Here is a 64,274-nt window from a genome sequence, read left to right on the forward strand (position 1 = left end):
ACGGCTATGGTTATCAAGGAACTTAACTACTATATAAGTAACGTATAGTGCTAACACCCACAATCCCTTTTTAATGATGTTTTATGGTACTTCACACTATGTTGTTGATGTATAGATTGTGGGATATGAAATGTTTTTATTAGTAAGACGAGTTTTGATGTTATGAAAGAAATTCATGGAATATAATGACATTACAAATAAATGACTATGATTACGATTAAGTTCATGATTAGGGTTACGATTATGTGATGTAATTATGATATGGAAAAGAAACGAAACATGATAAGTTAAGTGAAAGATAGTTCTTGGCAGTATTCTTCGGGATCGCAAGTGTCACTTTTGTTGTGACCAACGTACTGGTTAATGATTTGGGTATCGCAAGTGTCACCTTTGTTGTGGCCACCCTACTGGTTAATGATTTGGAAATCGCAAGTGTCACCTTTTGTTGTGGCCACCCTACTAGTTAATGAATTAGGCACCGCAAGTGTCACCTATGTTGTGACCGCCTTTTTGTACGTAATACTTGCCAAGTTACCAATATGATTAATTAAAATGAAAAGATAATGATAAAGCTTATGTTATGTTTATGAAATGATTTGATATGTTTATAAAATGGTTTTACTATTTCTCTCCTCCCTGTTTGCTAACAAAACGATGTGAAATGTTTTACGATCTTAGAGTAGTTTGTTAATCAGTCTCGGCTCATGATGTTTTGCTTTATGTTTTAGGTATGGAAGAGCACTTCCGATATGGCTATTATAATTATATATGTTGAGGAGATTATGATTGATTTGAGATATCTAGGATATTCTATCAGTGGTAATTAATTGTTAAGTTATGATAATCATTTGTATAGTTGAAATACCATTATAAGTTATTATTTTATTAGTGGCGAATAACCCACTGACTTAAGCTATGATTCAACTGATGATTGAGGTTATGTTTTTTTTTTTTTTGGGGGGGGGGGTTTACAGAGTGGTATCAGAGCCGAAACCTAGTCGGAAGTGCGAAGTGTTAGACTTGATACCGCCTAGGTATGATACTTTGGGAAACTAGATATTGAGAAACTTGAGGTTAATACATTACCGTTCGAGCTAATAGAGTATGAGATATGAGAAGTTCAACGATGAATATTGGACCGGACAGGAAGTTGGAATTTACAAAACCCAATAATTCTCGTTGACTCGTGTTTCAATAATTTACGTGTCTTTAAAACAATCATAAGCTAGAAGCATCTAAAAATTGACAAACTTTAGTCTTTCAGATTATATTATCTATATGTCAGAAATGGCTACAATTGACATATTACTTGTTTCTTCGATTTAAAAGTACTAGAATTTACCCATATATTGGTTGGGTTACATATCTGACGATTACACGCAAACCCAAATGTTTAATCTTCTATTTTTTTAGTTTAACCTCCATGTATATATAGTATAACTGTTTCTTGGTAATGAACTACATGGCATAGGGTTCACTACAAACATTAAAAATCACTATAAACCGGAATCAATGCACGTATGGGTATGGATAGGGGTATGTACAATAACTAGAGTATGATTCATTATGTACTGCTCTTTTATTGTTTTGCCTCGACATCTTCTCTTCCGCCATTTGTTTGAAAAGAGTATGATTCATTATTTACTACTCTTTTATTGTTTTGCCTCGACATCTTCTCTTTCTGCCATTTGTTTGAAATTTCTCTATCATGTCCCATTTATTTTTCTGTAGCATAGTTGGCAACAATGTGCTATCTCTTACCCTTTGTGGTACAAGAGAGAGCAACTCTTCCTCTTGCACATCTTCTTAAGTCTTTCGGGACCCTGAAAATACAAGTATGAACTTAATTACCTTATCGTATGATTTTGTTAGAGACATTATTATAACAAACTTACTTGTTTGTGCTCTATCAAAGCGTCATAATTAACGACCAAAGTTCCTCCCACACTAGTTATACAATATACTAGTTATTCTTTATTTTAATTACATGTAAAAAAAACTATAAAAATAGCGTATTATATGTTGGCTACATTATTTTTGTAGATAAAAATTGTAAAACTATATTGTGGCTCCATTCTCCTAAAATCTAAATACATAGATAATGAATAGAAAACAAAAATTCGTTTGAACAATAGATGTCTTTCACATCCAATTATAACAATGAATAATCAATTCAATTTTAAATGACAGTTCCAAAAAAACATACTTCAATTTACAAAAAGTGTATTCGTAAAAATATTTGGAAAAAAAGTGGTATTGGGAGGCGTTAAAAGCCTTTTTATTAGCAAAATCCCTTTCTACCAGGATTTCAAAAAAAAAAAATTTATAGGTAATCAAACCTTGGAATAATCGAAATCGACCTGACTAAAAAAAATGGTATAACAAATTCTAAATACTTTGCATTTAGAATCAAAATAACTAAAGTAAACGATTTAAATTGGGTTGTATATTGTTTCCATCATAAGTTGTAAAACTATATTTTACATGTGCTAAAAATAGCGAAGTATATGGTGGCTCCATCATAAGTTGTAAAACTATATTGTATATGAAACTTTTTTCTGAAACATATTGCGAGCACTCTCCAATGATAAATAAAAATTACAATATTGCGAATTTGTAACAAAAGTTATATTCAATTTACATAGTATAATAAATTAGATTATTTATCGAAAATTAGAACATAGTGTTCACTTATGCAAAACACCTTATATGTATTTATATCTATAGTGAACACTATTTTTTTCAAATAATAATTAAAAACAATCACATGACATGCTTAGATGGAGCTCTTTATAATATTCTGAGTTTGTTTTTTAAAATCAAACCCTAATTTTTTCATCATCCAAAATTCTAATATATATGTAACTTTATCGCTATAGATTTTAGTTTTTGTTGTAACAATAAATTTTACTTAATAAATTTTGTTGTAATACTAAATTGTTTTGGTTTAGTAAAGCAATTAAGGCTGAGGTTTTGAAAGATCATATTCCGTAAACTGGACCTATTATAAAATGCTATGATCACACATGTTTTACACTATACTTATAGCTTGATAATTATTATATTTATCAAAAATAAAGATTAAAAAATGTCTTACCATTTATCTAATTATATATTCTTTAATTTAATGAGTTCTAAAACTATATTGTAGATGGTTCTCATTTTCAAGCATATTTCAAGCACTCTCCAATTGTAAAAAATGATAATGTTTTGAATTAGGTAGCAAAAGTTATATATAGTTTCCATAATATAATAATTTAGGTTGTTTATTCAAAACTAAACGTAAATTTCTCCCTATTCAAAACTCCTTTTATATATTTAAATATGTAGAACTCTATTTTTATTATATTTAAAATAAAAATTAATAACATGACAATCCTACGTGGTACTCTCTATTCATAAGTTGTAGAACTATATTGTATATAGATCTTATTTCGAAGCATATTTCGAGTACTATCCAATAGTACAAAAATTATAATATTCCGAATTACGTAGGAAAAGTTATACACAAATTATATAATATAGTAATAGTTTAAGTTGTTCATTCAACACGAAACTCTATTTCGCTTATACAAAGCTCCTTATATGTATTTAAATATATGTAGAACTCTATTTTTATAAAAATAAAAATAAAAATAAAAATTGATAACATGACAATCCTACATGACTCGCTCTATTAAGTTATAATGTTGGCACCAATAATAACAAAATATTATAATGGTAGTAGGACTATAATTTAACTATCAGTTTAATTATCGTAAGAAGCATTTTTAAATTTTATAGAGGTGGCATGTTTTTTCCTCATATAAGTTTTAAATTAAACTATTTTTTTCAAGATATACCCTGACAAATTGAAAAATTCACGATATACCCATAATGTTTCAGAAATTCACCATATACCCTTAAGTTTTCGAAAACGTTCAGCATATACCCTTTTTATGACGGACGTTAACTCGTCGTTTGCCATTATTTACGACTTTGCCACTATTAACCTAATTACCCCTAATCTTTAAAAAACAAAAAGCAAAATCTCCATCTCTCCTCCACTATCAACACTGACTAATTAATGTCATATTGGTACTCGTTTTGATGGGATTCTAGAAATTTGTACCCTTAAAGGGTCGTAGGTGGTGTCCTTTTTTTTTCAAAATAAGTTGTTTTGCCGGTGAAATCGGCTGTTTAAGATCGCCTTGGAAAGCGTGCGCAAAATACCATTGTATCGGTACTCGTTTTAATGGGCTTCTTGAAATTTGTGCCTATAAAGGATCGTAAGTGGCGTCCGTTTTTTTAAAAAAAGTCGATTTGCCGGTGAAATTGGTCTTTTAAGATCGTATCGGGAAGCATGCCCAAAATATCGTTGTATTGGTACTCGTTTTGCCAGGCTTCTCAAAATTCATGCCTTTAGGAGGCGCCCATTTTTTCAAGAAAAGTCGTTTTGCCAATGAAATTAGCCATTTAAGATCACCTCGTGTAATGTGCCTAGAATACAATCGTATTGGTACTCACTTTGATGCGCTTCTCGAAATTCTTGTCCCTAAAGCATAATCGGTGGTGTCTGTTCTACCAAAAAAAAGTCGTTTTACCGGTGAAGCGACCATTTAAAATCGTATCGGGAAGCTTGCCTAGAATACCATCGTATTGGTACTTGTTTTGATGTGCTTCTCGAAATTCTTGTCCTTCAAGGGTCATTGGTGGCTTCCGTTTTTTCAAAATAAGTCGTTTTGCCGGTGAGATCGGTTGTTTAAGATCGATTCGAGAAGCGTGCCCAGAATATTGACGTATTGGTACTCGTTTTGATGGACTTCTCGAAATTCGTGCTCTTAAAGAGCCGTCGGTGGTGTCCGTTTTTTTTTAAAAAAAAAGTCGTTTTGGCGGTGAGATATAAAAATTCATTTATTAAGGTTAATAGATTAAGGTTAAGGGAATTAGGATTAGAGGTTACGTGAATTAGAGGTTAGGAAGTTAGGGTGGAGGGAGAGTTAATTAGGTTAACAATGACAAAGTTGTAAATAATGCAGATGACAGACTTAACGTCCGTCGTAGTTGGTGCACATTTTAAAAAACTCAGGGCTATTTGGTGATGATCTGAAACAATGGAAGTATATGGTGAATTTTCCAATTTATCAGGGGTATATGGTGAAAAAACCGTAAATTTGATAAACAAACTCAAAAATAAAATAATGTTTTTCAATAATGGTTAAGAAAAATGAAAATTAGATTTTGGATATATTGAAGTACTTAAGAATTTGATAATTCTTGCTAATATAATTTTGTTATATTTAGTGTCAATCATCAATACTTTATGTCAAACTACCTTCCAAATAAATCACAAAAAGAAAAATGTATATCAAAATAAAATGAAGGAAATATATAATATCTTACTTTTATCACACCTAATTATATACTCTATTCGTTCTAAAGAAAAATGTGTATCAAAATAAAATGAAGGAAATATATAATTTATCTTATTTTTATCACGCCTAACTATATACTCTATTCGTTCTTCTAAGTTCTTCCTACTTTCCATTTACATCGTTTCTTTGAAGTTCTTCACGCTTTTGCTTTTCATTCCTTATTAGGTAAAAATATTCCCTGTTCATACTACTTTATTTACTTGTTGGAATTTACTTAATTTTACACTCTTTCACCATCATATTTTTTCTTGTATTTAAATAAACAAAAGGACTCATTACCATCATATTTTTTCTTGTATTTAAATAAACAAAATGACTCATTTGTGTACACACTCTCTCTCCCCTAGCTTGTTATCTGTAGCCACAGCCTACCGTAAATGGAAAGAACTTAGAAAAAAGAGGGAATATACATTAAAAAAAAAGTAATTCATAAATCATACTAGCTTCAAAAGGTAGTCTTCAATTAAAAATAATGGAAATCAATTTAAGATGTTTGATTAAGTAGCTTGTTGGGTTGCAGATCTTTCTCTCTTGTAATCTTGTTTGACTGATACAGGTTTTGCAAAACGCTTTCTTGGATCGAACCTCACCCCTTGCAGAAGAAAACCCCAAAATCCAAATCCCCTATTTGCAAGGGATTTCCACTTACATTTAAACAAATAAAAGAAAAATGGAAATTGATACACGAATCACAACTTCCTGGACTATTGAGGTGATTGTTTTGGGAAAAAACAAATGGCGGGCCAATTTCTCTTACATTCGACAATGAAGGCAAAAAAAAGTTCAATTTCTCTTATATTCACTAATAAAGGGGAAAAATGCTGACAATTCCCACTGTTGAAGGCCAAAAATTACTCCATCAGAAATATTTGTATCTCAAGTCTCAACAGTCGATTGTTTTATTATGGAGAACTTGACAATCATGAATGAACTATGTCGAAGCTTGCAATCTGAGAAATTGCAATAAAAAAACAAGACTAACGCCAGAGAATGTAAAACCACCTCCTACAGTCTAAATGCAGTTTGTACTCTGTACAATGTTCTCAGTTTTTTTTCACTATAATGCCTCAGTAAACAAAATAGTTCTGATATCAGATGCTACAAACTCACAAATTACTTCATCTAATACACACAGAATTGTTCACCAGCAAGGAAGCGTCACCGATGTCAAAAAAAAGAAAAAAAAAGTGTTGCTAGCATGATTGGGTTCTAAGTGTCTTTTTCCGATGTCCAAAAAAAACAAGGAAGTGTCACCAAATTTAGGAGTTAAGAACTCATGGACAACCATCCTTGAGACACTTGCAGAAGACTTTTTTTATGCTTTAAGCATATTGAGAATGGAGTGAAAGTATTTCTACTGTCAGCCATTTTTTAGAGACATCCCTCAAAACTGTTCGATGTGCCTCAAATCGCTTTGAATCAATTATCGAGAAACTAGAGAGGAGAGAACCAGGGTGGTTATCATGATTTTCATCACTTGCCTCATCTCATGATCTAACCTTATACAGGGACTCAGAGAAATCCACATTTATTCCTTCAAGGCAGGCCGTCCATGTTCTTGGCCAATGTCATCATCGGCAGAAAAGGATGAGGTAATGGACAGAGGAAGACTTCTTAGCAACAGTATCAATAAACTCTTAGCAACGATGACGGTCAGCCTAAAAGCTTGATCAAGTTCATCTTCATATTGTTCATAGATAAAGAATGATGTGAATGCAAACACCAAAACTGCATAAATCCACGCCAAAGTAAGATTGGAGAGATCCCAAAAATATTACATGAATGACTCAGAAAAGATAATTTACCTGCTCCAAGCAATAACGCTAATGAATGTGAAAGCAGCTTAAGGAAATACGCAAGCATTGCTGCCTGCAATTGTAAACAACTAAACATGTGAGAAAGCTGGGAACGGGAAACAGCACCAACATTTATAATGAATGCAAAAGCAGCTTAAGGAGATACATAAGCATTGCTGCCTGAAACTATAAAAAACTGAACACATGAGAACATAATAAGGGTTCTATAGAAGAGGTCTAGCAACTTTATTTTTTTGTGTCCCATCTAACCAACAAAAGTACTCTCTCCATATGATCGAATTGGGGGTCATTTTTTAAGATTCAAAAGCTATTGTTCACCATTTAACAAGCTACATCACCATAGATTTATAATTATATTAGAATATGATTAAGGAATATATTGGAAAGTCTAATTTTAACTGAAAGTGCCTTTAATTCTGGGATGGCCTAAAATCAAAACGGAACTTATTATTTGAGGGGAAAAACATTTTATGAGGGTGCAATTGTGCAAATGGATGCACTTCAATACAGTACAACGATGTGTATTCAAGATTGCACATTTCTCACACATGCAATAGTCACAACTCAGAACCTTAAAAATACTTGCAGCCTTAAAATAGATTATAAAAGAAAAATCAATACAAGAAATCATCTCTATACCTTTAAAAATAACCTCCAATCCTCTCCTTGCGCCAAGGTTTTAGCAATTTGAAGTCCTTCATTCCAGACAGATGCTACAGTGTCAAGCATATTTCTCACTGTTGACTCTGAGATAGCCAAACAAGGCAAAGCCACCTTCTGGAATCTGAAGCCAATTACGTGTAACAACATTCTAGTCACTGCACTGGATCACAATAATCTCTTCCAGGGCGAATAACAAATAACTGATCACAACAATCAGAGTTTCTTGGAAAGTTATGACAGCCAGCATGCATATCCGGCATTAATCCAGTCCGAACTCGGAAATAGGAATGAATAATACACTCACACCACCGCCGTCACCACCAACACCCCCCCCCATATATATACATATAGAGAGGGAGTTTTAATCAGAAACAACCTTTTATAGTCATTTTTTTTTCAACTTACACCCTTGAAACAAAAAAAAATTGCGAGATGAAACCTTTTCCATTTTTCCGTCAACTGTTACGTTTTTGTTGATGACTGTCAGTTTGTTTACTCCCATAGTCCCATCTCTCTTACAATTCATTTTCCTCCCTTTTCTACTAAATTAAACCCAAAAAAAACCTTCTGAAATTTTCTGAAATTTTGTGTGCAAAAATCTGTTGAAATGGTTAGCTAAGGGTTTTATCAGAGAAAAAAGAGGGAAATAGAGCTATAAAAGGGTGGGGGGGGGGGGGGGAGGATTGTAAGAGAGGTGGGAGTAAACAAACTGACAGTCATCCCCAAAAACGTAATAGTCAATGACGGAAAAATGAAAAAGGTTTTATCTCGCAAGAAAAAATTGTTTAATTCCAAGATCTCGGATCAAATCGGTTTATCAGGTTGTAAATTGCAAAAAGAAAAAATTAAAGGTTGTTTTTCACAAAAAAGTGACTAAAAAAGGTTGTTTCTGACAAAAAACTCATGATTAATAAATGTATATTCATCCAGTCAATTTTTGGCTTGTCCACTACATTACATTCCTAAATGCTTGCAAGAAGTCAAGAAGGGAAAACATTCAGGAGTTGGTCCACTCAGAGTAAATAATCTTCAGTAAGTTATTATCTAACCCGCCTAAAAAGTGAAGCATTCAGACTAAGTATATGCCAACAGTTTGACAAGTATAGAGACAAAATTCTATAGTAGAAAAACACGAATAGTTAATGTAAATCTGTATATCAATCAAGAGCAGCTTCAAGGGTACAAAGATCTGGAAGAGATCAAAGCAGATCAAAGCAAATAAGAGCTCTGCAAGCGACATATCTCAAGCACAAAAAGGCATGCCCATCTCTAGACTGCAACATGTTAATACTTACATGTTAAATGGAAGAATGCTATTTATAATGAGGAAGAATGTAGCCAGTAACAAGAGCCCGGCAGTAGATGAGATGTACGTCCGTCCAGTCAGAAAAAACCAATAGAACAACCCACAAGTAACAAGAAAACATGTAAATGTTTCCATCTCGTCCCTCCACAGCAATATGTCGGCAACTGCAATGACAGTTTTGAAGCATATCAGGGAAAATAAAAAAAAACTCTAATATAACTATATGAGCAGTAAAAAAAAGAAGTGTTCCATCATGGGTTTTTTCTTTCACTGTCACTAGTGGAAGATTTTGGTGCATACATGCCAGACTAGCCCCAATACACTTTCACTAGTGAAAGTTCAGGCCATAAGAGGGGCATCAGCCTTCTTGAATTGAAATTGACAACTGATGCACTCACATCATGGGTGCAGAAGCTGGTAAGGTTGGAGGCAAGAATAAGATTGCCCTGCTGACTCAGAGAGTTAGAGAACACGAAGGTAATGCAAACTCTCTCTAGATCTTGCTTAGAGAGGAAGTTTGTGAACTCGGCTTACTATATTCAGGTTGTTACTAGAAAACCGTAAGTCCATAACAATCAGATACTTCCTCTGTTCCACATATATCGCAACATGGGGGGGAGTGCACATTTTTTAAGGGGAGAGATAGAAATAATAGAAAGAGGACCCATGTGATGAGGAGAGACATAGAGAGAACCCATTTACCAAATAAGGTAATGTGAAACAGCCAAATAAGGTAAGCCTTGCAATACTCATGGAATAGAGGAAGTATATACTAACACATAATGAATTAGTAACAATCATCACATGCATTCTCAGTTGAATCATGTACTCTATAGAAATTCTAAAAAGAATCATAGAAATATACCTTTCCCATACCCCAGAATCTCTTCTGCTTTAGAGACTTCGCTGAACTTGTATTCTTTAGAGCGTAACGAGCTTTTAGCCAAATGAGAAAATGACTTGACAGTCAAAGCTATACCTTCCTGCAACCAGCAAGCCCACACAATTTCAAAAGATAAATCAAAGATTTACAGTCATCTATAAATTTTAAGAAATAAGAAAAGAGTAAGATTTTTAAAAAGCTACAAGAAAAGAACCAACAAACATATAATGAGAGCTGAAACAAGAGGTTCATAGAACTGAGTAAAAGGATCCATGAGATAACATCTTCACTCGATTCTTCATGCGAATAGAAGTATGTTCCTTGTTATGCAAAATTGTCCATGGTTAAGTAGTAGTATATCTGTGCTTCTGCACACTATCTTTTCTTTTCTTCTTAATTTCTGAGCAGTCTTACTCTGTTCTTTTTCTTTTTTAAGGTGTATGGCACATTGCCACTTTCTTTTTTTTCTAAAAAAAAAGAAGAAAAACAAAAACCTTTTGGCTTATGTCAAATTATTTTGTATAGCAGTAAAATAACAGAAAGCAAATTTTTTAAATTTTTAAAACAAATATTAAAACAAAAGGAAGAAAAAAGAGAGGTCAAATTTCAATAATTTGGGAGCAAAATGATGACAACTAATTGTATTCTTCTATTTATTAGGTCATCAATCGTACACCGATAAATACAGCCAAAAGTTTCTTTTTAAACAGAAACGCATCAATAGCCACAGGAACTCTGCCAACAAGAGTTTGTAGCTTACATAACCCCGTCCTTTTGAAGGGCTGCAACAATTTATAGTTATTAAAAATCATCACATGCAAGTTTACAGAGTTGCTACTGAATATTTCTTAACTAAAACAAATCTCCTAAATTCCCTACTTCAAATTAGTAACCTGTCTGGTATCTGGTGTCCAACAAGAATATAATCCTTGATGCGTAAATGATATGGAGCAATATCAAGAATGTCATCACAGAAGATGCGGATGACAGGAAACAGATCAAACGGTCTAAACTTGAAAGCTGCAGAGTAAATGTAACATTAAGATTCAAAGACTATAAAGTTCCATAAATTTGAATGCATTATCTTTTTCTGAGTAGGAAACATCTAGTCCTTCCCGACAGGGGATACGAATCACTAAGGAAATCATAATGCCTTGTTTGGTAAATGGCTTTTTTCAGTTTATTGGTTGGCCTTTACATTCGGTCAGACAGCTAAAACTCGTATTTGGTAAATGGCTTTTCAGATAGCTGATAACCTTAGCTTTTAAGCCATAATAAAAAGCTGTTACTTAGTCATTGCTATTGCCGCTTTGGTACAACAAATTTTGTCTATTCGCACAAAACGACCCACAGCTGATTTTACCACGCCTATCTGGAGAAATCTAATGTTAACCACAGACTCAAACAACGAACACAGATGGCCAAAACTACCGCCTGGACAGACAAGCCAAGTGAACCAGCTAACAACCAGCAGTCAGTTGCCAAACACAACTGTAACAAAGGCCCAGAAAGAAGCAAGATAAAGCAGTAACCAAACATAGGATGTGTTGGATACATGGGCAAACTTACTTCCATAGAAACAACAGGCGAGTATTTGATGTGCTCAGTAGCTGCAGAACAGTTGAAAGTTCTGGTATATAGTGACGATTCAATTATAAACTGAACTGATGCTAATCGGTCACTGATTTCAGTTTCAGATTCCAAATTGTGACGCATCCACCTCACCACTGGAAGGATGAAATTGACTATCTTAGGAGGAACTCTAATACTTGGCCTACAAACGTAGTTATGGAGCAACAAAGTCACCAAGTCAGAGCTTAGCAAGAAATAAAACACTTTTAGGAAAAAAGATAAACTTCTAATCACCTTTGATATCCCAATACTTCATATATCCGGGACACGAACTCCCAATAGTTCCTTGGCTCGAGATTTGTGATAAAAAATGCCTACAAAGTAACTCAAAGGACAACAGATTTAACATACAGGGCCAAACAGGATTAAAAAAAATAAGCAAGAACATGCAGATACTTACCTTTCCAGCCACAGAAAGATTTTGAGAAGTAAGAGCTTCTGCAGCACAGACATGAGCATGGGCCACATTCTCAACATAGGTGAAATCAGACAAACTGTCACCATTTCCTAAAAGAAACTGAAAATTGGCATATCCATGAAAAAGGAGTCAGCTCAAAAGAACAACTAAAAAGCCATTAAATCACACACATTATAAAGCCTGTAGCAGGCTGACACTGTGAAACATACAACTATAAGGAAGCTGGAACTTGCTACTGCCTACTGAACCCATTCAGGGCCAATTCAAAGAAGATAAAGGAAGATCTACCTTGCACCGAAACAGAAAATATGTAAACAAGCAAATAACAATTTCCAAACAGAAACAGAAAATGGCTAGCCACATATAATTTCTTCAAAAGACTTTTCATAAAAATCCTCCTGAATGAGTTTAATTAATAAAAGCTCTAAGTTTATTGGGGAGGGGGGGGGGGGGGGTTACGCAATTTCTGAAATTTGACAAGGCAAAACTTTGGAAGGAATGGAATAAAAAGAGTAGATAAAACCCCTCCCCATGGCCTTTTCCCACCCACTCCACTCTTTCTAAAATCTAATTCAGTGAGTCCCCACCCCCCTCTATTCCGACGTCTTTTGCATGCTTTGGCATCTTTCAGTCTCTCATCTCCTTTCTTTCATGCCATCAGCAATAGCATACAATCCTATCATCCAAAGCATTGGCATCTAACCCTTCTTGATTGATGTCTCAATTTTCATGTAAAAGAATATAACCCTGAACAGGAACAGGCAAAATAATCATAAAAAAACGTGAGTAAGACACTTGGACAAGTTCCATGTCCAGCACAGCGTAGTCTCTGTAACATAGGCAAGTAGCGACTGATTTGAGCCTGTTAACTAGTACTCACTCCGTTTCTTTATAATAGTTACACTCTACCTTTTCACACTTTAATATCTCTACATTTGCATTTGTAAAAATTGAAAAAAGTTGATATTCCAAAAGTACATATTGGGACGAATCAAATAAGATCTCATGTGACTATATTTTTCCTTGCACATTAATCACAAACGGGCACTCAAACATAAATTTGTGAATGGTGTCAAAACTCAAATTGTAACCATTGAAAGGAAATGGAGGGAGTAATAAATATATGTAATGCACCCCCCTTCCACCAACCAGAAAAGGCCTTCTGAGTTCCCACCCTAATGCAGGGAAGGTGATGATGGTAGGGAGCGAGATCAGACATGAATAATTACCAGACCTTTGCCCAAACAGAATTTGCTTGATTCACCATGGCTTCTATAAGATGTGTATCTGAGGGTCCAAAGACGTTGCTAGGGCGAACAACACATGTCAATAGATCATCGTGATTGTTAGCGGACAAGACAAGTGCTTCTGCTTGAGCCTTCATCTCCGTTAACATGTCTGTGTACTGCATCGGAGTAAGGGATCAATTAGAACCACATTCTTCAAACAATGTGGAAAAAGAGTAAACAAGATAAATGATCCACTTACTTTCCATGGGTAGGGCATAGTTTCATCCCCTTTTCTTATATGATGGAAACCATCAAAAAAGACGTCAGCAGAACTGTTATATATAAGTCGTTTAACTCTACACTCCCGGCAGGCATTGATGACATTTTTGGCACCTGAATAAAAACGAGGTATTGTAGTAATTGTTCAATAACCTCAATGCATCAATTGCATTTGAAAAGCAATTACCTAGAATGATGAACTTGTAACTTCCGTATGGATCACATTGAGATGCATCAGAGCTTTCAAAAACAAAAACGACAGTCGAACCATCAACAGCTGCAAAGTGGAATGAAGTGAAGCAATCAGTCGTTATATCTCAATCTGCTGAAGGCAGATGCAAACTAGATGAGAACAATAACCAAGATATATAATAATAGGGAATCCACTGAACTAAGTGAATAAGTCATGGGATCAACTTGACAATCCAAGGCATAAACTAACAAGAAGCAATACTGACAAGCATTTTCTCTAGTGTTGAGCACAAAAAAAAACCGAAAATGTGTCAGTGATGGTGGTAGTCATCTGGTGTCTGCACCCAGAAAAATATTTAAAAAGTGGAAGAAACATCCTACTTAATGTACTCCATAGAACTGTTAGCTCTGGATCTTTGCATATAAAAGAATCTTGATGTGCTCAAAAGCAAAAAAAAAGTGTGGCTAAGAGTTACAATTCATAATTTAACAGAGATCATATAGCCAAGCAACATAGCCAGTGGCACATGGTACACTAAGATTTCTGTAACCTCGGGGCCCAACAGTGACTAAGAACTAAGTCTCAGCGATGGAGGGGGAAAGCTATGTTGGGATGGAGCATGGAGGGGGTTCCAGATCCCCCCCCCCCCTCCCTTGAAAATTTTCAGTTTGTTATATACTTCCTTTGTTCTAATACAAATGCAGCAGTTTCATTTCAATAAGTTGCAAAATAGATGCAATACTCCCGTATTATGTTAAAGGGTTCTCTTTACCTCTCTTCATCACATGGGTCCCTCCTTTATCCCAAAGTGTGGATTAAGCACTAGGGTGCACAGTGCTCATTGTGCACCCAAAAAGAACACGTCTTTTATATAAAAGAACACAAACTTTTTTTAATAACTCTTTTACTTCAAGAAAAGAGCACACGACTTAAATTTAAAGAACATGTAAATCTATATTTATAAAATAATATAGGTTACAATGAAAAGAACATATAACAAATGAACATCTACAATTAAACTAAAAGAACATACCTTTTAAATTTAAATTTAAATTTGAAAAAAGAATCTTTGCAAAAAAAATGTCTTTTGAAGGCAAAAGAAGTTGCAAGATTTAAGGAAACAAATAACAACTTTTTTAAAATCATAAAGTCTAAAATGGTAAAAGGACGTAGTAGAGGAGGGTGCACCATCCTCTACATGCACCTGTGTGCATGTTCCTATTTGCGCTTTGATCCCTCTCCTCATTATTTATATTGCAATTTTAGAGCAAAGCAAAACCCTTGGCATCATGTTTTTGTTGCTTGGCATAAGTATTGATGATGGAACTTGGAAGTAAGTCACCAATTGGTTTTTCTGTTTTGATACCGCTCTCAACATTTCCTTCTGTAATAATATATCAAGATTTCTAATTATGGCCCCCCTTACAATAAGTGTCTTGCTTCAGCCACTAAGCAGTCAGTAAACTCTGTTCTCTGCCAGAGGAGCCTGGATAAACAGAAATAAATCTTTTGCCTTCAGAAAATTAATCCATTATTAAATGACTGATACAGCACATTCAATCAACAAAAATTCCAGAAAATACCTTAAAATGATTTGTTTCAGTTTCACCTTCCACAATCTCATAACAACATTTTTATTTCTCATAACGTATGCTTTATTACATGCCTAGGACCTGGAATATCAAGATTTCAGCACACAATCTCTCCTAATGAGCAAATGAATTTAAATTTAGAGCAACCGCAAAGCATAGTACAAAACCCTCACCGAATCAAGTACTCAACCTCTTAACTTTACATCCTTCATTCACTTTTCACTTGTCAATAAACCGCATTATATATGTCTAACATGAACAAGTTGAAAGCTAGACCGAATCTCTTGGGAAGAACTACGCCAAATACCCAAGGTAATAAAGCTAATGAGTAATGAACCTAAATCTTGTCTCTAGATAAGGAGATCCTTAATTGGAGACAAAGTGATGATAATCAACAATTAGAGACAGTGCGTGTACCATACGCCTGAATAACAAACAGTGCAGATTATCAACACTTCAATGCATCACCTCTCAAAGATGTCATCCATTCCAAATTCCAACTTAAAACACAACTTATCTAAGTCTCCAACCATATTTTCCTTCCATTAATTCTCCAACTAACTCCTGCACTATCAAAACAAAGGTCCAGTCACAATTACTGCCTCTTAGTACAAAGGAGGTAATCTCCATAGCTATATCACCTTGTTCCATAAATATCGTACAGCCGTACACTTTCTATGATCAACAATCTCAACCGAATTATTCAAATTCTCTTCCTACGACTAAATTCTCCAACATTAACATAAACATACATAAATATAATTCAATCATTTGCAATATAAACAGCAGATAGACGAATTCGTAGAAACGAGCTAATCTCCACAGCTATATCACCTTGTTTCATAAATGTCGTACCGCTGTACACTTCTATGATCAACAATCTCAACCGAATTATTCAAATTCTCTTCCTACGACTAAAATCTCCAGCATTAACATAAACATAAACATACAAAAATATAATTCAATCATTTGCAAGATAAACAGCACAAAGACGAACCAATTAGGAACTTTACAACTTTTAAGAACCCTAACGAAATGAAATTACCTCTTACAAGCTGAGATTTATCACGAACATCGACTTGAAAATAAGATGCACGACCATCAGAAACAGCGTCGAAGACGAGAGATTTCTCCTCAACGTGAAGACTCGGAGAAGAATCGGCGATTCGAACGATCCAATTGCCGAGTTGCAAGAGGCGCAAAACAAGGAATCGGCCGATGAAACCTTGACCTCCGATCACTACGCAAGTTGTTCTAGGGTTTTGGATGTGATCTTCCATTGTTATCTCTCTAACTCCTCACTGAAAATTGGAGAGAGAAAGAGAGAGAATAATGGCGGGGAAAAGTGGAGAAAGCGTAAAGATTCAATTTGAGGAGGAGAGAGAAAATTGTGTAATAATATTGGTGGCCTGGTGGGGGCGAAGAGTGAAAAATGGTGGAGCCGAGGAAAGAGAAAAAATGTTAGGACATCAGCACCACCATAATCGACATTTTGTTCATAATACTGCAAGATTTTGTGATTTTTCTGACAAATGATAATTACAGGATTGCCAATCTGCCAGATAGCTGGATAATTAGGCTATGTTCAGTTCACCTTATTTTTGCTTATTTCAGATCAGATCAGATCAGATCAGATCAGATCAGATCAGATCAGAAAAAATAAGTTCAGATCAGATCAGATCAGAAAAAATAAGTTCAGATCAGATCAGATCAGACCAGATCAGATCAGATCAGATCAGATCAGATCAGTTCAGATCATATCATGCTTATATTTAAAAACTTATTATTATTAAATATCTTTCACTACAATATTAATTATAATTATAATAATTGAATATTAATAAAGTACTCATTGAGACGAATCAAACAAGACCCCACATGACTATATTTTTTCTTATATATTAAGAAAAATCTAAAAGATTATCTCAATTGTGAATAGTGTCAAGATTCTAAGTGACAAAGATAAAAAAATACAAAGGGGTATTATTATTTACTAGTACATTTGTTCAAAAGAATTATTATTGTTGTTGTTGTTGTACTTATTAATTATTAATATTGGTAATTTATTAATCTTGTTGTTACCATTATAAATGTCATTGCTATTATTATATTAAGTTATTTTGTTGTTATTAAATAATAGAAAATTAAAAGCCAATGTTAAGAACATAAGATTGACGCAAAAATAAGAAATATATAAAATATGATATCTCAAATTCATGACAACGAAACTACTAATTTCGGATTACATTTCAAAATAAGCTAAGTGTGACATACAAATTATAAATTTAGATTCGGTATACCTCTTCTTACCGAATTCCAAATCTCTCTAGCTATTTGAAGTTGCGATATTTATTTATTTTTTTGCTCAAGTCTAGTTGTTTGTATATCTTGTTCTATTTTATATGGAAAAAAAAAGAGTTCAGTTTGCCGACTTCTCAAGTGTGAAACTTTTTTTTAAGGGAAAGTGTGAAACATTGTATAAGTGCTCTTATAAAATAATGACTTGAGTTATATAATTTTTTTAGTAATAATAATAATTATGATTATAATTATTATTGTTGTTCTTATAATAATGATATAATAATAATTATTATTAATAATAAAAGTTTATAAAAGTTGTAATAGAAATAAAATGATAATAATAGTAACACTATAAAGAAGATCTTATAATGTATTGCATAATAATGATTTACAAAGTAATAATATAATAGTAATAATATATTTTATAAAAGATAAGATCTTGTTGAAAAATAAGTTCAGATCAGATCAGATCAGATCAGATCAGATCAGATCAGATCAGATCAGAAAAAATAAGTTCAGATCAGATCAGATCAGAAAAAATAAGTTCAGATCAGATCAGATCAGATCAGATAAGTTCAGATCAGAAAATTTCAGGTGAACTGAACATAGCCTTAGTGCTGTTCGTTTTTGTCTTTTAGTTGCTAAGGAGAGCATCTCAACACAGGTGGATGGAGTTGTTCACCAAAATTAGCCCTACGAGGGAAGTGATCTAAAGCTGAAATATGTAGTACATGATCCAACACCATTTGACTTAGGCTATATTCAGTTCACCTTATTTTTGTTTATTTCAGATCTAATCAGATCAGATCAGATCAGATCAGATCAGATCAGATCAGATCAGATCAGAAAAAATAAGTTCAGATCAGATCAGTTCAGATTATGCTTATATTTAAAAATCATTATATCTTTCATTACATATTAGTAAAAATTATAATAATTGAATATTAATAAATTACTCATTGAGATGAATCAAACAAGACCCCACATGACTATATTTTTTCTTATATATTGAGAAAAATCTAAAAGATAAGATCTTGTAATCAGATCAGTTCAGATCAGATCATATCAGATCAGAAAAAATAAGTTCAGATCAGATCAGATAAGTTCAGATCAGAAAATTTCAGGTGAACTAAACATAGCCTTAGAGGTGTGCATGGGTTGGGTTGGGTTGGGTAGGCTAACATAATAGACGGACGAACAAGGCACTATAGGTTGGCTGTAGAGGATAAAAAAATATGACCGTTGATATAATTTTTTTTATTCATTATATATAAAAAGTTATGTCAGTTTTAATAAACGGTACTACCGTTGCAAACATTTAGAATAATGACATAAGGTGTGCTTGGGTTGGCCGTAGAACATCTCCTAGTTTTTGTCACTGCTTTGCCAAGTGGCGCATTTTTAGTGGCTCGCAACAATTTTTAATTTAATTCATATTATCTAAAATTAATGTGATGAATCAAATTATTTTTATTGATATTGGTGGGGTAGGAAAAGAAGGAGAAGAAATTGGTGGTGGGTATGGAAAAATAGGAGAGAGAAGGTAAATGGAAAGGTGAATAAATGTAGGTATGAAATTGTAAGATAGGAAGGGTAGATGATAAAGTTAGTGAAAATGAGGTGAGGAGAGATAAATTAAGGGGGGCCTCATGCCCTCATGAATGTTCATGCTCTTAGGGTGCCTTCTCCTCAACTTAAAAAATTAAGTTTCAGGTCAAATAAGTTCGGATAAGTTCAGATAAGTTGCAATAAGGTCCAATAAGGGCAATAAGTTCCAATAAGGTCCAATAAGTTCCAATCAGGTGCAATAAGTTTCAATCAGGTGCAATAAGTTCCAATCAGGTCTAACAAGGTCCAATAAGTTCCAATCAGCTCTAATAAGGTCCAAATAGTCAATGTTCAATAAACATTTGTTTTATTGTCCATTATTTTACTATTCATAATTTCATATCACTATTAGCTAATTATATTATTATTAGAATTTTAATTAAAGTACCACAATGATTATATAGTATTATATTTGTATTATGTCTATTATTTTATTATTCATATTTAGAGATGGCCAATAGGCGGGCCAATCCAGCCCATCCAGCCTAGACCACCTCGTCGGCCGTGTGGGCTGGGCTATATAAAGGCCAGTCCAGCCCAGCTCGAACCGTGAAATTGGTGGGTGGGTCATGGGTCAGATTTCTTGAGCCCAACCCACTAAAGCCCACTACTAAAACTGTCCAGTCTGGACCATGAAACTGGTCCAAACCGACCCATGAACCAGCCCAGCCCAATCCAAGTAAATATTGAACCAAATTGTGTATATTTTTATCAAATTGTATATATTTTAATCAAAGTGCATATATATATTATAATTCAATCAAATTTAAAAATAATGAAATTATTCATTAATATTAATATTTGTACATATTTTTAATTTATTTTAAAGATTTTATGTAACAATAATGAATAATTTTAATGATTAAATATTTTTGAAAAAAAATTCTCATGTCGGGCTGTCAGCCCGGTCCAGCCCACCAAACCCACGAACCGTAAAATCGGTAACAGACCGGTGTGGGCCAAAAAATTTCAACCTGCGGACCAGCCCGCCCAGCCCTTGAATTTCACGGTCCAGTCCTGGGCCGTGAAATCTCAGTCCAGTCCAATACGACCCACGGTTCGACCCGCCCAGCCCGCACCAGTCGCCATCACTATTCATATTACTATTAGCTTATTATGTTATTATTAGAATTTTTTATTAAAGTACCACAATGTATAGTATTATACTTGTATTATTGTCTATTATTTGATTATTCATATTACTATTAGTTGATTATATTATTACTCCCTCCGTTTCCTAAAGATCTTCCTTGTTTACTGTTCCTACAGATACCAAGGAGGATCCACTTGTGTGGGGTGTGGGGTGTGGGGTGGGTGAAGTAGGAGAGAGAAAAGGGTTAAGATAAATAAACAAATAAAAAGAGGTTAAAGTAGGAGAGAGAAAGGGAGTAAAGTTGAATTAATAATGTAATGGTGGACCATATGATAAGGACATGAGAAGGTAAAAAGGGGAAAACAAATTGCAAATAAGGAATAAAGTAAAAGAGGAAAGATCTTTTGGAAACGCACTTAAATGGAGAGAGGGAAGATCTTCAAGAACGGAGGGAGTATTAAATAATATTATAATCATGGTCAAATAATTAAGGTTAATAATAATTATTATTATAATTACAATATTTTGCAATTCGTCTTTAAATAACTAGAGATAACATATTTTCGTTACTAATAACAATGATATAAATGTTATCAATTGATTGCTTCATTATCATCAATTTTTGCCCAAGTTATCTCCATATTTTTCATTCTCGTCTTGTCAGTCAAATTTAAACCTTAGGATTATAACTTACTTGCTTAGGAAATGTAATATAGTAATATTACTCAATATAGGATCCAAAAAAACCGCTCCTTGAATTGTTCTCGACCCGAAACCGCAACCCCAAAGAACACTATTTTCCTCTTAGAAAAATCCACGAAAAAAATTCGAGAGGTATTGAAGGTGGATGAGTCAAAATTGATGTGTGATAATGATTGGTGACTTCCTGTTTGTGTCTCTAATGGAGTATTGGAGAAAAACAAAAAAAAATAACAGAAGGAAGAAAGGAGAAGAAATGAATGAAGTTGTGTCATGCAAAGCTACGGTGATTTTCGAGATTTTTTTTCTCTTTCTTTTTGTTATTTTTTTATCTTCCAGTACATTCACATAAATGAAAGGAGAAGAAATGAATGAAGGAGTTAATGCATTTTACTTACCTTCACATTAATGAAGTGAAGTGAGAATTTTTTATATGTGCCAATTTTAACTTGTTAGCAATAAATGTTAATTAACTTTTGATTTTCTACTAGTGCTTTATAAAATGAAAACAAGACTATTAGATATATTAGTGGTGAAAATTATGTATAGGCAAATATATAAATAGTAATTTTTTTTGTTAAATTAATCAACATAAGAGATAATTAATTAATAATCATTATTTTTTAAAGGATGAATTATAATAATTATTACTCCATAATAAATTTTGAGGGGTAGTATTTACGTTAGTGGTAATATTTATGTTATTCATGGCCAATGTTTTTGTCTAATAAGGTCAAATAAGTTTCAATCAGGTTCAATACGGTCTAATAAGTTTCAATCAGGTTCAATAAGGTCTAATAAGTTTCAATCTGGTCCAATAAGGTCTAATAAGTTTCAATCAGGGTCAATAAGGTCTAATAAGTTTCAATAAGGTCAATAAGTTCCAATAAGGTCCAATAAGTTCCAATCAGGTTCAATCAGGTCCAATAAGTTGAATCAGGTCCAATCAAGTTTAATAAGTTCCAATAAGTTCAGTTCAAGTTCAATAAGTTCAGTTCAGATAAGGTCCAATAAGTTCAGGGCCAATAAGTTGAAGAGAACGCACCATAGTGCTCTTCGTTTTTGTCTTTAGTTACTAAGAGCATCCACAGTCATCAACATCTCCTTAATTTCTCTCTCCTCACCTCATTCGTCCACATCACTTTTCACTAACTTTATCACCCACCCTCTCCATTTCACAATTCTATATCTACATTCATTAACCTCCTCATTTACCTTCTCTCTCCTACTTTTCCATACTCCACCTCCTTTTCTCTCTCCTACTTTCCATACCCCACCAATATTTATAAAACAATTTAATTCATCATATTAATTTTAGATAATATTAATAAAGTCAAAATATAGTAATTATAATTAAATAATTACCTTCTAATTAATCGAATTTAATCAATAATTATATGACGTTAACAAAAATGCATTATTTTCAATTACACTAGTTTACCCATTTTTCCTTTGTGGTTTAATTTGACAATTACACTAATTGTTAATAATAACGATGAATAAATACGCAAAAAAAAGGATGATCAACAAAGTAATCGTTCATTAATCTTGTGTTTGCAGCTTCACGATCTCTATCAATATACTTAAGCTTTTTGTAAGATCTTCTTCTGTTGTTGGATTCTTCTGCAACTAGGGCAACAATCATTTGAGCAGCTTGCTCGATTATGTAATCTTCTTCTTCATCTAGACACTCGTTTACAGCGATGATGTTGTTGACATAGTCATCAAAGAATTCATCACTTGAACTAGAAAATTTTTCATTTGGGTTCATGATTGTGAGAAATTTTAAGAAGGGGGAAAGCTATAGTGTTTGTTGGAAGGAGAATATTATTCTGAAAATCAAATGCAATGTAACTCTTCTTTTATAGACATATATAGATAAGATTGCAGTCTATATCAACGGATATGATTGATTCTATCTATGCGGATAAGATTGCAATCTATATCTACTGATATGATTGGTTTTATCTATGCGGATAAGATTGAAATCTGTATCTAAGATTGGTTCTATCTTTGCTGATTGCATTCTATAATGTCATTGAATAAGATAAGATGCAGTCTATAACGTCAGTGGATAAGATTGGTACATGACATGAATTGTTAGTCTAGTATAAACACTAGGTCAACTACAAGAGGGGGGGTGTATTGTAGTTGGGGAGATTTTTAAACTTTTTGTGGATAAACTAAAATGAAAGCTAATAAAGAGAAGTAGTAATAAGGAAAAACACACGAAGATCCTTTTAACAAGGTTCTCTTCCTCAATTCTTTAGGAAGAATCTTTGCTCTTTTATTTATAATAGTTCTTACAACTTATTATAAATCAATCCTCAATTAGTTCCTCTAGGAACCAATTCCCAGTCACCTTGTTCCCCCTGAACACGTGACTTTCCTCACTCGACTTCACTAGAAGTCTTATCTTTCTCTCTTCTCTTTTTTTTTTTTTCTCTTTTCTCTCTCTTGATTACAAGATTTTGTTCTCTCAACCCACACTCGAAGAATCTTACAAATGTGTATGTTAAATGAAGAATCAATTACAAGAAAAACTTTCTAAGTAATAATTCACTTGATGTTGCATGAAAGTTCTTAAGTTTTTCTTCAAACAATTTCTTCTTTAAATAGCTGTCGAAGTACTTCCTTCATTGGGACATTGTGTGCTTCATATTCTCCTCAACTCGCACAAGTGGAATAATGGAGATCACGGCCTTTGCTTTCGCTGCACTTCTTTCACGTTCTTTGCAACGGAAAGAAGCTCCTTACACTAGCCGTTAGTGGCGAGGTGGTTGGAGAGTTTCAAGGGATCAGGTCCTCAATATTTGCCACTCCATGAGAGTTTGTTGTAGAGAAACAAGGAAGCATCTCCACGATATTATTCACGTTATTTCCATCTATTTCCTTTCATAATCACAACTACAATATATCTACTAACTTACGAATATTTTATCCAAAGATTTCTAAGTTACTAGAATATTAATCATACCATATGATAAAGATTCAAAGAGTATAAGATAAATATCTTGACTTAGATTAAATAATCAATCTTTCTCAACAAGATATAAATTCAAATTGGGACATTACATTATTTTTGGTTTTTATAATTTTCGCTTAAAAATAAATACTATATAGTAAAATTAACCTAAGTATTTGACATCATAAAAACACGAAATACAACAATATTCCTCCTTTTTGACGATGGCAAATAATTGGCAAAAAATACTCAGAATAAAGACACAAAAAAAATTAAGAAAAACAAAAAAGAAAAAACAATGCAACTAAAGTTCTAAAATTAATCTAAGACTACTTAAGACTCTAAGCTGTACACGAAACTGTGACTAGGAACAGAGACAACAATCCTAGGAACAGAGACAAAGATCATCAAGAAAAGCAATCGAGACTAAGGAAATTTCAGAAAGTTTTTCAAATGCCAATACATCTTCCCCCTTTTGTCATCATCAAAACTAAGTTATGAAACCTGCAGCACTAGTAGAGTCAAATATTGAATTAAGACAAGTAGCTCTAAACTATTATCTCATAATATTAGCCATCCACATATTCCAAGAGAAAAGCATAGGAACTAGCACAACAAAGCAGTCAAATATCAGGAGCAGAGTTCAAGAAAGAAAAGAGAAGATGAGGAGAAATAGAAAAAGAAAGATGCATATCTTTCTAGAGCCCTTCCCCTCTCCCACAAAAGACCTTCTAGAGCCCAAGTACAATTTGTGATTGAGAAGGTGAGAAATAAATTGGCTAAGTGGAAGACAAAATATCATTCTAAAGCAGGAAGGTTGTGCTTAATTAATTCTACCCTTTCTACTATTTTGGCGTACTATATGCAAACCACTTATCTCCCTTCAACCACGCTTAGAGAGTTGGATTCTGTGTGTAACAATTTTTATTGGAGGGGATACAATTGATAAGAAGAAGATCCATCTGGTAGGAAAAGACCAAATTTTTAAACCAAAGATAGAGGGGGATTGGGCATTTGCGATCAGGAAAAGACTAACAGAGCGTACATGGCAAAATTAGGATGGAAAGTCTCTCAGGCTCCCCTAAATCTTGCCCAAAAATGCATTAGTTCCAAGTATGTGCAGGGCAACAAAGTGACGAAATTCTCCCGAGGATCGAATACTTGGAAAAACATAGGTAAAGGTTGGCATCTCCTCCAAGAGAATTGTTGCTGGAGTTTGGGTAATGGGCGAACAATTCATCTGTGGGAGGATAATTAATTAGGTGTAGGCTTGCTCAGGTCGAATACCCATGGCCCGTTGACTCTTGAGGATGAAAACATGAGGGTGTGTAACATTGTGAATGAAAATCGGTGGGATGTTAGTACTATCTCAATGACCCTTCCTTATAACATTATCGGCAGAATCCTTAGCTTTCACCCTCCTTCCGACGAAAATCGGGACGACATGCTTATTCCTTCCTTCACAACACCTAAAGGGTTCTCCTTGGCTCGGGCGTATGAAGCCCAACCCAACATCCTGTGCGTGAATATGGACTGGATATGGAAACATTCCATGGAACCAGAGCTGAAATTTTTCTTTCGGTTGCTCTGGCGAGATCGACTCCCCCATAAATGTCTCCTTCACCTTCGGCATATCACTAAAAGTGCAACTTGCCCTTGTTGTATGACACAAGAGGAAGATTCAGCCCATATTGTTAGGAACTGCTCCTTTTCCATGGCAGTTTGGGATTTATGTGCCCAGTCGTCGTGTCTGACAACTACTTTCATTGATTGGCTGAAAGAAAACTTAAATAGTGATAGGGTGTTTAGAGGGGTGGGGTGAAGGGACTTATTTCCTTATGTTTGTCATGAAATTTGGAAGATAGGATAGATTGTTGCTTGCGCGATAAAGTTCCTACCCAACCCAAAGTAGTGCTCTCCCGTGCCATTGCCTTGGTTGCTTTGCGAGATCAGGCTTCTAGAATCCCCCCAAGCCCTAGTATAACGAATCTTTTAGCGTTGATGAATTCCTTGCTAACTGAGGCATGTGATTTCTATATATGTGTAGATGCCTCCTTTACTAATGTCAGGGATAACATTGGGGTGGGGGGTGTAATTAGAAACAGTGGTAGAGAATGGGTAATGGGATTCACCCAAAAGACTTATGCGTCGGATTCTTTCATGGCTGAATTAAAGGCAATTGAATTAGGTCTATAGATTGCAAGAACATACAACATCCATAAGGCTATTATTTATTCGGATTGTATCCAAGTAATTAACCTCTTATGTGAAAATGATGGTTTTTCTGACAGCTATGTGAGTGTTCTTGGTCAATGCAGAAAACTATGGAGGGAGCTCTTGAGCTTGATTAAGCATTGCAAAAGGCAACACAACAAAATTGCGGATGGCATGGCTAAAAACTGTCGTGTTAGTGTAGAAGATGCAAATGTAACTAGGATTTTCCCCAATCCCCCTAGTTATTGTAAGGATTTGTATCTTACGGAGTGTAACGATGTTTTGACTTGGGTTACTTGTGTTCAACAAAAAAAAAAAAACCTTTTCAGTTAGTGGCAGTTTCTTAGGAACCATATTACCCTTTTTTGTTAGTGTTTTTTTTATAAATCTTATTAACTGGTTAGATATGTAATATTTGTTAGTAGTTGGGGGTAATTTGGTCATTAAGGGTGGACTGCAAATCATTAGATGTTCATATATATAATAGAGATTTAATGCTCTTTCACCACTTATTGTCATTTCTCTCCTAAATCAACTTTTTTCCCCATAAAATTTATCTTTAATACACAAACACTCTTTACATTCTTTTTAAATTATATTTACTTTAATACTCGTGAAAAAATAGAATTAAACACTATCACTAGTGGAAAAAGACGGAAGGGCTGCGGTTAAAACAGCCCTAAGGGCTGCGTTTTTTGCTAGCAGCCCTTTCCGTAGCAAAAGTGAAGGGTTGTGTTTTTAATTCGTAGCCCTTCACAACGAAGGGTTGTGGTTGATGCCCAAAATTGCAGTATGGAAGGGATGCGATTTTGGGCCTCAAACGCAGCCCTTCTTTGTACAAAGGGCTGCGGTTTTGACCATAACCGCAGCCCTTTTGACCCAAAAATTTTTGCCTGGTAAAAATTATGAGTTTTAGAGTTTCATGATACAATAAAATCTGCTAATCTTGCACAAACAAATATTACAGCTGGAAGAATAATGAAAACTAATCTGAATCCAAGCTCATATATACATGGGACGATTGACAAAAAATGAACAAAAAAATAAACGAAAATGAACAAAAAATGAAAAAAATAACCCTAAAATTATAGATCTGAAAATGAACTGATCTGAAAAGGAACAAATCTGAACTTTAATGAAAATAAAAAAAACCCTAAAAAATAAACTAATCTGAAAATGAACAAAAAATGAAAAAAATAAACGAATATGAACAAAAAATGAAAAAAATAACCCTAAAATTATAGATATGAAAATGAACTAATCTGAAAATGAACAAATCTGAACATTAACGAAAATGAAAAAATAACCCTAAAAAACAAACTAATCTAAAAATGAACAAAAAATGAAAAAAATAAACGAAAATGAACAAAAATGAAAAAAAAACCTAAAATTATAGATCTGAAGTTGCTGTCAACGAATGAGCGACGGAGTTCGACCAACGAACAAAAGACAATCATGCCGGAAGGAACGACGTTGTTGTTGCTTAAGCGGAGTTCGACCAACGAACAAAGAAACGACGGACGAGGAACGACGCGGCGCAGGTCAACGACGAACGACGAACGGAGGGTGAAACTTTGAGAACGACGAAAGAAGAAGGAACGAACGACGAACGGAGGTTTTTGTTTGTTTAAGAGAGAATAAAAGACGAAGATTCGTGAAGATCCACATAAGTCATAGCCGAGTAAAGGATGGAGGTTTTTTAGGTTAGAATTTGAAGATAAGAGAAGAGGAGTGAGAGAGAAAAAATGGGACAGTAGAGGAGTAAAGGAGGGTGAGAGAGAAGGGAGAAGGAAGGAAGTGAGAGAGGAGAGAGAATGAGGAAGAGGAGAATGAGCTTGCTTAATATGGTAAGCCCGCGCTTAATTCTTTTCAAATTTGTTTTTAAAAAAAGCCCATAAAGGGCTACGTTTTTTTTAAAAACGCATCCCTTTATTACTTAAAGGGCTGCTTTTTTTTTAAAAAAAAACGCAGCCCTATAAGCCATAAAGGGCTGCGTTTTTAAAAAAAAGCCCTTTATGGCTTAAAGGGCTGCATTTTTTAAAAAACCGCAGCCCTTCACTAAAAGGGCTGCGGTTTTCTTTAAAAACGCAGACCTTCATAAAAGAAGGGCTGCGTTTTAAAGAAAACGCAACTCTTCCAGCGCAATCCTTCCTTTTTTTCCCCTAGTGATAATATAAAGAAGAGAGTAGTTGCTACTTTTAATGCTAAACTTGCCCAACAAATTATCTTGTTTAATTTTTGCATGCCACACTATATAGACTATACTCTCTCTCTCATATCCTTACAAAAATAATTATTTCGTTGGGCAACCATTTCCAGAGGTAGGCACCTCCTCAAGTTTTAGAGCATCCTCTTTTGTTGGACCACTTTTCCACATTGCTTGGCATTCCCATTTTTAGTGTAGTAAACGGGTAAGATTTATGTTCTTAGGCTTATTTTTGTTAGATGTAAAATATTTTTAATATAAAATGAAAATTTAATTGCAAAACTATTTTCGATTATTTTTTGTTTGGCTCAATGTAAAAGAAGCTATGGAAAAAAGAAAATTGGAAAAGAAAGGGAAAGGATGGATAAAAGGTTGCTAAGAAGGAGGGAGGAAAATGTGTTTTCCCTTGTTTTTGAAAGAAAAATAATATTCACCTATACAAGAGCTCTTTTTCCTTGATGGAAAACTTGTTTTACACCCACTAACAAACCAAATAATGGAAAACGAAAGAAAAAAAAACTCATTTTCATGAAAAACATTTTATACCCTATCAAATGGAGCCTTAATGCGTGACAAATAATATCAAATTCAATTGTGCCCCAGTGATGTAAGTATTATTAACAATCATAGTTAGAGTTTGTCTTGTAAGATATCGCCTACTTTTAAATTAAAATTAGGCAATGATAAGCCCAATATTAAAAAGAAATCAGCCCAATAGTGACTAGGTTAATTTCTTTCGGTGACTAGTTTTATTCATTTAGTGACTAGGTCTACTTTTAGAGAAGGTATTGGGTCAGACGCGTCTGACCATAATATTTGGTCAGACGACTTTCAGTTGGTTTCAAAAAAATTTCAGTTGATTTCAATTTTTGTTCAGTTGGTTTCAATTTTTTTTAGTTGGTTTCAATTTCTGTTCAGTTGGTTTCAACTGAAAGAATACAATAATCAACTGAAAACATCAAAAAATCAAAGAAAAACAAAATTAAAAATACCAAATGAAAGGTAGAAATGTCTAAATGAAAGAAAAACAACATCAAATGAAAGGATAAACCAACCAACTGAAAGAATAGACCAATGAACTGAAATAATAAATCAATTAACTGAAACTGTAAAAAAACAAGTAAAAACATCAACTGAAATAAAAGAGACATCAACTGAAACATTATAAACATTAACTGAAAAAAAATCGTCCAAAAACGAGTCAACATTTACACCTTTCCTATCTCTCTTTAACTATTATGATTTCTCATCATCAACCTTCATTTTCTCTCTCCTCTCCTTCTTCCATGGCGGCAGCTACGACGAGTCCTGCAATAATCCCCTGTTCTTGGTCGAAACTCGCCTATTGCGTTCGGATTCTCGTCAATATTTGGCTGTAATTGCGGTAATTCTTGATTACATTCATTGCTCCTCACTCCTCTCTTGCATTGGCTTCTTGAAATTTGATGAATTACTGCGAAATTCATCAATCTTGACTCGACACTTGACGACTTTCATGAATAACTTGCTGCGAATTTAATGGTTTGGGGTTTTTTATGCTTGAATTGACTAACGTAAACCCTCAATTCGAATTATTATGCGAAAATTTGACACTCAAAAATTTGGGGCTTTGTTTTATTGCTAGACTATTTGGCAAAAACAAAAATTGCGTGATTTTAGACTATTTAGAGAGTATTTGTGATTGAGTTGCTGACATTGGTTAATGAGTACTGGGCTCAGCCGGTCTGACAATATGCATTGGGTCAGACGGTCTGACCCAATACTTTCACTTGCTTTTATATTAAAATTAGACCGTCTCTTTTAATAATTTTTGTCATAGTTTTTATACTAATTGATTCCACCTTATTAGTCAGGCGGTGTCATATGGTGGAGTCTTTAACAGTACACCACATTTTAGATATGTAGTAATAGTATAAATATTAACTTTTTGGTGTACACAAGAGCCAAAAATATTTATTAACATAGAACAAATATAATCAATATGGAATTATGCTAGATAACCTACAAGTTTTTTTTTGGGGAGGCGATGATAACCTACAAGTTTATTAACTAATCTTGTTCTCTTTCAGAAGAAGAAAAAAAAACTAACCTGTTCAAATTTGTTATAACCCCCACAAAAATAAAGTTGAAAATCAAAATCAATATAAAGTCATAATAGTATATGACGTTATTGTTCATAATCATAAGATGGGGCTTTGTCCCCTTTCATTATTATTCAACATTCAACAACACACAAAAAAAGACATCTTATTGTCATGGTTGGTCACCAGCTACAAATGCTTAACCAAATGTTACTATCACATCTAGGTCATCACCCACCAGCATAATATCATTGTCAGATCTTGATTGTTTAATATCAACCTCCAAAATCCGAATACAGTGAATGTCCTTGCTCAAAGTGAAAAAGGGAAAACCCCTCAAAAAAAAAAAAAGTTAAAAATGGAAAAAGAGAAATTAAGAAGAGAAAGAATTTATACAAGAATTACAAATTACATACAGGGAGAGGGATGAATCCGAGTACCCTATCTTATTCCTAATTAACTTTTTCCATGTAATGATATACTCCACCGTCTCAAAATAATCAGAATATTTAATTTTTTTTTTATATTTGTTTCAAATTAAGTTAAACACTTCTTGGCATGGTCATATTTAGAGATGCCCATTCGGGTCATCATTATTCAACTTTCTCGAGGTACGATAAAAATCTAACAGGTCTAACATGGATTTTCATGCAACATATATTGTTTGTATATATAACAAATATTATTTGTGTACATACAAATAATGCATGTGTTGTTTTCCCCTTATTTATTACACGAAACACGACAATATTTGCTATACACAAACAATATTTGTTACATGAAAAACTATGTTAGATATATCTACCCGTTAGAGATTTATCAAACCTCCAACCTTCTCTAGCTTTACTAGGTTAATGTTCCACCAACTCTATTTACATCTACACTTTAATAAAATAACATTTGATAGCGACACTACAACCTAGCACCTAAACTGAACTTCTATTCGTCACCATTAAATTACTTATAATCGCCCTAACCACCATCTGATTGTACCATTATACCTTTGGCTATTTTTAACCAATTTACTTGACTTTAGAATTTGAAATTTTAACTTCACTTTATCATTTCAAATATTTATTTTACCATTTTACAAATCTCTCTCTCTCTCCACCACCACCTAAAGTCACTAACCATCAATCGCTACCTCCAACCCAACACCATCACCACCGACAATAATGTCTTCCGACGAGGTAATTTTTTTAACGAATTCCATGGACTCACGTGTGGCCTTCACGTTTGTCCGACAGACACAACGTCTGACCTATACGTTATGTCCATTAGGAAAACGTTTGACTCAAACGTTGACCGCATGGACACAACATCCAGGCCAAACGTTGTGTCCATGGGGCCAACTTCTAAGCCAAATGTTTGCCCCATGGACACAAAGTCCAGGCCAGACGTTGTGTCCATGGGACAAATGTGCAGGCCACACATTAGACCCATGGAATATTTGTGATACGTAATTTTTATTTTTTTTATATATTAAAAATTATAATGTTATTGATTAGTTTGATATTAAACTTTTAAAAATTTATTTTATATATATGTAAAATTTACTTTAATTAGATATTAAATAGTAAAAATTGAAATAAGATTAATTTGGTTAAACTAATGTCTAAATATTGTTAATTGGTAATTTTCTTGTAATTAACGATGATTTGTTTGTTCAGGAGCTTATTGGTGATGGGATTAGTTATAACCCATATTTCGACAATAGCCCAGAATTTCAAAGTCGTGATGCTGCTGCCGAATGGTGTAGGAACATTGCAGTTGGCCTTGGATTTTTCTTGAGGATCAGTAGTCACAAAAAGAAGTATCAACTTTTGGATTTTGATCATGGCAAGACCTCATTGGCATGAGTGTGACTCCGAATGCCATTGTGACTGATCGAGATCTGGCTTTGGTAAAATATCTCTTGGGGTTTTTTTCAACTCTGCTCATCTACTTTGCACGTGACATATCAATCGTGATGTGGAGGCATGGGTCACAAAGATGTGTGGTTGGAGTAGGAAGATGGGAGTTCGGTTCGGGCAAGGAAGTTGAGCTATTGTGATGAAATACAAAACCGAAGCCGAATATGATATAAATGTAGCCAGCATGATGGAGGAGTGGGGTGTAGTTGGGAAAAACATATCCATTGATTTTCCTACATACATAAACTCGACTTGGCTCGTGCACAAAGAGAAGTTTGTGCATTGTTGGACCAACCAAGTACGACACTTTAGTAACACAACCAACAACAGAGTCGAGAGTTCTCATTCGGCCTTGAAAGCGTAGATTGCTACTCCAACTAAGATAATTGACACATTCTTTATGCAAGTTGATGCTTTTGTTGAGGGTCACTTGACAAAGATAAAAACGTCCTTGGAAGCTTCACGTCGAACTCATGGGACTAAGTTTGATCCGCCACCATATACCGCCTTGAATGGCATTTGTTCTCAGTATTGTTTGGAGAGCTAATTCGGAGCAAGAGAGCTTGCAGGAATAGCTGAGTTGGATTGGGACTGGAGTAGATGCGTATGTGTTGTTGAGACTACGCATGGTATTTCATATGCTTGCCATACATTTTCTCCTTGAAAGTAGAGCTTCTCCTATACTATCAGGAGGTTGATCAATTTTGGTGGAGACTACCGGGACATATACGGCTGAGATACTATCGGGATGCGATTAGGACCGTCAGTTCTTCTAGTCATTAGTCATTGAGGTACAGGCTAGGGATCCCGCGGTCATGAGGTATGTTTCTCGGCTAATTCATTCAGAGCTCCATCCCGAACGATGTTCCTTTGAGGAGAATGAAGTAAACATGACGAGTAAAGGTCGTTGAAAGTTGAACAAGGGTATGCGACCGGAAAAAAGTGGGTAGAAGCACGTTATATGCAAGTCTTCTGGATCGTCTAAGGGTCGTGGCAAATCATTTGGGTCGGCCAACATGTCATCATCTCCTGGTAATAATATATTTATTTATATACTTTAATTAATTGTTTGTTACGTATAATTATACACATTTAATTAAATTGATTTATAATAACTTTGTAGAGTGGAGATTCGATATGAAAAGTTTTACACACTTTCATAAACTTCCATTAGTCATCTAAGAAGACATAGATTGTTGGAATGATGTAATTGTCGATGGTAATTGTGATTTTTGATGCGTAACAGATGTTATTTGTTCTGATCAAGAAAATTGGGACATTGTACGCCGATCAGTAGAGAGTGAGTTGCATCAAAATGGTGCTCAATTTATTTCGGTATATGGTCATGACCTCAAAGAGGCAATTAGGCGTATTCGATGGGAAGGTGCAGGTTGAGGGGGGGGGGGGAGAGATATTACCTAGAGGACATTGCAGACTTGTACCCCATTGTGAACCACTACAAGTGCACAATCTTTTTTTTTCGCTCTTAATGGTCGTATTGATATATCGGCTATAATTTTTCCACTTCATGTTGGGGGTAAGAATGCCCTGTCACAAAGGGAGTTAGCCATAGCTCATCTAGTGACTTACAAACATTTCGTTCGGCTTCAACTTCGACGAGGACATCCAATCCCTATGGTTCCTCCATAGTGGTTTCAATGTGCTTCTCCAGCTATTCGTCCTTGGGCAAGACATTATTCAGCAAGGACTAGACATTGGGATTCATCAACCTCAAAAACTCCAAAACGACTTATTTTTACCTCTTGCTAATTGTACTTATGAACTGATTGTGTTAATTTATGAACTAAGGTCATCAACATTCTTCCCCTTCCCATTTTGACTCTCAATAGTCGATGAACTCCCCTCGTCGCATACATAGGGGTATTTGCGATTTGGGTTGGTGCGGTTATAACCCAACTCAAACCACAAGTATACGGTTTGACATTTTTCCACCCCAAATTGCACCACACTTTTGCCTAAACCAACTCAAATCGAACCGTGCAGAACGGTTTGGTGCGGTTTGGTTTGCGTTTTAAACATTTTTTTTTTCCTCCGCGAGATTAATTTTGTAATTTAAGAGTAAAAAAAAATTGTTAATAAATATGAAGTTTACTTCATAATTAAACATGAATAACAAATTTATCAAAAGTGTCCAAGTTCTTTACCTCAAACTTCTTTTTTCAGTTGTATACTTGTATGCCACCTTGTAAAGTGTATTTTAAAAAAAAAAATCAAAAGAGATAATTTTTTTTTAAAAAAAATCGTATAAAATTGCGGTTTACGGTGCAGTTTTGGTTTACAAAATTTAAATCTAACCCAAATCGCAAACCGCGGTTTGCTTGAAATATAACCCAAACCACAACTTTGAAATTAGAAACCAATCCAAACCGCGAAAAAACGGTTTGGGTTGCGGCTTAGTGCGGTCCATACCGCACTTTGAACAGCCCTAGATGTACAAACCGGCCACCCCTTACCCTTACAGACATTCCAACGATCATCGGGTATAGGGTCTGCATCTGTCTGAATTCCCGCATAAATGCACCCTCAACATAATATCGTAAAGAACATCAGATTTTGGCTCATGTGTACCCGGGTCATCCTCCCCCTCATCCATCTCCTCATGCTCCCTTACATCGTATGACCTAGGGGTGCTTATCGAGCGAGCCGAGCCCGAATAGCATTGGGCTCGACTCGAGCTCGTTTAACTTTTCATGGGCTCGGCTCGGCTCGTGAGCTCGCCGAGCTTGGGGGAGCCAAGCTCAGCTCGAACTCGTGATTAGAATTTGCGGCTCGAGCTTGGCTCGTGAGCTCATTTAGGCTCGGCTCGTGAGCTCGTTTAGGCTCGGCTAGGGGTGTTAACAAGCCAAACCGAAACCGAACATAGCTAGGCTCGAGCCCGAGTTCGAATATAACTTCAAGGTTCAACCCTAAGCAAGTCTAAGGTCATAGTTCATTAGGCCCGAACATTTAGTAGTTCGAAGGCCCAATAACTAACACTTGTTATTGCATAGCCAAGCAAGTAGTAGCAAGCCAATGGTAGAGAGTTAGGGAGTGAAAGCTTTCTTTTATAAAGCCTCTAACTCACACCCTCATCCTATTTCATCGATGTGGGACTCTAGAAAGCCAAATTTCTTTCTCACTTGCTTTCATCTTGCAACATTGCTCCCCATTGTCCATGCCGAAAGAAATACTTAATATAATTTTTAATATATATAAATAATTTTTTAATATATAAATAGTTTTTTAATATAAAATATTTTTTTAGTATAAAATAATTATCGAGATGTGCACGAGCTTTACGAGCCGAGCTTTGCCTAGCTCTGCTCGGCTCGTTTAAGTCTCGAGCCGAGCTCGAGCTGCTCGCGAGCTTGTCATTGCAGTGATTAAAAAATATATATAACTATCATATACTTTCTCTGTTTGTTAAAGATCTTCCCATTTACAATAGCAAATACGGATACCAAGGCAAGCATGATAACGTGAGTGTGAAAGTAGATCCTTTTTGTTTATTTAAACATGTATATAACGTGGTTGCAACTTGCAAGTGAGTTTAAAATTGTGTGGTGCAACAAGTGGTACAAAATAGTGTGAAAAAAAATAATCTAACATTTACCAAAGTAGGAACTTCTTTTCAATAATGGATTTAGATGAAAATTAGGGAATCCTTAGAAAACGTATTTAGAATACTAGTTTTATACACATGCTATGTACGTGAAAGTAAATAAAAATCCTCCAAGACCTGACAATCACTATCCTCTTTAACGTTTTCCGCAGCCAATTCGTTTGGTAATTTGGGCCTCGCCTCCCCCAATTGAAACACCTCCATCTCCTCTAACTACTCATCCAACGCAGATTCAAGCGCCTTCTTTGCGCTAGGACCTATATGATGTTTTGCACCCCTAGATTCATAAAAGCGACGGGGCCAAGGAGATCTACGCTCGAAGGAGTCACATATTTTCTTGATTAACAGCGTTTCTCCATCGTCATCAGTCTCAAACAACGCATCAATCAACGGACTCAAACTGGGGATTAATTTTTCAGCCATAATTTCAATTCGGTGTTTAAGGATGAAGATGAGACAAGGAGATTTGGGTTTGGCTCGAAAATTCTAGGATTTCTATGTCAGAGTTCAAGAACAGGGAGGAGAGAAGAGGAGAGAGAGAGGAAAGAGAGTTGATATATCGAGAAATGTGGGGGGTTAGGTTGATTAAATGTTGGGGGTGTTTTTAATTTGAGGGGGGAGGGTTCGAATATGAAAAGTGATTGAGTTAAATGAATTATGGTGGGAATCATTAAATTGGGTAGTGTATTTAGGGATTTAATTAGGGTGTTACAAATCAGTTTTTTATTTTTTAAGTAAGAGTAATGTTGTCTTTTTATTCTCCTAAACTTACTAAATCAGGAAAGAAAAAAAGTGTTGTAAATATTTTAAAACATCTCAAAATAAAAAGTGTTGCAAATATTATGAAACGCAGAAATATTCTCAAGAGTTTGGAAGCTAGGTAGAAAAAATAAGAGGATGTAAAAAAAAAACAAGACAAGTGGAAGGAAGAAAAAAGTGGACGTGCCAAAAGTGAATACCCATAAATTTTCTTCCCATCTTCCTAATCCCGCGTTTCTCTCTCCTACCTCTCTCTTCTTTGGTAGGGGTTAGAAGAGAAGAGTGTGTGAAACAAATGATTTCCAAGGTTCCACATGTTATGGCTTCTCTTCCTTGTTCTAGGGTTCGTTTTTCTCTCTCCTTAATTTTTCCTTTTCCTCGATTTCAATACAGTATAATTTATTCATAATTTTTAGGTTCTGTTGACATTGAACCGGTCTTTTGATTATTCCAAGTCATAGGATCTGTTGAAAAATATCACAATTTTGACTAATTACTATGAATTTTATCGTAAATACTAGGTATTACTCAAAATTATGTAGGACTTTATATTTGCATGCTTACCACTTTATTGATTCCTTTTTTTTTCTGGTTTGTGTGAAATTCATGACATTATTGATTGAATTCGGACTTGAGAATGTTAAGAACTTGCAATTTGATTAAATTTGGTTTGTTTGTATGAAATTAATCAAATTATGTGGATGATGAAATTCTGAATTTTGTTAATTTATATGGTGTGAAAACTAATGAAGTTTATTTTTGAGTTGCTTTAGTAGTAGCGTTCTTAAACTATCATATGAATGTATGGAAATTGAACAATGCTGGTTTCGGATTGGGATCTAGAAGAGATTGTTGATGATGGCGTACGTGATCGAAATTGATTGTCAAAGATTGAAATTTTTTAGTTGACTGAAGGAAGTGTCCTGTGATTTTGAGAATTCTTTGGGATCGTAAATGTTATATACGTTAGTAGTATAGTTGTCATAGAATATGTAAATGCCGGTCGATCAACTTATGTGTTTATGTAGGTGGCAATCTAAATAGTGGATCTTATAAAAAGTGGCTTCATTTGCAGAATTATTACAGTATCGTATTTGCATTGGCTATAACCTTGTGGCAATCTAAGTAGGTACTGAAAAGTGAAAGGTATACTATATTGTTGATGGTAACTAATTTGTTTATATATTTTTTCTTGAATTTCTAGGTGAGAGGCGGGGTCAGCTTATGGGCAGGAGCAAGAGAACTTTGCTTCAGGAAAGGTCTTTTATATGGATTAATGCGTTGCTTGTCTATTCCGTTTAAAACCTTGCAGGGAGCTGGTCAGTCTCTTGGAGTCACACGACTTATGTGCAATGTTTCTTGTATATCTACTGCACTACAAATTGAATTGGTGAGCTAATCTTGTAATGATGGTTTTAATGTGATAACTGAAATGAGGTCTTGTATTTTGATAGTTAGTGGTCCTCTGGGCTCTATAAGGTGATTACATATCTTTCTGTGCTTATTTGCATCAAAAGTTTTGTTGAAAAGTGGTTTTTGTGTTTTTTTCAATTGATTGGTTTCCCTTAAAAAAACATTTTGGAAGAAGTAAAAGAGCAATTCCTATGAGTGAAGTATAACAACTAACAGAATGAGAAAGAAGAATGCAACTTGTGAATGAGAGGGCGAAGTTGCGGACTGCATGAGTGACAAAGAAAAGGAAATATTGAACCCATTGAATGTTAGGCAATACCAGAATACTAGATAGTCTAGATTTAATTAGAAGAAGCTAGTGTATAAGTAGCAAAATTTGCGGGAAATAGACTTTTGAGACTGTTGGTATCTTATGTTACAAGCTGTCGGCTGAAATTGTTGGTGTTTTTATTAAAACCTAAATTGATAATTATTATAATGTGAAAAGTTGCATTAGTTGAAAGTACCGTGCCAACCAAACAATACCTCTTCTTTAGTAAGTTGGTTTGATCTATTAGCACTGAAATTTAGCATTAGGAGTTTTATAAGATGCTTTGTGGTTACAGGGAAACAAGAGTGACAAGGTAGAATTAAGAGGTAGAACTGTAGAAGGAAGCACATAAAGTGTTAATTCAATGCCATAGGTGATGCTTTGAAAAACCAACGGACAAATATGATAGACAATCCACCAGATCAAGGATGAAGAGACTAGGAGTGTTTTCTTTTGCACAGATAGTTGTAAATCCTCTGTACCTGATGTATTTCTTTGAACTTCCTTGCAATTTCTTGTCAGCCAGAAGGTTTTTGATAGTTTGCTAACTGCTTATTTAGCATTCTTTGAGATTGGGGTCGTATGAACAATACGAATCATTGACCTTTGTCTCCAACAAGGACGATCCATCAAGATTAGATATTTCTGACGCACTGGTCCTGCTTCTTACATCTTAAGTTCTTTCCCGAGTTTGTCTCAAATAAACTTATAGAGTAGCTCCGAAGGATTTGTAGTATTTTGGCAATTCTTAGAGGATGTACTTTTTGGCAATGAAGTGGATTGTGATTAGTGATGACAGAATTGGGGAAAGAAAGGGGATATCTTCAATGTAGAATATGAGTGTGTAGGGAAGGGGTATTCACCTACCCTCTTCTTCCCAAACAATCAAGCAGGGTGTATGGGTTTTTAGATGTTAAAAGTCCTGGTGTTTGAATGATTTATCAATTTGAAGTTAAGAGTTGGACTTCAGGTTGCCTCTATATGATGTCTTATTCAAGTGTCGGTCAATGGCATCTTAAATTATGGCTTTGGGCGGAGGTCATATATAAGGAATCTGATAGCTCCTTTTATATCTAACCTTGTTGATGTTTCGAGTTTCTTGCCTCTAAATTGTTTATTTATCATCTTGAGTATGACAATATATAAATGCGTGTTAGTGAGGAAGTTAATGATACTTTTTTTTTGTTGTTGTGCGTGGAGAAGTTCTAATATGTCCTAGCTCAGCTATAAATGTCATATTCGAGATTAAAAGGTTATGCAAGTCTAGTGTTATTACCTGTGATGATTTGACCTGCTTTCTTTGCTTGATATTTTCCTTTGACATACTACATGATCTTTCTCTATCTATTTAGAGGCCTGCCTAGGTTCTAATCCCGAGAGTCAAGTCTTTTGGGAACCCCTGGTTGAGAGAGTCTCATTTAGGTAAGATGGCTTCCCAGGGCTTATATTCTCCTGTGATCACATTGAGTTCATTGTTTTGCACTCTTTCATATTACTCACGGCATTTTAGGATATTGGTGAGTGGGAGGGAAATTGCAGGAGGTCATGAGAGATATTGTTTGATCAGGAGATGGTGAGTAAGCAAAAATCATCTTTCTGAGCTGCATATTGGTATGCAAACCAAGGAGAAGTGTTGTTGGGTTTTGATAGTTTGATATTATGGTCAGTCAGTCAGTCTTTGTCCGAAAACATCTCATGTGTGGATAAATGCTTTTGGATGTTCCTTTTGGAGCCTAAGGACCATGGGCCGAGATAGATTGATGGATCGCCCTTCACTGCTATGCTGAAAAGTCCTTATATGTGATAATGACACTTAGACTAGCTTTCTATTTGATTGGCTTGAAGATGTCATATCTGAGTTAATCGTTATTGTTCGTTACAACTTGCAAGGGATGTATGCTTCTAATGTGTTTTTGCTGATGCCCTTTTCTTTTCTTTTACCTGTACTTTCTTTTAGCTGGTTCATATCTTTCATCCGTCTTGTCTAACATCCAGTTTCCCTTTGAAGAACAATTGTTTTAAATATTGCAGACTCAATAAGCTCGTAATCTGTACGAATAAATAGGTCTGCGATAGTTTTTATGGATAAATAAGCAGCTCAACTTTTTACATGGTTAGCTATTCTTTGTATTTGAACTGCTGAAGTCAAGAAATGCTGAGGACTTAACTTAGTTATGAGGGCTTTTTTTAGTATACCAAGCAGTGAACACAGTGCCTGTTACAAGCCTCATGTTTAAGCCCTTAGTATCATTTTTGTTTGGGAAGATGCACAGTGCCTTATGGATTAGATTGCTACTATTGGAAACAGCTCATTTCTGGAAGGAGAATTTTAAATACACATTGTAGGTGCGGATAGAGTGTTTTTTGCTGCTCTCAATTGTTTTGTTATCCTGTCATTCCCGTATCTTTGTTTTTGGATGGTATTGGTTATGTTACTATCTTCTAGATAATTCTGCCTTGTTCATGGAAGGGGATACTTTGTTGAATCTAGCTCCTTGTGGCAGCTAAGTGATCTTTAGTCTCCCCTTTTATGAGGTTTTACTTATCTGAAATGACTCGATTATACTGTAAGTCATGGCTTACATTGGTATCTATAATGACTTCCTCAGGTTCCATGTCTTAGGGACAACTATGCTTATCTCATACATGATGAGAATACTGGGACAGTTGGCGTTGTTGATCCCTCTGAAGCTGTCCCTGTTATTGATGCACTGAGAAAGAAGAACAGAAACCTAAATTATATACTAAATACTCATCATCACTATGATCACACTGGTGGAAATATTGAGTTGAAAGAAAGGTATGGTGCAAAGGTATGAAATATGATACCTGTTTTCATTTATGATGCATAAGCTAGTACTCAGTTTTCCTGTAATTGAACATTGTAGCGAATGATTGTATTAGCTAAAAGCAAATCTTTAGCCTCTCAACAACATCAACATGTTGCAGTGTGGTGCGAAAGATTCTTTCGCTTTTAGAACAGATTCAGATGAGGGTTGCCTCAAATCAGTCTTAGCGAGTGTTCTTCTTGGCAAATATCTCTCCTTTAGCTTCATCATCTTGTTGCACTGTTTTACTTTTGCCACTTCATCCCGGACTTCTGTTGCAAATGCATTTACATTGGGCAGGATCCTTGCTGCGCCCTTATGCTTAGGCATTCAGTGGCCTAGGTGCAATGAAACTTGGACGGAGTTACGTTGAAGGTGTAATGAAACTGAACTTCTTTTCATGTATGAGCTACATTGAAGGAAAAAGAGTTTCTGTATGTTTATGTAGCCTGTTACTTAACGTGTAGGTAAAGGAATTCGTTCATATTATTTTCTGATCATAATGACATATATCTAACTATATAATAAGAAAGGCTTTTTATTTGGGAAGAATTTAAGTACTTTATATTACATTGAACTTGATCCTGGTGAAGTGAGCTGGTAAATGTATGCCGTAGCTCTATTTGTGGAATTCAAAGTGTAAAATATGCCATCCTTTAGATTCTATAATCGAAGTAGGGTGAGGTATTCTGCATCAAAGCTACGTTTCCTGCAATGTTGCTTACATTGCTGGGAGACTGGGACCTAGAATTTAATATTTATGTTGATATGATGACAACAGTGTCTATAGCTTGTAGTAACGATGGATATGTTATTTGTCGTGACATTCCTACTAGGAAGATTTCTAGTGATTATCGCGTAAGTGCTAACTACTATGAAGCTCTTATTTTTGTTGATTTTGCTCAACATAAATTCAGGACCATCAAGTCATTCTAGTTCATAGATTATCCTATATTTGTAATTAACTTTTCAAATGCAATTAATTATCCAAACATATGGAAATGTTTAAGAGAAAGGTCTATTTTCGAGGAAAAAGATGACCTGTTATGAACTTCCTTTATTTGCTGATTGTAACTTCTAGTTTATGAAGTGTACTTTTAACAATATGCTATAATATTATTTGCGAGTTCTTACCACTGTAGAATTGGCTTTCATTCTATCATCTTCATACATAAGCATACATTTCTGTAGTTACTTCCAGCCAAGAAAAGCTTATGTTGTTGAATTTTTAACAACTACCACAGTTTCGAACAAAATAAGCATACATTTCCTCATGCATAAGCGCATGCATGCACTTCCCATAATTTTGAAAATTTCGCAAGCATTTAATTGCTCTTGAACCAATTGTGCACTGTAAATCTCTGTCAATCTAAAATTTGAAGCACTCAATTTTCAACAAACTTGTAGTATTAAATGTTGTCTGTGCAGGAAGCATTTAGCTCCTTTATTTTAGTCTATATATGATGTATGATGCATCGATCATCTGTTTTACTTCTAGGTGATTGGTTCAGGGAAAGACAGAGAGAGAATTCCTGGGATTGATATTGCTTTAAATGATGGTGATAGATGGATGTTTGCTGGGCATGAAGTTCATGTAATCGAAACACCTGGCCATACAAGAGGCACGTTCTTACCTACATTTGTCCAGTTGCTAAATTTTCTCATTTTGTGCGGGTGCTTTATAAATTATACTTAGAATTTATTTCATGTGCTTAATACGTTCATGTTATGGTAAATGTATGCAAGTCTTTTTTGTCATAATTTTGTTGCTGTTTTAACATTATGATGGATTATGATTGTCGTAGCAGTGGAGGTGTGAGTTAGTTTTTCTGGGAGCTTTCATCAATCATTTACCTTCACTGGTTTCACGGTGATTTTGGGCTCTTGAAGAAAGTGTAATTTTGATGGTGCATTGAAGTGATGGCCTGATAGGCGACTATGAAGTGCAATCACAGTCATCACATTCATCATATGCTTGAAAATGAATAAAAGGAAATCTAAATGATGTAGTACCATTTGAGTAAAGAGATGGAAGGAATGTAGGAACATTCAGTTCACAGCACAATGTCCTAGTTTTGTTTGTCCTAGGTTGGATTGTATGGTTGAACAAGATAAGGCTTCATGATGCATTAGTTGTACTAATCTTGAATGATTTGGTTTCTCCATTAGTCTACTGTCTCGTACAAAAGGAGAAAATTTGGATGCAGAATTATATTCTCATATTCTTGTGTTTCCTGTTAGCTGTTGACTGTTGACTGTTGACTGTTGTCCTCGGTATAATCCTAATATAAATCATGCATTTTTTTACCCTGGCAGGACATGTTAGCTTTTATTTTCCTGAATCTAGAGCTATATTCACCGGGGACACCTTGTTCAGTTTATCTTGCGGGAAGCTTTTCGAAGGATCACCTGAAGAGGTTTTTTTCCCTATTCTTGGAAAGTCCTTGCTATCTATATTTGCAAAATAGGGGGTTGGAACTTGGAGTATATTTGTTCTTCAGAAAGACACTTAATTGTGTCATATCTTTTCCAGCAAGTTTATAATTAAGCTCAGCAGTCCTGGTTTCTTTAGGGGTGATAACTGATAAGTGATTCTTGCTTGAGAGTTGCGTTATGAGGGTTAACTCATCTAGATCTTGGTTGAAATGCTTGTCCTTTTAATTATGTCATCTCTTTATAATGATTCTTGTCTCCATGGCAGATGTTAACTTCTCTGAGGAAGATCATGTCGTTGCCGGATGACACGAGTATATATTGTGGGCATGAGTATACTCTGGTAAGTTCCATTTCTTCTGTTATTTTTTTTGTTTTGTGTACATGTGGTGGGCTAATGATCAAGTTTCATCATTCTACAGAGTAACTCAAAGTTCGCATTGTCTATAGAGCCAAACAACGAAGCCCTTCAATCTTATTCGTCGCGTGTGGTACAGTTGCGCAATAAAGGCTCGCCAACGGTAATTTCTTATCTGTTCAAAAGCATTTCAAATTTCTATTAAATTCATGGTCTCCGCCTCTCCAGCACTTCACGTGGGGCAAAGTTTTTTAAAAGCCGAAGAGATAGGCTGTGTAACTCTAGATCGCATACCCATTTCACCATTTGTACACGGGTACTTGACCAAGACTTGCCAGACTTGGCTATTGTCTAAAATATTCAGGAGTCTTAGTGTCTAACTGTTAGATATTTAAATGTAATATAGAGAAAATAGTCGGTATCACATCTAGTGCATTTACAGAAAGGCCCCATAGACTCATTCCCCATAGACTTGGCTATTGTCTAAAAATATTCAGGAGTCTTAATGTCTAACTGTTAGATATTTAAACGTAATATAGAGAAAATAGTGGGTATCACATCCACTGGATTTACAGGAAGGCCCCATAGACTCATGAATCAAAATTTAGACAGCTAACAGTTAGCTATTTAGCTGTTCTCATAATTTATCTCCATATTTTTTGGTCTGCTGTCAAGTGTCCATACCCGTGTTTGATCAACCTGGTATGGGTAAGGTAAAGAGAAGAGTTTGAGTAAAATGGGCGATACATCATACAGATCACTTGCCAAGCCGTCTAACTTTGCAATATGAGTCCTGTAATGTCTGCAATCGCTAATTAATCTCTATATACACTATTCACAACATGATGATCATGCTGTGTGCAGATACCAACAATGCTGAAATTAGAGAAGTCCTGCAATCCTTTCCTTCGGTTTTCAAGCACTGAGATCAGGCATTCATTAAACATTCCAGCCACAGCAGATGACGCTGAAGCTTTACGTGTCATCCGCCAAGCCAAGGATAATTTTTAGCACATCATATGTTTGCATATAAGCAGTATGCTGAGTTCTGTGCAGCTGGCAGTTCCAGTCTTACAAGAGTTTGTTACTATAGTGTATTTCTAACTCTTTTACGGTTATACAGGGATGGCAAGTCCCATGGTATTGCAATGTCCATGCCGTTGTCTATAAGACACTTATTTTGGGATTTTCTTGGAAAGGACGTGGTCGTCATTTCCAAGATTTTGCTCTTATATTGTTGATCTCATACAGCTGTCAAGGTTGATTAGGTTGGCTTGAGTTGTGTAACCTGTTAACTTGTTCTTTTTTGGATGAATTGAAAGCAGAAGATCAGTACATGCAGATGAGATCTGATTAGTCATATTGCTGTGGAAAAATATTGGGACATTGCTAAAATGGTACATACTTCAGTGTGAACACAAGTCCAACTTTTACTTCAAATATCTGATTAGTCAAATGTGAACGATCACTTAGGCTCAACTTAGAAAATGGGAACTACCTAACAGAGATTATTTGAAATTAAATTAGATAAGCTCAATTCGCATATTATTCACAACAAACCAGCCAATTTTAACTTTTTCCACTGTGGAAGAGAGAACGTGATGGAAACTATTACATCTAACATAAGACGTCCAGGCATTAATATCATTTGGGTAACAAGAAATCAATTTAGTACTCCCATCTTTTTTTGTTGATTGTTACACTTTATTTTTGGAGAGAACCAGGAAAATTATGCAAAAACCAATGAAAAAGTGTAGTAAGAAAAGAATGTTTGATTCTGGTAATTATAAAAGAAGCTTAAAATATTGTAAAAGGTAATTGGAAAGATTTTGGATGGATTATTGAAATGGGTGGCAACTATTGCAGTATATGAACTAGAAAAGTGTAAAAAGTTGATGTGATAAGTTACATACAAGGAAAAAGTGAAAGTGTAAAAATTAAAAAAAAATACTGAAAAAAAAAGAAAACAAAGCAATTAAAAAAACTGGAAAGGGTACCAAGTAATATCAGTTATACTTTTCTTTTAACTAGAAAATCCACTGCATTTTCTGCATACTAGACAGTACATCTTCGATAGACCATTCATAGATATTTATCATTTCTTAACTGGATCACACTCCCTAAAGTCTATTAGTGGTGAATAGACCAAGTTTTTCCCTCTTTTTTTCTTTTTCTTTTTTTTTTGGCAACAAGAACATACATTAATATAAACATTAAATTACAAGTGACCTCGTTTACCTACCTTCTAGGGATAGGCTTTAGGCTTCATTTATTTTGGGACTCGATGAACATAGACTTACAAGACCAAACGACTGCATACTAGAACATGATACACTACTGACATCTGACTCACTACAAACATGTGATTGCAAACTAGGACTTGACACATTACTGATATCTGACTTATTGCTAGTAACTCAAGAACTTGAAGCAGGCTTTTTCCTCGAGCTTTGGGAGGGATCTGTACTGAAACCAACTTTCCTCTTTATTCCAGCACGTAATCTGCCAATAGAATCAAACTTAGGAAGGAAATAGGAATTTTTCTTGCGACAATTCTTTAGGGTTCTCTTGGAGTTCCCTATTCGTGGTTGGGCTTTGCTACGCTTTTCCCGACCTTTAGTTTCCTTGGAATCTAATGCAATACATCCATTAATTGGAAGTCTAGATGAAACAAATGAGCTCGACTGGGATATGTGGATCCCACTAGCTGCTATCTCCTTTTCAATATCGTTGTTGGACTTGGGCTCCATACTTTTCATCAATAGATCTTCACTTTTATGGTGGGTTAAGGTGGGATTAATGACTTCATCCCCTCTGTTAGGGCGACAGTGCTCATTCGCAGGATCAGAAAAATGTTGTTGCAACTGACCGCCTTGCATTGTGGTTTTCCCTTTAGCGTCTCCCTTTGATAATTGAGGAACTTGGACTACCATATATGACCCTGATTTTGGATTATACAATTGCACTGATTTCCCGTCCCTCAGCAATTGAGTAATGTTTTTAGACAATTGTAATGAGGAGCATGGCCTTCTTCAGTATGTTTAAGCTTCGCCTGATTTGGAATTTTGATTTCGGAGTCACTCACACTCTCGTTTACGCACTCCATTTCAACATCTTTCTCTTCACAGATGACTTGGTCCTTATCCACACTTTCCTGATGTTGTTTAGGATCTCATTATTAACTCCTTTCACCTTAGTAGAACATTCTCCTTCTTCCTGATGTTGTTCCTTCATCTTTTTCCTTAGTGGCAATGGTTCCACCCCTAAACCAACAGGATGATCCTTGTGCTTAATAATTGAACTCAAAACTTCATTTAATTTCTTAGCAATTTCTTTGTTTGATGGGTCAATCTTAGAGGCTTGTAGCAAATCCCAATAAGCTAAATCACACCTTCCTATTCCCACCGATGCTCTAGCTCTTCTAAACAAAGCTTTTACATTGCACGAGTCAAAGCTTAAAAGAACATAGCAAAGAAGACCAACTTGATCAAATTCATTTATCTTCAAGAAACAAGCAACTAAATTCAGCAAGATGCAGAAAGCTAATTCGCAAAACCTTGTAGCATCTTTCTCCTCCAAAAGCACCACACACTAAAGCATCATCAATATTCCCATGACTGAAAAGGGAGTTTCCTTCTTCTTTTCATGACTTAACTAGATCCAATGAAGTCTTGGGATTATCATATGAAGAAACATAATGCAAGAACTCATTATCATCTGATCTTAAGTCACAATCCTTATTAAGGAGCTCATGAAGCTCTCCCTTCAACCTCTCACAAACTTCTAATGAAAACATACCTAAAAAAAACCTTGCTTAACCAGCCATGAAACCACAAAGACTGTAACTTCTTCACTCTAATAACTAGGATGACATTCACCCCAACAACTTTTTAAGAAGTTAAAAAAAAAAACAAGATTTGGGAAGAACACACTTGAAATCGGCACTATGATAAAAGGAAAACGCATTCACTAGATAGATGCATACGTTGACTCTTTAAACCAACCAAATGCCGCCGATGAGTATTCAACACTTACCCTCTGACTGATGCAAAAAAAAAAAAAACGCACCACCGAACACTATACACACTAATTAATGCTGGAGGTCGCTGAAATTGAAGGCTCGCCGGCGACCAGAGGGCAGATCGGTCGCCGGCGACCGAAACGCTGCAACTTTCAGTGGGGGGAATTGGGGGTAGAAGCTTCGGGAAGCAGGGGTTTCTTTGTGAGAGCCCTTTTTCCAAAATGTTGTTCTTAGTAAAGTGGGGTTTCTTTTCAATTCATGAAGATTGCCCCCTCAGATTTTCCCTCTTATAAGGCTATAACTGAGAGGCTTCCCAAGTTCCAACAACCAAACAAAGAATACACATACAGAAGCAAATTCATCGATCTAACATTTATGAGAGATACGGGTTAATTAGATTATCAACCAATGTGTTCTTGAAACCCCAGTAGTAGAGTACAATCTGCTCCAATATGTAGATGTGTTCATATTTCATATGGAGCCCCTCAAGACCACAACAATAACCAAAGGTATCGTTCAAATGTTACAGAATGAGGTCATATTGCCTGAGCACCAACTTGTAAGACTTCAGCATTGTAAGCAACTTCTGTTGTTGCAGAAGATCTCTAATGTTGGAAACTGCCACACCCAACTTTTCATAGTTCATCCTACAAAGAAAACAATGATATTGAGTATTTGATTTTTCATCTCTAGGGTTTTTTAAAGCTTTAGGAACATCAATTTTGCAACGTTACTTGCTCACAACTACCTAAGAAGAAGAATTTTAAATAAAATATGCGCAAGAAAGTTTTTACATTGGTTGGAACTATTGGATAATAGTATATGTAAAGGGATAATAGCATAATGTAAAGGGTAGAATGGTACTTTCATAGTCATAGGTCTGTAATGTAAACATTATATATATTGAATGCCAGGTTTAAAGTACCATTCTACCCTTTACATTATAATATTATCCCTTTACATATAATATTATCCAATAGGAACACGCATGGTACACCACATCACTTGTGTTACTGATGCACGGAAAGTACTCTTCTATTGCTTTATGATGCATGTACCTCAAAATAGGCCGCACAAAGTGAGCCATGCAGACAAGCATACTACTACATGGCATTCACATATACAACTAGTGACTCTAAATGAATATTAACAGAGCTGACAATAAGTCAGACACTCGTTAAAAAAGCATATTGTAAGTTCCACTTACATGATAGTCATCCAAGTAATCACGCGGGTCATGCTGCACCAAGAAAAAACTAAAGATTAGTGACTCTCTCTGAAAAGACTTCATTGCTCATTTTAGATATGGCCTACAACAGCTAGATAAATTGTGTTATGAGATTGGTCTTAGGTGAAAGGTTTTCGCACTTATCCGTTGTGAGACAAAGGGGTCCAAAAATAGCAACTAGTCATCTCTAGGAAAAAAAAAAAGAGCCATCTTTGTCCTTGCTATACAAGTTCTCTTGACGAGAATAAGTGTTTCTAAGAAACTAATGGAGATAGTTTCATTGTACAATGGAAGTTTATTTGTCTACAGGAGTGAAATTGCATTTCACTTGAAAATCTCCTAAACTTATTAATTAGACCCCTTACCGAAGCTCATTTAGTTGTCATTGAAACTTGATAGACTTCTATAGAACTTAACTGCACTTATCCAAACTAATTAGCTCTCATCTGCACTAATTTTTCCATGGACTTTATTCTAAGGTGAAAAAGTCGCATGGTTGGGCTGATTTACCAAATATTATGCAGAGCTACATCTAAAACCAAATATGTGGAAAGTCGTAGCATTCGTGGTAGAATTCCATCTATGATTTATCCCTAACTTCCCAAGTAACCACCATGTAATGGAACCATTAAAGCTTTAAGCCAGAGTTTCTAGTACAATACCCTTTTACGTCGCCTTCTGTCTCCCCGGTGTAGGTCTCTCTCTCTTCTCCTCCTTTCACCTTCTTCCCTTGCTCTTCGAGCTTCCTGCACATATGGAATTCTAATCAGTCCAATAATGTACAAGCACAAGCAGCCTCTTTTTGTCCATAATACTGTGTTCCACAACTTGAAACTAGTCGCTAGAGGCTTTACAACAGTAACAGAAAACTTCTATAATCACCTCTTCTTCCTTAGCCTTTCTCTCTTTCTCTGCTTCCTCAAAAGCCTCCTTTTCAGCCTGTCATTGAATCACAATCTGCAGTTAGTGCAAATGGCAGAGTTGTAATGGAGCAAAAGATATATAACAATCATACATATATTTAGATGAGGTTTAGGTTCATATTTGTTATATTAACACATCATATCAGATAAAGTTATTAGTCCACATTTTGATTCGTTATCCAGCATTGAAACTGGAGACTAATTTGACAAGGAAAACTATGAGTTAGAGATGGTCAGCATGGGTACTCAAGTAATGTACTGGAATTCAAATTGCTGCCTATCTTAGTTAGCATGGTGGAAGCTTTCTTACTGCCATTCTAGATGTGATGGATTCCACGGGTCATTCAGATATGGGTCATGGACTCATGGGGACAACTTTGCTCCATGATCTACATTATTATTCTGAGTAACTTACAGAGAGTTGCCAGAAATTCAAAGTTTTTTTTTTTCTGGTGAAAGTGCTCGATTTGTTCCATCCAATCCTTAAGGCAAGGTCATAAGTCACCAAAACATAACAGAGGGGTGATTCAAGCATCAAGGAAAGCAATCTCCAAGCTCTATAAGCTATTTGATTTTCAGTTCCAGAGTATCTTTCACAACATACCTTGCTAATTACACAGGCTAAAAAGTGTCAGAAACAAAAAAGAAAACACAACGCATTACACACCTCTCTATTATTGACAAAATAGTCCTCCACAATTTGTTTTGCATATTGTGGATCATCACAGATTAAGATGTTGTCAAAAACTGAACCAGCCTTCACCTGCAGTTATAATAGATGTCATATGTCAAGGAAGCATCTCACAACAAAAAAACTTTCTATAAACCAACAAGGGAAAAAGGCATTTGCACACAAATGACTAGATGCTCTCTCATTCCCAATTATAGACTTTGAAGGTCAATGCACAAGGATAAGAATTGTTCACTATTGCAGTGACAACTGAAGTGACAGGTAAAGTAGCATTGGCATTCCAAAGTTACAAATGCATTCGTACTCTAAACTCATTTGAAACTAAACATTGATAGTGTATTCTAAAGTGACAAGCATAAAAATGAACACTTTTTGGGGATGGACAGAGCAATCAACATCTCTCAAAACCAAGAGCTTGAGCAGTTAAGTCACATTTTAAGTTAGAAGCTAAGAGATGCTAAGAGATGGAGACCATTTCAATTTTCATGCTTCAGCTCACAACTACTATTCACAAATGGACATGCAATTGCACAAAAGATTAAATCTCTACAAGTAATAATCTTAGCACACAAAAAGAGTTCTATGTCTATTCAATAGTTTGCAACACGCACTGATATGAGAACTGAAATCAGCTAGGTCTACTCTTTGCAGAAGTAGCATCAATAAGAAAAAGTTGCAAATCTAACCTGCCAAACTTCAATACCAACATATTTTATAGGCCTTAACACATAGAGATCAGGATCATCTTCAAACTCTGTTATAGACACAAAAGGAGCTCAATTATCAGTGAATGTATGTGGAAAATTTTGAACAGAATCCCCCTTTCCTCCACAGAACAAAGGGAACTATACCTGGATTGTCAATCCATGGAGTCCTCCATTTTCCTTTGTAGTTTGGGTTCTTGATTTTCTGCAGCCAAATAAAATTTTCTATGTAAGACGCCTAAGGTAACCTCAGTTGACAAATACTTGCAATGCATTTCATTACTGTTAATTACAAGTAGCGCACCAAATCACCTTAGCCTTCCACGGTCCTTTGTAAGCAGGATTTGGGATCTTTGGGGATCGCCATATTCCGTCATCATCTTCATCCCAGTTATCAGGCTACAGTAGTAGTACAAAGTCATAATAGAAAAAATCTTGATGTTCCATTTTTCCATATCATATTGTACATGGAACAATTAATTAACTTGAACTTTTACTTATATAGGATGTTTGATAAAAAAAATCTGTAGTTCTGTACTTTGCGGATAGTAGACTTCCAAATCTTTAACTAGGATACAGATGCCACTTCATAACCTTTTAGTAACTACAAAAATTAAATCAAGCTAAAGCTGCAAACCTTTTTGGCTTTAGGATCAGGTATCTCGGCAGGAATTGAGTCATACCCCTGCAATATCAGCAAGATCCCTGATAAAAAAGAAGTATATTTGATATAGAAAATTTTCAAAGTACTAATTATTTACTGAAGACAGAATGTTACCTCTGGTTTAACACTATTAGGATCATCAATATATTCTCTATCATCCCAATTTGCAGGCTGAGCATCAATATTACAAAGTGTGTCAAGGTCAACCATTTTAGCTTGTGAAGTATCCAGAGAAATGACATTGAAGACAACCAAAATATGAGAAAAGAATCACATATAATAGAATTCCAAGTTAGGAGCAAGATATTGGAGCTATAGCTAAGAAAGACCTAAAACGATCACCGTCAAACTTCATTGACAGAAAAATAGATGATCAAGTGTCAAGTGATGAAAAGAATGATATTGAACCATTTAAATAGAATGTTAGGCTTGCTTCCTTAAAGAAGCAGCTCAAGATTAATTGAAAACATCCACTATTCACAAGCACATACCTTTTTGGCTTTAGTGTCCTTTATCTTTCTTGGAGGAAGAATATCCCAGTCAGTATACAAGCTTCCTGAATCTCTTTCACGATTATCGACCAAAAGACTGTATGTTGCATCTGGTCGAATGATGAAGGTGTAAAAATGTGTTAGTTTGTCAGTTTCACATTGCAGATCCTTCCTGACGGGATAATTTTGCCCCTGATAGGAGACTATAAGGTGAAGCTTTTTGGTCTGGGTGCCACAAAGATCTGGTCCAAACATCAAGCTACAACAAGGAAAAGAAACTTAGAAAATTTTCTTGCATGATAAAAAATGCCAGATTACACATTAATACAGACAAACAGGAAAACTTTACAAGAGCAATTATTGAGGCCTAGGCTGCATCTCATTGATCTTTTCACTGATGGAGAATAAAGGAGTTCAACGCTTTTACCAAACAGGCAATACAGTCCCAATCAACAGGTTAATCGTGCCAGAGGAAACCACCAAAATCCCTTTCTTCTTCTTCCTTCTCTAATGCATCTAACTAGCTTATTCCTTTTTTTATCGGTTTCTTTAATTAGGTCCTTAACCTGTTGGGTATATGGTAGTATATGGAGCTCATGGAGGTGTATGGGTGTGGAGATGAGGTTGCGTAAAGGGAAAACGTCATATTGGGCATAAGGCGAACTTTGAATGGACATATCTTTCAATCTATAAATGATTTTGAGGTGATTCAAAGTGGAGGTGATAGCTTGTTCCGAGAGCTTTCCAACGATAGGTCATATGCCCAATTCCGATAAGAAACGAAGAAGTTACGGCTGTTTTAAGTCTCGCCTGATCGGGTTGGGCGAGGGAGCCCGATCGGGCCCGCAACGAAACGTGAAACAAGGCAGTTTGGCAGCTCATGTTGGCTCGCCCGATGGCATCGGGCCATCTCGCGCGATCGGGCGGCAGGCCGAATTACGACACGGGCGTTTGTTGCCCGATCGGGCCCGGGAGCAAATTTCTCGAGCGTTAAGCGCCCGATCGGGAGGGTCTCGCCCGACCGGATCGGGCGGGGTCTATTTTGGGCCGTTTTCGATCCGAAAACGCGGTTTTCTCGAGGGGGTATAAATAGGTGCCCTAATAAGCCTTTTATTGTATTATTCATCATTATTCACATATTAGAGAGAGAAAAAGCTATAGAGAGAGTTCTTGAGCGCTTTTTGTAATCTTTCTTGAATATTCATCGATTTCTAGTGCATATTCGTGGTTTTTCTCCCAGTTCTTGGGTTTCCACGTAAAATTTCGTGTGTGTTCTTTCCTGCTTTATTATTTGATATTCTATTATTGTTTGATATTATTCTTAGATTGATAGTCAATATAACTTACAAGTGGTATCAAGAGCTAGGTTTGATTATTGTCTAGATCTAGAATAATTAACAATGGAGGATTCAAAGATTAGAATTGAGAAGTTTGATGGGACAGATTTTGGATATTGGAAGATGCAAATAGAGGATATCTTATATCAGAAAAATCTGTATCAACCTTTGTCTGAAAAGCCTGCTGACATTGAAGAGGCTAAGTGGAAAGTACTGGATAGGCAGGCACTAGCGGTGGTGTGTTTGACATTGGCTCGGACTGTGGCGTTCAATGTCAAGGATATCAAAACAACGGCAAGATTAATCAAAGCACTGTCAGATATGTATGAGAAGCCCTCGGCTATGAATAAGGTATATCTGATGCGCCGTTTATTTGATTTAGAGATGAATAATGGTAGTTCTGCTGCTGAACATATTAATGAATTTAATTCATTGATAAGTCAATTATCTTCGGTTAATATTGTCTTTGAGGATGAAGTGAAAGCTCTAATTTTGTTGTCCTCTTTACCTACTGCTTGGGAAACCGTTGTAACTGATGTTAGTAATTCCTCTAGTAAAGAGAAATTGGTTTATGATGTTGTGCGTGATCTGATCTTGAGTGAGAGCATTCGAAGGAAGGAGAGTGGAGAATCATGTGGAGCATACAGTGCAGAAGGTAGAGGGAGGGGAAAAGGGAGGAACTTTCAGGGAAAATCGGAGTCAAAGAGGGACCGGAGTAAGTCAAAAGGCAGGGCTAGTGTTACTTGCTGGGGGTGTGGTAATGAAGGACATTTAAAGAGATATTGTCCTAAGAAAGTGAATGTGAAAAGGAAGAAGAAGGTTCAAGAAAGTGATGATGAAGAAGAAGCATCAACTAACTTGATTTCTGAGTACGATTCTGATGCTTTGATGGTAAGCATGGATGATCAGGAAGAGTTGGTTGGGTGCTCGGGATCATGGGTCTTGGATTCGGGTTCGTCTCATCATTCCTCATCATGCAAGGAGCTGTTTCGGAATTTCAAATCCGGAAAACTTGAAAAGGTCTACCTTGCGGATGGCAAGGCAGTGGAAGTCATGGGGAAAGGTGATGTGAGTGTGAAACTCACTCATGGTGGCTTGTTGGAGTTGAAGAATGTCAAGTTTATCCCAAGGTTGAAGAAAAGCTTGATATCGGTAGCCCAACTTGCTACATCGGGTTACAAGGTTGTGTTTGATGGTGGTTCTTGGAAAATTGTCAAGGGAGCAATGATCATAGCTCGTGGGGCAAGGAGTGGAACACTTTACACCATGGGGAGCACAACAAAGGGATCCGGGATTGGGATGAGAACTTCATGTAAGGTGTCGTTTGGTCGGAAAACTATCGATAGTGGGCCAAGGGATGAGAACCGTGGTGAAGCGGTATCCCGGTGGCAAATTGACCGGTAAGCGCACAAGGTGAAGGACGGCACACAAGCATGTTGTGCCGGAAATCCTAAGTGGAACAAAGGGTGTATTGTTCGAGTGGGAGCAATGTGACTATGTGAGTTTGTTTTCAGAACAATGAGAAGCTTCTTTGGCTTAGGTGGTAATTGGTTTTATTGAAGTTTTGATGAGATTTCAATGTACTTCTTTGGTTGGAGAGGAAGTGGTTATCTTCTTTAGTTGTAGAGGAAGGGATCTTCATTTGGTTGTGCTTGTCTCTAAGGTGATCCGACCTCCGGGATAGGAGGGTGTGTAGGTTCATGGAGTGATGGTGCAATGGTTTGGAGTTTAGTCATTAAGAATCAAAGTCGGTGTAGATTTTGATGTCTTTGAATTGGAGTTGGTGCAAACTTCAATGTTAGTTTCCTTGGTGTAGAGGAGATGTATGTCATGGTTTAGACACGACTAGAGATTGCTTTTGCAGTGGGAGTTGTATGTAGGAGTTGAGATGAATGAGAGGATGATGAAGGTATGAAGTTTTCTTCACTTACACCTATCTCCAAGTGGGAGATTGTTGGGTATATGGTAGTATATGGAGCTCATGGAGGTGTATGGGTGTGGAGATGAGGTTGCGTAAAGGGAAAACATCATATTGGGCATAAGGCGAACTTTGAATGGACATATCTTTCAATCTATAAATGATTTTGAGGTGATTCAAAGTGGAGGTGATAGCTTGTTCCGAGAGCTTTCCAACGATAGGTCATATGCCCAATTCCGATAAGAAACGAAGAAGTTACGGCTGTTTTAAGTCTCGCCCGATCGGGTTGGGCGAGGGAGCCCGATCGGGCCTGCAACGAAACGTGAAACTGGGCAGTTTGGCAGCTCGTGTTGGCTCGCCCGATGGCATCGGGCCATCTCGCCCGATCGGGCGGCAGGCCGAATTACGACACGGGCGTTTGTTGCCCGATCGGGCCCGGGAGCAAAATTCTCGAGCGTTAAGCGCCCGATCGGGAGGGTCTCGCCCGACTGGATCGGGGGGGTCTATTTTGGGCCGTTTTCGATCCGAAAACGCGGTTTTCTCGAGGGGGGTATAAATAGGTGCCCTAATACGCCTTTTATTGTATTATTCATCATTATTCACATATTAGAGAGAGAAAAAGCTATAGAGAGAGTTCTTGAGCGCTTTTTGTAATCTTTCTTGAATATTCATCGATTTCTAGTGCATATTCGTGGTTTTTCTCCCAGTTCTTGGGTTTCCACGTAGAATTTCTGGTGTGTTCTTTCCTGCTTTATTATTTGATATTCTATTATTGTTTGATATTATTCTTAGATTGATAGTCAATAGAACTTACATAACCACTGGGCTAACCCAACTCATTAAGAATAATATGATGAAGATTGCTGTAGAAAGCACTGATGAGAGTGTTGTATGTAGAACGAAAGAACTGAAATAGCACACTATGATTCTATGAAGGCTTGAAAAGTTACAAAGAACTTTCATAGAGGGGTTTTACCAAGAGGAGAAAGAAATTTTCTCCAAAAAAGTGAAGCTTTTCTCAAAATGTGTAGATTAAGGGCCACCCAGTTTAAACCAGAACTACAATATGTTCTAATGAGTTTACATTGGTCACTTTAGTTCAGATAAGTCCCAGTATGTTCAGATAAGTTCATATAAGGGCTATGAAAGTTGATTTTAGAACTACAATAAGTTATGATAAATTCACATAAGTTTCAAGTAAGTTCCAATCAGTTCAAATTAGTGGATTTTAGGTTAAAAGAACACTCTTAAAGGTTTTATCAGCAATTCGATAAATGCACAACAAGGTGTCGGGTTTTCATTTCATTGTACCTATCTTCAAATATCACACATAATATTGGATGGTTTTTTTTTTTTTTTATTATTCTTCATAATATTGGATGGTTTACTTTGTAAAAATTTTCTTGTACTGGGTTTCTTACCAGCTAAATCTGCTTGTGTCACATTTGTGCTGCCACACACTAATTTCCTATCATGTACAGGCATGTGCTCAGATCTTGTTCAAGATTGCCACTTCTTTTTACCATCACTAGATTAGCCTTATATAGTTTTGTTAAAAAATTATTAAGCGTAGAGGACAAAACAACAAATGCAGTGACCTCTGCATTATCTTTTCTTTCTCCCTGCGTTTTGCTTCAGTTCCACAGCCCTTCACTATTTAGATTATATCTCAGCCGAAGTTTAAATTATGTAAGCAGCAAATTACTAAATTTTCATTACAGGTTGTTGGGTTGACAGCCTGATGCTTTTCAAAAGTTATAATTACCCAACATAGATGGCTTGTAACGGTAGATAACAAACCTGTATGGTGTATCTCCACCAAATTTCTTTTGATTCACATAACCAGAAAGAAGCTTCATGTAGCCTCCCCCACACTCAATATCCTGTTCAAATTTCACCGAGTATTGGACAACAAGAGTTCTATTCTTGTTACTGAACTCAGGAATTTTTGCCGATATAGCAAAATGTTTTGCATCATTATAAGTCTGGATACCTGCACGATTGACATAATCTTTGCAATGAGTACACAGCTACTAAAGTATGCATAATAAGAAAATATTAAAGTACTTTGGAGGATGCCAATAATCAGGTTCCTTAGAGGTAGAAGTCTTGACTCTCTGGAGTCCTAGAAGGCAAGTCTAATGGCTGGACAGTTCCAATTCTGTGTTCTTCCAATCTAGGCAGCCTTCATATCTTGGATTTAGTTATTACTGATGCTTACATAAAAATCAAGCAGGTGGTCATTGTTCTTCCAGAATATAGTTGCTTACTTTAAAACCACTTTATACTCTTATCTATAGCCAATTTCAAACTCGGTGATTGGTTTTCTTCCAGTAGTATCAAACAGGTAAACATCACTTTTTCCTCCATTCCACATTATACACATATGCGTTCAGTCGCTTTGACATAATCTCACCAATGATCAACAGAAGTGCTTATTATAAAATAGCATTTGAACTTTTTTCCATAAGACAATATCTTCTTTCAAATTTCATAGATTCAAACATTGGTATGTCATCCACAAAATCACACTGAAAAGCACAAAATCCGCCACACGTAGGAGAAACATATACCCCTAAATCCATAATCCAATCAACTAGATGACAGAACACTACAGCAAAATGCAAAGACATCATTTTCTTTAACCCTACACACAGACATGGGCAAGTAGGCAACCAAGTTCGTCGTTAAGCGATCATTACAAAATCAATTCCATGAACTCTTTGTAGTATGTCACTTGAAAAATCAATAGAACCAATTTACTTGTAGCAAATGAATATTCAATACTAGAAGTCAATTGATAAAAACAATCACATAAGAAAGTAACAAATTACCTTTATCATCAGGATCTCCAGACCATTTACCAGCTGTATGCTTAAAAGTACCAGCCTTTCCTTCACTCCTTTTCCAATCTGATACAACCCAACGATCTCTCCATCCATCTGCTCTTAACCATAAATTAACAACATCACATATTAATTCAGAATATACCCATTTCACAATATCAAACAAGCAAACTTACTAAGCAATTAATATAACAAGTAATACTTCAAATTGCACCAAAAACCACAAAATTGTTAGAAATTGCAGGATACCCAGTATAAGAAAAAACAAAAATAATTCATTCAGTCAAGACTCAAGATAACATCATAGTAGTATAAAGGGATTGCACAAAGGAGGTGACAAGATAAAAAAAAAAGGGTACAGTAATAAGTATTAAGAACGACTCTAAAGAATATAAATTTGCAGAGTAAAATCCTAAACAAAAATTAGAATAAAAATCTGAAGAAATATTAATGGTGGTAATAATATTGCTTACGATCAAATCTCTCTTCAAAAAAGATTTCAGCTTGAGAAGAGGGTATAAGTAGCAGAGAAGAATGCAAAGTTAGCAGGAGCAAGAGCAAAAGTTGAAGTTCCGCCATTTTTGAGTTGGTGTTAGAAAATGTAGAGAGAGAGAGAGAGTGGGGGCTACAGTGATAGGAAAAGATGTTTTAGATGAAAGTAGGATCCTTGGACAACTACTATAAATGTAGTAACTACATGTAGTAGTTTCCCGATGTAGTCTATTATTCCATCCCTCAACATAATATAGTTGCTATCTTATTTTTACTTTTTTTTTTTTTTTTACTGAAATCAGTAAGATATCTGTTGGATAATTTAGAGTATTTGGTTGATTAAGTTCATGTAATGTATAACTTGAATAACTTGGTTATGGTGTCGTTGTTCAAGTTACGTTAGTTATACACGTGGATTGTTTACGGTATAGTAAACAATGAGCTTTGAAGTAAATAGAAACCGCAAATGTGCTTGGTTGGTTGAGCCAAGCATGAAACCGCAAATGTGCTTGGTTGGTTGAGCCAAGCATGATGCAGCAAGTGCGCATAGCATGCTCGGCAAGCAGTGGGCTGGAAGCATCACTAGCAGTGGGCTGCAAGCATCACTCGCTCAGCATGCTCGAGGCATCGCACAGAAGCATCGCACAGCAAGCTCGCACAGGGCTGTAAGTGTGGGCTGGAGGAGTCGCACGTCGCGACTCGCGACGAGAGCCTGCCTTTGCGTGGTTCTTTGTGCAGCGAACGGTTTGACGGTTTTGTTTCTTGCGTGTATAAGTGTGGTTTTTCACAGATGAAGGCAGATAGTTTTTCAGAATATTTCTCTCTAAGAACAAGCACTCTCTCTCAAGTTTGAGAACATTGATCATCAAACACAAAATCATAAACTTATTCTCATTTTTACAAGATTCATACGAGCGTGACTCTTGTTGTTCTTCTTTGTATCTCGAAATTGAATTCCGTGAACCCGTGCTTCGTATAGGGTCGGAATATCACTTTTGGGAAAGTGTCTACACACGCCTAGAAGATTCGTAGTTCATTGTATTCATCTTCTTCACCCTTATTCTAGTTATAACAATCCAAAAGTGATATTTCTTGAAGATGGCTACGGTACGTGAAATGACTTCGAATTTTCAGAAACTTGACAAGTTTGAGGGTGTGGGATTCCGTAGATGGCAAAAGAAGATGCATTTTCTTCTCACTTCTCTTTCGGTGGCATATGTTTTGAGTACTCCAAAACCCGAGTTTGTGGAAGATGAAACTTTGGAGGCCTCAAGGAGAAGGAACAAGTGGGAGAATGACGATTATATATGTCGTGGTCACATTTTAAACGGTATGTCTGACACTTTATTTGATGTTTATCAATTTTATGAACCGCTAAAATGCTTTGGGATGACCTTGAGTCAAAGTACATGGCCGAAGATGCATCTAGTAAGAAGTTTTATAGTTAGTAACTTTAATAACTTTAAGATGAATGAAACAAGGCCTGTGATGGACAATTCCATGAAATTCAAAGGATTTTAGGAAGTTTTAAACAACACAATATTAGTATGGATGAAACTTTTATTGTTTCTTCGATAATTGACAAATTACCACCAAGTTGGAAGGATGTTAGAAATACTCTTAAACATAGGAAAGATGATATAAATGTGGAACAATTGGGTGCTCATCTTCGGATTGAAGAGGGCATTCGGGTTCAAGATGGACAAAAGGAGGTAAATCCTAATTCTTCTACCATTAACATGGTGGAGGATGGAAAGTTCAAAGACTCAAATCCTAAGAAGAGGGCTAATAATTTCACCAAAGGCAACAACTTTAAGAAGCCTAAGAATGGTGGAGGTGTTCAACAACGTGGTTGTTGGGAGTGTGGCAAGCCCGGACACTTCAAAAAGGATTGCTTCCTATGGAAGAGGAAAATGAACAAAAAGAATGAGCAAGGTGGAGGGAAAGGCGAGTCTAGCCAATCCCAAGCCAAACAAGGTACTTGTACACAACTTTCATGTAATTCGAGTTTGAATTATATGTGTATGATTTCTGAAATCTTTTGTGTACAGGATGATTGTTCATGGTATATCGATTCAGGAGCTTCAAGGCATGTGTGCAAGGAGCGGTCTTCATTCAAAACCTTCAAGGAGGTGGACAATGGAGAAGTTCTATACATGGGAAATGACTCGACTCTACAGCTCAAGTTCTTGGGTAGGACAAGTAGAGTTGGTCTTTAGTTCCGGCAAATCTCTAGTGTTAAGAGATGTTGTATTTGCTCCGGAACTTAGGCGTAATCTAGTGTCAGGAGCTATCTTGAATCGAATAGGTTTTAAAATGGTCTTTGAGTCGGACAAATTTATATTATCTAAAGGTGGTTTGTTTGTTGGACTTGGTTATTTGTGTAATGGTATGTTTAAACTCAGCATTTCAAATGCTTTAGTAACAATGTGTATGTTATTAATGATAATTCTTCTCTTTGGCATTTAAGACTTGGTCATGTTAATTATAGAAAATTATATTCTATGGCTAAGGATGATTTAATTCCTGCTTTTGATCCAAGTATTGAGAAGTGTAGAACATGCATGCTTACCAAAAATAACTAGGTGTTCTTTCCCTAATAATGTGGAAAGAGATACTAAATTGCTTGATTTGGTACATAGTGATCTTTGTGATTTTCATAGTACACCTTCTTTAGGAAACAAAAAATATATAGTAACATTTATTGATGATCATTCACGATTTTGTTATGTATATCTATTGTCTACTAAAGATGAAGCCCTAGAAAAATTTGAGATCTATAAAAATGAGGTAGAATTGCAACTAAGTGACAAAGTGGTTTAGAACCGATGAGGTGGTGAATTTCATAATCCTAGTTATTTCCAAGCTTTAGGAATAATACATGAAACAACCGCGGCTTATACACCACAACAAAATGGTGTAGCGGAAAGAAAGAATAGAACTTTACAAGAAATGGTAAATTCTATGTTATCATACTCGGGTTTGAGTGATGGTTTTTGGGGTGAAGCGGTTTTAACCGCTTGTTACATCTTAAATCGTGTTCCTATGAAAAAGAACAAAGTAACCCCTTATGAATTATGGTACAAAAAAAACCAAATCTAAGTTACATTAGAGTTTGGGGATGTAGGGCAATAGTGAAAGTGCCGGAACCTAAACGGAAAAAGTTAGGTGAAATAGGAGTTGAATGCATCTTTATAGGATATGCTGCATAGCAAATCCTATAGGTTCTATGTTATAGAACAAAACGACTTTTGGTCGGTTCACACTATTGTGGAGTCAAGGGATGCAATTTTTGATGAAAATAGATATTCATCGGTTCCTAGACCAAAGGATATAACTCCAAGTACCGAAATTCAAGAGATTGATCAAAATGTGATCATGAGTTAGATGAACAAATTCTAGATGAAAATGTTGCATCTACATCAACTCAACCAAGGAGAAGTAAACGGGTTAGGAAAGAGAAATCTTTTGGCCCGGATTTTCATGTATATTTGGTTGAAGGATCAAGAGATAGTGTTTTGACTAAATTTCCATATGTCTATAATGTGGAAGGGGATCCTTTAACTTATGATGAGGCCATGCAATCTCAAGATGCTTCATTTTGGAAAGAAGCTATTGATGATGAAATGGACTCAATCATGGGGAATAACACATGGGTTTTCGGACCTACCTCCTAAATGTAAAACAATAGGGTGCAAATGGATTTTCAAGAAGAAAATGAAAATCGATGGAACTATTGACAAGTTCAAAGCCCGGTTAGTGGCACAAGGCTTTTCTCAAAAGCCGGGTATCGATTATTTCGATACATATGCACCTGTAGCTCGAATCTCCACTATAAGATTATTGATTGCCTTGCAGCAATTCATAATCTTGTGATCCATCAAATGGATGTCAAGACTGCGTTCTTGTATGGAGAATTAGATGAGGAGGTTTACATGAGACAACCGGTTGGATTTGTTGTCAAAGGTCAAGAACAAAAGTTTGCAAACTAATTAGATCTTTGTATGGGCTAAAACAAGCACCTAAGCAATGGCATCAAAAATTTGATGAGGTAGTGTTGTCTAATGGATTCAAATTGAACAATTCAGATAAATGTGTATATAGCAAATTTGATGACAATGGTCATGGTGTGATGATTTGCTTATATGTAGATGACATGCTAATTTTTGGAACTGATTTATCCCAAGTTGAGTGGACTAAATCTTTTCTATCGTCTAAGTTCTCAATGAAAGATTTGGGGGAGGCGGATGTCATTCTAGGAATTAGAATTAAAAGAAGCAAAGGTAAATTGAGTTTGTCTCAATCTCACTACATCGAAAAGGTTCTTAAGAAATTGATGTTAGTGGTTGCTCTTTTGTGTCAACTCCAATGGACCTAGTGAGAAATTACTGCCTAATGAAGGTAGTGCTGTATCTCAACTTGAGTATTCAAGGGTAATTGGATGTTTGATGTATGCAATGACGAGTACTAGGCCGGATATCGCATTTGCGGTAGGCAAACTCAGTAGGTATACTAGTAATCCTAGTATACAACATTGGCAAGCTATTCGTCGTGTGTTAAGGTATTTAGGAAAAACCAAGGACTATGGTTTATCCTACAGTGGATATCCTTCGTTTTAGAAGGGTATTCGGATGCAAGTTGGATCTCTAATAAAGAGGATCACTCTTCTACAAGTGGATGGGTATTTCTACTTGGGGGAGGTGCTATATCTTGGGCTTCCAAGAAACAAA

The 64,274-nt window shown here is 35.7% G+C and overlaps 3 protein-coding genes across 3 annotated transcripts; 1 reads left to right on the forward strand and 2 right to left on the reverse strand.

Annotated features, from left to right (window-relative positions):
• Nucleotides 1–6,290: 6,290 nt before the first annotated feature.
• LOC104888851 (3beta-hydroxysteroid-dehydrogenase/decarboxylase) lies at nucleotides 6,291–16,965 on the reverse strand. The gene is made up of 12 exons (XM_010673954.4): nucleotides 16,472–16,965; nucleotides 13,829–13,918; nucleotides 13,622–13,755; nucleotides 13,368–13,538; nucleotides 12,116–12,232; nucleotides 11,950–12,029; nucleotides 11,653–11,857; nucleotides 10,066–10,183; nucleotides 9,190–9,364; nucleotides 7,871–8,015; nucleotides 7,220–7,283; nucleotides 6,291–7,142 (listed from the first exon to the last, which is right to left on the reverse strand). The coding sequence occupies exons 1-12, from the start codon at nucleotides 16,704–16,706 to the stop codon at nucleotides 6,943–6,945; spliced, it is 1,734 nt and encodes a 577-aa protein (XP_010672256.1). The 5' UTR covers nucleotides 16,707–16,965; the 3' UTR covers nucleotides 6,291–6,942.
• A 20,098-nt stretch (nucleotides 16,966–37,063) lies between these two features.
• On the forward strand, nucleotides 37,064–45,589 carry LOC104888852 (probable hydroxyacylglutathione hydrolase 2, chloroplastic). Its single transcript, XM_010673955.3, has 8 exons — nucleotides 37,064–37,230; nucleotides 38,092–38,277; nucleotides 41,220–41,423; nucleotides 42,937–43,060; nucleotides 43,755–43,855; nucleotides 44,140–44,214; nucleotides 44,294–44,392; nucleotides 45,094–45,589. Exons 1-8 carry the CDS (start codon nucleotides 37,183–37,185, stop codon nucleotides 45,238–45,240), a joined length of 984 nt encoding a protein of 327 aa, XP_010672257.1. The 5' UTR covers nucleotides 37,064–37,182; the 3' UTR covers nucleotides 45,241–45,589.
• Nucleotides 45,590–48,595: 3,006 nt separating this feature from the next.
• LOC104888853 (calreticulin-3) lies at nucleotides 48,596–59,791 on the reverse strand. Its single transcript, XM_010673956.4, has 14 exons — nucleotides 59,526–59,791; nucleotides 59,041–59,148; nucleotides 58,007–58,199; nucleotides 52,952–53,210; nucleotides 52,575–52,631; nucleotides 52,434–52,481; nucleotides 52,109–52,195; nucleotides 51,944–52,001; nucleotides 51,779–51,846; nucleotides 51,069–51,164; nucleotides 50,361–50,417; nucleotides 50,141–50,224; nucleotides 49,458–49,490; nucleotides 48,596–48,897 (listed from the first exon to the last, which is right to left on the reverse strand). Exons 1-14 carry the CDS (start codon nucleotides 59,629–59,631, stop codon nucleotides 48,886–48,888), a joined length of 1,266 nt encoding a protein of 421 aa, XP_010672258.1. The 5' UTR covers nucleotides 59,632–59,791; the 3' UTR covers nucleotides 48,596–48,885.
• Between the last annotated feature and the right edge of the window lie 4,483 nt (nucleotides 59,792–64,274).

The sequence above is a fragment of the Beta vulgaris genome, chromosome 3 (genome assembly GCF_026745355.1).
Source record: "Beta vulgaris subsp. vulgaris cultivar EL10 chromosome 3, EL10.2, whole genome shotgun sequence".
Classification (NCBI taxonomy): domain Eukaryota; kingdom Viridiplantae; phylum Streptophyta; class Magnoliopsida; order Caryophyllales; family Amaranthaceae; genus Beta; species Beta vulgaris.

What these genes read in the sequence shown, in the direction of transcription:
- LOC104888851 (XM_010673954.4), bottom strand. Translation starts at nt 16,706, where the DNA reads ATGGAAGATCACATCCAAAACCCTAGAACAACTTGCGTAGTGATCGGA. An exon ending in CTATGCCCTACCCATGGAAA is followed by an intron (nt 13,539 to 13,621) that starts GTAAGTGGATCA and finishes ACTCCGATGCAG; the next exon opens with TACACAGACATGTTAACGGA. An exon ending in ATTGGAGGTTATTTTTAAAG is followed by an intron (nt 7,284 to 7,870) that starts GTATAGAGATGA and finishes TTACAATTGCAG; the next exon opens with GCAGCAATGCTTGCGTATTT.
- LOC104888853 (XM_010673956.4), bottom strand. Translation starts at nt 59,631, where the DNA reads ATGGCGGAACTTCAACTTTTGCTCTTGCTCCTGCTAACTTTGCATTCT. An exon ending in AGGACACTAAAGCCAAAAAG is followed by an intron (nt 52,632 to 52,951) that starts GTATGTGCTTGT and finishes ATTGATGCTCAG; the next exon opens with CCTGCAAATTGGGATGATAG. An exon ending in TCCATGGATTGACAATCCAG is followed by an intron (nt 51,847 to 51,943) that starts GTATAGTTCCCT and finishes TGTCTATAACAG; the next exon opens with AGTTTGAAGATGATCCTGAT.
- LOC104888852 (XM_010673955.3), top strand. Translation starts at nt 37,183, where the DNA reads ATGATTTCCAAGGTTCCACATGTTATGGCTTCTCTTCCTTGTTCTAGG. An exon ending in AAGAAAGGTATGGTGCAAAG is followed by an intron (nt 41,424 to 42,936) that starts GTATGAAATATG and finishes TTTTACTTCTAG; the next exon opens with GTGATTGGTTCAGGGAAAGA. An exon ending in TCGAAGGATCACCTGAAGAG is followed by an intron (nt 43,856 to 44,139) that starts GTTTTTTTCCCT and finishes TCTCCATGGCAG; the next exon opens with ATGTTAACTTCTCTGAGGAA.